The 68,814-nt window shown below is 48.4% G+C and overlaps 6 protein-coding genes across 9 annotated transcripts in view; 5 read left to right on the top strand and 1 right to left on the bottom strand.

The window, feature by feature from the left end:
• The first annotated feature begins 774 nt into the window (after positions 1-774).
• LOC135246134 (ras-related protein Rap-1b) lies at positions 775-32,401 on the top strand. Its single transcript, XM_064319686.1, has 8 exons — positions 775-932; positions 18,394-18,473; positions 24,136-24,208; positions 26,106-26,158; positions 27,593-27,733; positions 28,538-28,681; positions 30,046-30,161; positions 30,883-32,401. The coding sequence occupies exons 2-7, from the start codon at positions 18,417-18,419 to the stop codon at positions 30,130-30,132; spliced, it is 555 nt and encodes a 184-aa protein (XP_064175756.1). The 5' UTR covers positions 775-932; positions 18,394-18,416; the 3' UTR covers positions 30,133-30,161; positions 30,883-32,401.
• Positions 32,402-35,153: 2,752 nt separating this feature from the next.
• On the top strand, positions 35,154-46,205 carry nup107 (nucleoporin 107). The gene is made up of 28 exons (XM_064318556.1): positions 35,154-35,310; positions 35,850-35,935; positions 36,148-36,240; positions 36,482-36,591; positions 36,752-36,875; positions 37,175-37,278; positions 37,499-37,626; positions 37,789-37,837; positions 38,029-38,100; positions 38,338-38,426; positions 38,649-38,727; positions 39,225-39,338; positions 39,568-39,658; positions 40,072-40,148; positions 40,283-40,333; positions 40,684-40,838; positions 41,220-41,268; positions 41,424-41,493; positions 41,595-41,707; positions 42,765-42,803; positions 42,892-43,042; positions 43,385-43,491; positions 43,706-43,808; positions 44,254-44,414; positions 44,726-44,854; positions 44,971-45,084; positions 45,401-45,568; positions 45,968-46,205. The coding sequence occupies exons 1-28, from the start codon at positions 35,303-35,305 to the stop codon at positions 46,073-46,075; spliced, it is 2,742 nt and encodes a 913-aa protein (XP_064174626.1). The 5' UTR covers positions 35,154-35,302; the 3' UTR covers positions 46,076-46,205.
• Positions 46,206-47,190: 985 nt separating this feature from the next.
• Positions 47,191-50,336, top strand: slc35e3 (solute carrier family 35 member E3). Its single transcript, XM_064318561.1, has 5 exons — positions 47,191-47,862; positions 48,188-48,298; positions 48,475-48,633; positions 49,155-49,237; positions 49,559-50,336. The coding sequence occupies exons 1-5, from the start codon at positions 47,461-47,463 to the stop codon at positions 49,743-49,745; spliced, it is 942 nt and encodes a 313-aa protein (XP_064174631.1). The 5' UTR covers positions 47,191-47,460; the 3' UTR covers positions 49,746-50,336.
• Positions 50,337-52,871: 2,535 nt separating this feature from the next.
• Positions 52,872-63,326, top strand: mdm2 (MDM2 proto-oncogene). 3 transcript variants are annotated; one of them, XM_064318558.1, is made up of 11 exons: positions 52,872-53,183; positions 54,208-54,275; positions 54,355-54,429; positions 55,320-55,453; positions 55,801-55,850; positions 56,109-56,167; positions 56,419-56,482; positions 57,348-57,505; positions 57,865-58,017; positions 58,105-58,176; positions 58,427-63,326. In XM_064318558.1, the coding sequence occupies exons 2-11, from the start codon at positions 54,216-54,218 to the stop codon at positions 58,949-58,951; spliced, it is 1,350 nt and encodes a 449-aa protein (XP_064174628.1). In that variant the 5' UTR covers positions 52,872-53,183; positions 54,208-54,215; the 3' UTR covers positions 58,952-63,326. The 3 variants fall into 3 exon arrangements, with proteins under 3 accessions (XP_064174628.1, XP_064174627.1, XP_064174629.1); XM_064318557.1 differs by lacking the exon at positions 52,872-53,183 and adding an exon at positions 53,220-53,877; XM_064318559.1 differs by lacking the exon at positions 52,872-53,183 and adding an exon at positions 53,914-54,113.
• Positions 63,327-63,459: 133 nt separating this feature from the next.
• The window catches only part of dnah6 (dynein, axonemal, heavy chain 6), a 60,716-nt gene continuing 55,361 nt past the window's right edge, over positions 63,460-68,814 (top strand). Inside the window, exons 1-2 of one of the 2 annotated variants that reach the window (XM_064318552.1) lie at positions 63,460-63,975; positions 64,889-64,972. The gene's annotated coding sequence lies outside the window, so the exon portion shown is untranslated. Of the gene's footprint in view, positions 63,976-64,294; positions 64,973-68,814 lie in introns of those variants that run through there. The other variant, XM_064318553.1, reaches the window with a different exon arrangement.
• cpm (carboxypeptidase M) overlaps positions 65,454-68,814 on the bottom strand; it is a 19,451-nt gene continuing 16,090 nt past the window's right edge. Inside the window, exon 9 of the mRNA XM_064318560.1 lies at positions 65,454-66,946. Within this exon, the coding sequence (XP_064174630.1) occupies positions 66,698-66,946 (249 nt within the window). The 3' untranslated portion in view covers positions 65,454-66,697. The remainder of the gene's footprint in view (positions 66,947-68,814) is intronic.

Consider the following 68,814-nt stretch of genomic DNA (forward strand, 5'->3'; position numbering starts at 1 on the left):
GAGGTGGGGAGTATCGGAAATGGCTTCATTTGCATTGTTTGGTTTCATTTCAGTCCATTTCCCTTCAAACACAAGGCGTTGTATTGAATGTTCTGTCGTTGGGTTGATTAATGAGAACCTGCAGTTGTTCCCTGCAGTAATGAGTAAAGGTGGCACGTCCTGCCCACGTCCTGTTCCCTGTGCGTTCTGCGTGATGATGGCTGTCGGTTTGCGCTGATGACAGTGCTTCACAACCAGAAACCTTTCCTGAAACTTCCTGCACTTTTGGACATAATTTACCTTTTTATCATGGCCCATAAAATAAAAAGTATTCATACGGTGTAAATAATATTACAGCAATGCACCTGTGACAATCATGTAGTAGTAGCGAATGGCATTAAAATGTAGAACAAGGGAAATAAAATAACTATGCTGAAGTGGTGGCTTGGCAGGCATGTAGGCCTTCATTCATCGCTGACTCCAGGACAGAATTTTGACGCATATTTTCTCACTGTGATTAATTGCTAAGTGACATAAAGATGACGTTTATTCCTGTGGATCTACTCGCTGCTGTTTCCTGCAATGTGTTTAGTTGTTGTAAGATGTATCGGATGTTTGTGGCATACACTACGAACAAATAAACAAGCGACCGAATGTAAATGTCTAAGAATTTACTGAAAATATTATTATAAGCCAGGAAGGATGTTAAGAAAACACACGGTACCGCTGATGGGACATTTAAATTCATGCTGTGTGCGCGGCTGCACGGATGAGCCCATCGCTTTCGCGGCGCGCGTCCTACACAGTGGGCAGCGCGATTGCAAAATCAGTGAGAGGCTCTGAAACCGAGGCTGCAACGTCATGCACAAACTCGAAACCTCACCCAGGCAAGCGAGAGCGAGCGAAAAGAGGGACAAACGCAAACACGGCGGAGCAACGGAGAGGGGAAAACTGTAAGTACAGTGGGTAGATCCGTGCGTTTTTTACTGCAACTTTGTATTAATATGCGTGGCGTGGAGGCTCCCGATTCCTTCCTCGTTGCAGTTTAATATAGATATGTGACGCGTGCTTTGACTGCGCGATGTAACTGTTTTGCGAATGAACATGGGGACCGGTTTTAAAACGCGTAACACACGGTTTACGGAAGAGCAGGTCAAATGTCTAGAATATGGCGGAGAGTGAGTGGAACAACCCAACTCCTCGTGTTTTACTTGAGAATACTGTCTTTTCCGATTGCTTCCGTAACCAACGCGGAACTTCCTAGCATTGACGATTTAAATATTAAGCCTCATTCAGGCGGTTGGGGGTTTAAGAAATGGCGTTTGGTAAAAATTCCACCCGTGACAGTGTAGAAGTTAGAGCGGAAATGGAAAAGTTGTACGATTTTGTAGTTTAAAATGCTCATTCTTTGCCATAAACAGTTCACACATGCCTGTCATTAAAATAGAGGCCTTCGTATGTGCGCCCTTTTCGATTCCTTGGTTTATGTCAGAGTACGGTTCTTCAGTAGCCAAACAGGGTTCGTTTTTGAACGTTTTACTGCAAGCAAAGCAGTCAGTTGGTGTTGATGTTTCTGATAACGTGCCCCGCCTAGTTCACTACTGAGGGGAAAGGAGATAACTGGTTTCCTCTGGAAGGGGGCAACATATTTAAAATAATTTTAATGAAAATGCTACTCCAAGTTTGTCGGCCAAAATATGCAATAGCCATTTTTTCGACGTTCGGCTGTATTTTGTGTCTTGCCTGTCAAATTCATATACTCAAGTCGTCCCACCATCAGTATCTTTTCTAATGAATTTTATTTTTGAAAGGAAATATTTTTATAGTTATTGCGATAAAGATACGGGGTCTGCATTTGATTTTCATAACGTTCATGCCTGCTTTAGGTTGTACATTTTAAGGGTTTTTGTAACGTCGCTTGTTCTAGGATGCAGGTGCCACTTGTTTGATAGTTGGAGAAAATGCAACAATACATTCTGATTAGGCCACAGTTTCTTTCGCTGGACTTCTCTAGTGAATTGCTCAAGGGCTTTTCCACCATTTTTCTTCCCCTTATTTACCCCTGTTAGGTTTTATGACTGAACTGATATTTTCAGTTCACAGATAAGTTATCACTGTTCATGAAAAAGTTAGTGGATTCAGGTTGTAGACAAACTCTGCTTTACATTCATAAAATAGTATTGATGAATAAAGGTGATAGTGTAGATCTGGAATTTCATAGGCTTTTCATAGGCATTCCAAAATTGTGGTTGGGCAGTACTGATCTGTCATCATTATGAAGGAGTAACATTAATTTTATGTACAGTTGCCCACTGTATTGTGACCATTTAACATTTAAATTTAGATTTAACTGAAACCTGATCGTTTAAATAGTTTCTTCTTTTTTTATTTTTGGACAACTCTGGTTTATTGTGTAGCTGAGCGAACGTAGGCCCAGCTCACTGTTTTAGCCTGAGTGTTTTCATTGAACAACTTTCTGTGCCTTCAAGACCTGTGAGAGCGAGCCCCGTGCCCTGAGTCCGGCACGTTCCCCACCCTGCCCTCCCTGTTTCCACTTCAGCGGGTACCGCGTCACGTGACGGGTAGCGCTGACCTCGCTGCTCCGAAGTGTGACCTCACACGGTCCCCGATGGGGCGAGAGGAAGGAACTCCTCCCGACTGCACCCCCTCTCGAGCTGCCAAGAATGTGGGTTCAGAGATTGTTTTTTTTTTTTGGAGGGGGAACCACAGCCTCCAAAATTGAGGATTCAGAGATGAGCCTTTGGAAGCGTTGGAAGAGTTGCATGTCTGATTTTGGAAGCAGAGAGATGTGTGTGAGGTTGCTCCAGGCTCGTTTAGCGCCGTCGGCTGTTGCTGTGTGGCTCCGAAGCAGAGGCCAGCAGCACTCTTTCTCCCAGGTCTCCCGTCCAGGATGTGTCGCGTCAGGAGAAATGAGTGTCACGTGACGCGCAAGATATATCATTAACGCCGGGCTCCGAGCGCTCAGTCTGTTTTATGACTCTAATGATCAGGCAGAACAAACCGATGTTGTGGGCGGAACGACCGTTTCCCCCCCCCACGCCGAACAAGTGGAGATAAATGGCACCTCCAATGCAGACGCCTGGCCAGGTCCCTGCGGGGGCCTTTATTACGAGCCCGTGTGAGAGACAGAAATCACCGGAGTGGGCGCCTATCGACACGCAAGCCACCCGGAGAGATACCGTAATTCACTCGGGTTGGGTTGGGTTGGGTTGGGTTGGGTGGGGAGGGGGGGGTGTTGACTTCTAAAAGCTCTTTATTTCACACCTGTCAAAAAATAGCCTGGACTAAAGCAAAAAATGTCAACACAGCAAAAATATATTGTTCTAAAAAAGCCAACACTTCTAGAAAACCTAAAAAGAAACCCTAAGTCACCTTAATAATAAAATCCTTCTGAGGCCTCTCTACAGAAAGAGAGAGAGAGGAAGCGAGAGAGAGAGAAAGAGAGAGCAACAGATCCACACACCATGTTTTTCACACCACACCTCTCTGACACTGTCTACGTTAAGCCACGAAAAAATCACTTTCCACCCATCGACTACTGTGCAGACATCTTCATTTACACGCCATATCTTCTGAAACCGGAGAGAGAGGAAGATGACCATGAAAAGGGGCTGTGTCTGTACAGTCTCCGTTCCACTTCCTCTTTGGGGACTGGAAGGCCTTGCAGAGCTTCTGCTGATGATGATCTCCATTGCCTCCACCCTTGTGTGGCCACCTGGTGGGCGGGTGCTCTGGGTCATGGGGTGATCTGATTGGTCGCCGTCTTGCGGCGATCTCAGCCCGAGATCCCACACTCTCCAACATTATCGCTCTGATGAGTGAAGGCTAGCATCTGAACCTGCTAACAGTTGGGCAGGTTTGGCACTTTTTAAGTTTTTTCCCTTTAGTCCAGGCTAGTTTTGCTGGGAAGTGAGAAGGTATAACGCTCTAGAGCCCAGAAAGCAATGAGACAAACTTTTAGGAACTGCATGTGTGACCAGGAGGTTGCAGGTTCAAATCCTCCCTCTCAAATATGTGGAAGCTCTTATTTACTGGTACAGGGTTCCACGTGCGATGCTCCAGTAAACATCCAGGTGCATTTAAGCAAATAATACACAGACGGCAAAATAAGCACATCAGTATTGCACAATGTGGGTGTTCGTTTATATCTTCACAGATCTGAATTACAAAACTGCAGTTCTCCGGAGAGAAAAAGAAGCACCCTTGAAACCCATGGTCTCTGCCACCTACTCGATAACTGAAGAGGTGCACACGTAAAAAAGGCCCGGTTTAATTCATGCAGAGTGTGTATCTGTGTGCCGCTGCATCTGAAGAGCGAGCCAGTGGCCACGATTCCTGCAAAGACCACATTTGTCACGTCTCCCCTCGCAGCTGAATGGAAACGGACAGAAATGGCGCTTTTTCTCCTTTGAAGCCTTGATTCATTGCTGTTGTTTGCCTGACTGGCTTGTGAATGGGCGCTGCCCTCTTAGATTATCATATATCAGCTCCACTTCAGACTGAAGACGTCCGTGATGAATCTTTCACATTTGACCAACGGCATTTGCTCGAGAGGAGAAATCTTAATTAGATTTTTGTTTTGCCCGTTACGCCTTTTTAAATGACGTTCTTCCTGTCTGTCGATCTGTCGTCTTTCATTGAAATCCCGACACTTTGAAAAAGATTTTAGGCAAATCAGTGTTTGTTTTAAGCGTCGTGATGTAGAAAAAAATGGGTTGGAGTGCAGAGATTGCAGTTCCGTGCTGAATCTCTCTCTATGGCTCTCAGACCTTGTCCCCTTTCATTTCTCCATTTTGTCTTTCTCAGTCCTGTTGCCAAAACATCAGAAGCTACTGAAACAATCAGAGCATTTGCATTTTAAAGAACTGCATGAGTTCAAAGGGTAATTTTACCCAAGGTAATGATTTTAAATCATTTTATTTAAAAAATTGTTTTTTATTGTCAACCCACAATATATGTGTGACATGGATTTGATACACCATACAGCGTTCTATGTGTTGTATCAAGAAATTCCCAACTTAAAGGTGCATGTTTGCTAGGTGCATTATGGTGCCGGGGTGGATTATGGGAGGGTTTATGCACTGACCAGTAGAAGGACATCATACGATGATGTCATGAGATGAACTCCCACTCCTGCCATGGCCTGTATGTGGATTTAACTGCATTTTGGGCCTTGTTGTGCGCAGTAAATGATACGGAAATAAAATCCCATTTATTTGGTGATTAGCACTTCTCGCTATTCTCCGAGACTTGTGCCCACAGACCCAGAATTGAGCGCATTGGTTTCATGACAAAGGGACAGCGTTAGAGTAATTCATTCTGAATTACTGGCAGACATTAGGCAACGTATTTACCAGCAGCTCGTGGTGCAGATTAATTGGTGTGACTGCAGGATTGTTGGAAAATGATCCCTGACACAAAGACAGGTCGCACCAGCTCAAAGACCGGAGGTGACATCAGCTCAAGGCTCACTGGGTCACATGATTGATGGAACCGTAGTTCTCTTAGACCCCCATTGGAGAAGGTCTGGTCTGTTTACATGTTTCTTGGCTCTCTGATTGGAGTGTACAGTAACACTCTGAGGCGCTGTGCTGTTCTTGTCCACAGCTTCATTAGTAACCGCTGGTTCTGTAGATATGTTCTCTCTCTCTCTCTCTCTCTCACTGCTGCCCTTGTGCGTGCTTTGAGCAAATGCTCAGAATGGAAACCGGGTGAAACATGCACTAAATGAAAGTATGGCAGAGAGAGCACTAGTGATAAATCCCCACTAGAAAACACCCCCCATGCAAGCCTGCGAGGTCCTCGTATTTATGCCTCTTCATTGGAGACCTGGTGCTTTGGGGATGGGATCACATACAGGAGCACAGCGGAGAGTGTATGGTAATGTGTCGGGTTTGCCTGATGCGCCCTTTCTGTAACCAGGCCCATAAGACCGTTCCTGAATGTGTTCACTCTGCCTGCTGAATGTCAATATCAGAATACATCAGCGCGGTCGACTGGCCGGGCGCAGTCAGAATGGCTTTGCTTATTTCACATCTAGTTGTTTGTTACTGTTTGAGTCAGGATGTAGCTTACGTTGAGATGGCATGGAGAGCTTTCAGAGCGGCATCCTGAGTAGGGCGGACCCATCTTTACTCGAGCAGTTCCGCGCTTCAAGCTGAATTGGGAAATGGATGCACTGTAGAAATGGCCGGTGCGCTTCTGTAAAAGGCCTGGAGAGTGTTTTGAATGACTGACCTTACGCTCAACAGAGAAATGTGGGAATCGAGTAGTGGTCAGTGTGTCCTTCTTGGCGGACCACAGGCCTGCTCTCCGGCAAAACTGGCAAACCCAGATCCATCGCATTTGCAACTCTTGGGACTCCTGATAGTGGCCTTCCTCCGCTGGCATGCGCCAACCTTCCCAGCATCCTCCTCCCCAGTGGGACGCGTGCGCTGCGTTGCGGTGGACGCGCGGCCCGCCCGATAGGTTGGCGGGAAGCGAGCTGCGCTCCAATCAGACGCGCGTTTCTGGTTAAGCGGGCCTGTGAGTCCCGGGCCCCGCGTGGCCTCTTTTAAAAACGCGCTCCTCGTCGGGGCTCCTCTCGCCCCGCCCCGCTCTGGGAGGGTGAGCTCCTGCTTTGGGGGGGCCTGTGCGCTTCCTCAGCGCCGCAGTGTGGAAACACCGTGTGGGCGTGGCTCGCTCACATCCTCCGCTGAGCGGCTTCCACATTCCTTCCTTCCTTCCTGTCTTGGGCGGGGACGAGAACTCTTCCCGGAGTTGTGGGGTGCCGTTTTAAATGGCGGAACTGAGCAAGGGCTTAGCGTTTAACCGATCTGTGGGAATGTCAAGAGCCAACACAACGCATGATGGAGTAAAGATCTCACTTTCTCAATCACTGTTTGCCTTGCCTGTGTCGAAGCAGTAAGCACTTACTGTAGTTTCGAGGCATTTATTTGGTAGCAGCCTACATGTTGCAGGGAAACCACATACTGTAGCTTTTGAATTGTTTCAGAGACCGCCTGACGCAAGAAATAACTATGGGTGTGTGTGTTTGTGTGCTAGCCTGAAATGGTCTTTTGTCAGAACCGCAACGCCATGGTGTCCGTTGCGTATGTAGACGACGCTGCGCTCCCAAAGTTAATTGTGTTACAGAAGCTGCGCTGCGGTGCTTGTCTATTTCGGTAGCTGTATGTGTAGCCAGTGGACATTTCACTTGTGTCTTCCCTCTCTGTTAGGAGGGCCCTCAGCCTATTATAGTGATACTATCTGTGATAGAGAATGTTCCTTCCTTCTCTCTCCTAGGGGGTGTGGACCTGTGTGTATTGTGCGTGCGTGCGTGCGTGCGTGCGTGCGTGGGTGTGGGTGCACGTGCATGCGTGTGTGTGTGTGTGCGTGCGTGCGTGGGTGCGCGTGCGTGCGTGCGTGGGTGTGGGTGCACGTGCGTGCGCGTGCGTGCGTGCGTGGGTGTGGGTGCACGTGCGTGCGTGCGTGGGTGTGCGTGCGTGCGTGCATGCGTGGGTGTGCGTGCGTGCGTGCGTGCGTGTGGGTGCACGTGCATGCGTGTGTGTGTGTGTGCGTGCGTGCGTGTGTGTGTGTGCCTCGGCCGTGGGGGTACTGGGGCGTAAATGCTTTTATTTGTTGCGTTATTTTGTTGGGTTGCCGGTGTTTTGTGAACCTGGCGCACGAGAGAGAAATCCGCGTTTCGCCCCTTCTGTCACCCTGCGTGTTCCAGTAACACGGTCTCTGATCTGTGAATTTCCACATAGAAAACAGGAACAATTTTTTTTTTTGAAAACGTTTGTGGTGCTGCTTTATTCAGAAAGAAAACAGTCGTGGTTTAATTACCCACCTTCTGCAAACAGTGAAAGCAATTTATGCTTTTCTGTCTGAATGCCATTTGTTTGATGGTCTCTTTATTACATATCTGCCGAAGTGAACAGGCTTCGACGTGCGGCGCTCTTATTAAATTGCTCTCCGGGGGAGCGATTGATAATCTAATTCAGTTCTGTTCCTATAGTAATATCCATTTGCGCGTGTTTTTCTTTTAAAGGCTTTATGTATAACTCTGGGGCTGGAGCTACTGGCAGTGGGCTTGATTTGTCTGCCACGCTTGAATTTGAATCCTACCTCTGCCGCCGCGTCAATAGACATGAATAAACTTACACTTTCTGCGTTTCCTGAAGCCAGCAAAAAAAAAATGTAGTCGCCCCGTCGCCATGGCAACACTGTGGAATATTGATAAGCCCTCTGCAGAGGCCATGTTTGCTGTGTGTTTGTAGTCAGGGGCGTGTTCCTCTTCGCCCTCGCTGAACGCGCCTCCTGTGCCAGGGAAGTAAGCACAAGGCCATGGTGCACTGCAAGCAGGTAATGGTGTGTAAAAAAATATTTTTTTAAATTATGGATTTACGGCACAGTCAATACATTTCTAGCAGTACGCTACACAGCAGACCCCTGAGCTAATGCCCCCATAAAACCAAGCCCTGGGCAACAGTGGCGAGGAAAAACTCCATTGAAGGACCAATTGGGGACCTGGAGAAGACCGACAGAGATGGCAGGATGAGGACTGAGGAGGTGCAGCATGCTAGGCGCCCGCCCACGGGCTCCCATGATCCTTTGTTTTTGAGTCTCCTTCGGATTGCGAGTGTTTTTAAGTCTCTCCTCTTTTTGCGGAGCAGGCCCGAGGAGCAGAATCGGGCGGTGGGGTGCGTCTCTGTGCCCCCCCCCTTCCAGCCAGAGCCCCTAAAGCTTCTGCTACAAGCCTGGGGTCTTGGGGGGGACCTCGGTCCCGTCTGGGTTAAGCTGCCTGTGGCGGTGTGTGAGTGCTTTGTGGAGACTGGGAGACGGGTCCACAGGGACTGGCTGCAGCGCCGCCACCTCGTCGACAGTGAATATCAAAATATGCTTTTGCGTCAGTGAGGAAGGCCCCTCCTGCGCCAGGTTCAGGAGGGACTGTTGGGGGGATTGTGAGAGCAGTGGGTGCCACGCAGCGGGGGGGGGGAAGAGCGCGGTGACGGTACAGGAAACTCATGCTGCCTGCGGGGAGAGGAAGAGCTGACAGGAAGTGATGTTTCCACAGGACTCGTGGCGCCACACCACAGTTAAGGCTGATAGCGGAGGCCAGGCGTGGCCTATCAGAATCCATGTTAGCTTGAGGAGCATGTCCCCCTGATAGCGATGTTCCTTACTAGAATCATTGCTTGTTTGTGCGTGCGCTTATGAACAGGCCGACGGTATCGTTTCTTCTTTTATTTTTTTGTGAGGGATTGGCCAGTATTTCACATGTAATTTGTCCATCTTTATGTCTGTGAGAAGGCTTTTCAGATCTGCTTTGGGTAATACTCCCTTCGGTCCATAAGGAGACAGTTTGGTTTTACTCTTTGTCTGAGGGGGAAAATAAGTTCAGCTACAGTGGCGCCTTCACCATATCTGTTTGTGTTTGTGTATTGAGGGAGTTTGAGTCACTACGGCGCACTCCCTAATGGGAACTCATCTGGGTACTCATCACCCTCCTTTGTTTAATTAGGAATTTAAAATGGTGTCATTTACAGACTGACATTAAAATCCCGGTGATGTTCCCTTTTCACATCCTTGCGTTTGCGTTTGAGTTGCGGTGGTTTGGTTTCCTGCTGCTAGGCTAGGCCTTACCGAGGTCACTTAACGGAAGGGGTCTTTCTTACGTCACCAGTCAATAAATTCTGTTTGATCCTTTGTTGCTCTGTTGTCTGTGTGCTAGACACACAACTGTGTCCAGAGAGAAGTCCACAGTCCTCCAGAGGTGAGGACCAACAGCTGTTCCCTCCCCAGTGGGAGTTGTACCGGCAGCATAACTGTTCCAGTCCCAATTCCAAGTAATACGTGCGATTTCCTCCAGATAGCTCGGAACTGTGAGTCAGTTGCTGTGGTAGGAGCAGAATGACTGGCTGTGGTGCAGCTCACTGAGGAGGTTTGGGGGCTGGGGGGGGAAGATCGGTCGTGCACGGTCATGTACGGTCAGGCCGTCTCCAGCTGCTGTAGTCTTGCACACGCACGCACAGCTATGAGTGGCATTTCACCTCCATGCCTTTTTTTTTTCTTTTTTTTTGCTGCTCTGTGTTCAGCTCCCGAACGGGAGTGTGGAAAGCAGGATGAGGGCAGTCACACACAGCAGTGCCCTGTCATGTGCTGCCTGTCTCATCTCACATCCCTGCCCTTGTGATCACAGACTGGCCCAAGGCCTCCCGCACACCCGGGTGGGAAAAGCTAATATTTACCGAGCGGAGCTCGTATGTGTGCGTATTGGTCTCTGTCACACACCGATGGAAAAAGACCTCCTGACTGAGCGTTACTGCGACAGCTGGGCTGGAGAGGAGCTGCTGCCCTGCGCTACACACTCACACGCATGCACACACACGCACGCATGCACACACAGACACACACGTATACACACACGCACACGCACGCACGCACACACACTACTATTTGCCCCTTCCTGATTTCCTCTATTATTGCATATTTATCACACTGAATGGTTTTAGATCTTCAGACAAAAATTTAAATTGGACAAAGGGGACCTGAGTAAATGCAAAACACATTAAAAAAAATTTTCATTTGTTTAATGAAAAAAGTTATCAAACCCCATGAACCCCCTTAGCTGAGGCTAGAGAGGTCTGCAGTTTTTTGGTTGCTGCTCTGGGTTCTTTTGTGACTTCCTGGATGAGTTGTCACTGCACCCTTTTGGGCAGGCTGGCAACTCCTGGGAAGGTTCACCACTGTTCCAAGTGTTTCCCATTGGAGGATAATGGCTCTCGCTGTGGTTCACACACACTCACAAGCACAAGCTGAGTGATGAAATAACATGGGCGTAACAGCCTGCCTGTGCTCATTACAGGCTGGGTGATAATCACATACGAGGGGCTGTGTCATCTCAGCTATGCTCAGTGGGCTTCTGCAAAAGGAACAGAACTCTCACGCACACGTGCACACACACGTGCACACATTCACACACACGTGCACACACACATGCACGCACACATTCACACACACGTGCACACACGGGACTGCTGTTAAGCACGGGCAGTTCATGCTCCCGCTGCAATCACAACCAGCAGACCTCTCCTGCGCCCTCTCTGCATCCCCCCCATGGGCCTTTGTCACCACTAGTGCTCTCGGGGCACCTGTCCTGGGACACTGGTCCTGGCGCATCGGTCCTCTGGGCCACTGGGCATGCTTGGCTCTGTGTGCCTTGATGTGCTTTTCATTGTTTTTTTACCCTTTCTGTGTGGAGTTCTGTCTCTTTGTTCTACATCGGGCCAGATGGAGCCATGCGTGCGTATTGGGAGAGAAGGGGGTAGGGGGGAACTCAGTAGGCCCTCCTCACATTGAGTGGCCCCCACCTTAGGGGGAGGGAGGTTGAGTAGAGAGTCTGCTGTGAGTCGATACTGTCTCTCTGTTTGTTATTTCCTGCTGGCTGTTTGCACTCCGTGTCAGCTCAGGGTTTATTGACTGTCAGTCAGAAGTCACATCATCCTAATTTAGACTATCTTTATTAGCACCTAATGTAAATGGCCCTGAAAACCTCCACCATGACCTGGCATCCTGTTGGCCGCCTGTGCTCCCTGCAGTAACTGAGTGCCCTAACACCAGAGTCAGCATGCTAACGCGCAGCAGGGGCTGAGAGCAGCAGGCCAAAGAGAGAGAGGCTCTGGTGAGAGGCGGGGCTATTGTGTTGGGACAGAGGAGGCTATGTTGGAGCGGCTAGCGATGTAGAAGGAGGAGGCTGTGAGAGGCGGGGCTATGTTAAACCAATGAGAACGGGGAGACGGGAGCAGTTGGAGAAGCTCAGTCCTGCTGCCCCTGGTGCTGATCCCAGTGTGCCCCTGCGCTCCTGGCCCACCTGCGCCCCTGACGGGGGCGGGCAGAGGTGCGCGGCGCTCGTGGAGTTCAGTGCCTGCCGTTAGTCTGAGCAAAGCCACCCTGCCGCTGGAGGGGGGGCGGGGCCTTCCCGCCGGTGTGCAGCGCGGCCGCCGTGCTCAGTGGCATTTCCCCTTCCCCCGCGCCGCGGCGGCTAATCGATAGCCTCTCAGCCCGGGAATTAATGTCAGATTATCGTCCCGCCGTTCCACACATCCGCCGCTGATTAGCGCCTGACGCCTCTCCCCAGCTGCAGGCGCCACGTCTGTTCGCTTTTCAGAAGAAAAGCTTTTTTACATTTTTTTCTGGGGGAGGGGGGTCTAACAGCTCAGCCCCTAAAGTGGTCAGTGTCATCCAGCGTCGTGCGCCAGTCGACCCTGGAGAAATGTGTTGTGTGCTGTCCCATACTGCTCCGGCTTTGGGTTTCCCAGCAACAGCCCCCCCCCCCCCCAAAAAAAAGAGAAAAGGGTGTATTTTTGTGGAACTGCTGTCTTCTCTGTCTTGGAGGGCTTTGGAAAGAAAGAATCTTTGCGTGTGTCTTGTCAGCAGGCTGGAGGTCGTACAGCAGGGCTGGGGGGATTTGAGATTATCTGCTGCTCCGGCTGGGACATGGATCCAGGTGTTTATTTTTCACAGTGCTCCTCACTCTCAGATCTTATCCGTGTGCTGCGCGTGAATAATGCACCTTAAAGGAGATCCTTACTCCAGCTCACCAGCGGGAGGCGCTGGGACAGGGAGAACGGCAGCGACCACATCTGAACTGGGGGATTCTCAATAGCTGCTGCTCTAAATAGCTTAATGGCATTGATTTGGGTTATTGGATTTGGACATTTTCTCTCTTTTTCTGTCTGTGTAGCCTGGGAATGGAGACTAAATATTCACACAGCCTTGTTAACTAGGAATGGCAGGGACCCCTAAATTATGAGTATTCTGAGGGCACTTGTGGTGACACTTTACTAGGAAAAGGCTAGTTTGATGTGATTTGTTGGGGTCTCTAGGAGGGTTCTTTAAGTGGTCAAAATGAGAATTGCAAAACCTGTCTGTTTCTTAGGCTATTTAGAAACCTGGGCAATTTGTACAGTATCTCACAATAATTGTCATCTGTAGCTGCAAATACTGATGAGATAATGTTAATATCATAATACCCTATAATATCATAATCACACTCGCAGCAGCCACGGAATAAGGTCTCTAGAAGTTCCAGAGTGGACTTCTGGAGTTGGAGTAAGAACTGCAGAACTGAGTTCCAGAGCAGAATTGCAGCCGTGCTGCTCCCCTCTCTGCCCCCCCCCCTGCCCCCCCGTGCCTGGGGCAGCTCTGACACGAGGCAGCCCGGCGGCGGAGCGGGGTCTGTGTAAACACAGCGGCGCATTCCACAGCCAGCGCCCCGGCGTGCTCCAGGAGCCGCACGTGCCCCGCCCGCCCCCCCCCCCCGCCCGCCCGCCCGCACGCGCTCGCTCCGTTACGCGGCCTCTCTGTCGCGAGAGAGAGAGACCCCGCTCACACAGAAAGAGAGATGCTGGAGCGCATCGCTCGTGTGTGGTGTGTAGAGGCAGGTGCTTGTGTGTACAGACCCCGCTCATAACCCTCAGGCTATAGTTGACGCAGAGCTGGACAGACTCCAGACTGTAGGTGAGCAGCGAGCTTTGCTTCAGCCGAATGGCCTTTTCCTGTCATCGTGTATCACTGTGGGTCTTACGTTTCATTAATGCTGGATTGGAGGAGGGGGTGGGTGGGGGGGGTTCGAGGGGGGTCTCCTTCCCCTCTGTCAGGTCCTCCTTCCTCCACTGCTATTGGAGCCCTTCCTGTCCTTTCTGACAGGGTCTAGACCCCCCCTGCGGGGGGCACATATATGAATCACAGGCCCCCCAGGTGGGCTCTCATAACCTGTGTGCCTGTGATTTATTGGATAATAGCCCTGCTGTCGCGGCATTACCATCCTTTTATATTGCTGTTAAACTGCTGGACTACCGGAGTGAATAATTCAGGTTCGCCGGTGCGGAGTCCTGGTGGTGCACTTTATTAACTCGTGTCCCGACGCGTAAGAGTGGATCAGGCGTAATGAGATGAAGTATTCAGAGCGCCCAGCTTTGAGGCCCTGTCATGGCCCGGGCTTTACTGGCTGACGGATGCCGGCTGTAAAGCTCAGGAGTGCTGGGGAGCTCGTTGGGAGACGGGGGGCGGCTCGCTCCCCTCTCTGACTCTGCTGAGGAGGCGCGGGGTTGTGATTCGGGGGCGGTTGCGACCGGGCCTCCCGCACGCGACTCTGGTTCCGCCGCCGGTGCGTTTCTGTGGTAACGGCAAATGAACATGCGTACGCCACGGGGGTGGTGGGGGGGGGTTTGGGGCGGGGGGGGTAGATCCACAGTAAGTGCGTGGTAACGCGTGAGGGGGTGTGCTGTAAAGTATAAATGAGATGTTAATTAGGTAAGCAGCAGGGGGGCGGACCGGCTTACCTGCAGTGAGATTCGGCCCGAGTCTGATGCTGATGCCTTTCGGAGCTGAGCCCGGCGTTGGGCGCGGTGCCAGACGGAGGCAGTTTGAGATGTGCTGGCACGTAACCGTGGCTCGCTTTCAACCCCCCTCCTCCTCTCCTCTGGCCCCGATGAGCGGGCCTCGCCCGAGGCTGGCGCTTCGCTCCGTCTGTGGGCGACAAGCGTCACCTGTTGCCATAGCGATGTTTATCGCGCAGTTGACGATTTGTGCGCAGGTGGGCGGGGTGCAACCCTGCGCCAGAGCGACTGTGGGCCCGCCTGCCCCCGGTCCTGTCATTAAGGAGGCGGAGCTTAACCCTGGCGTAGCGGAGGAGGGGGTTAATCGCTCTGGATGGGGGGCGGGGAGGAGAGGGTTAATCGCTCTGGATGGGGGGCGGGGAGGAGGGCCTGCGGCTCGGCGTGCCTCTGCTTCTGTTGACTTCCTGTCAGCGTGGCGGTTGTGATCTTAGCAACCAGCGAGTCCCCAACCGCCCGCCCCCCCCTCCTCTCCCCCCCACAGGCGGCAGCGTAATTAGCACTTCCAATCTGGAGAGGGAGGGAGGGAGGGAGGGAGGGATGGAAGGGCTGAATGGAGGGAGAGAAAGATAAGGGCAGAGCTGGGTGAGGGGAAAAACTGTGCTTAGAGGAGAAGAAAGAAGCTGTGCTCTGTGCGTGTGTGTGTGTGCTGCATGTGTGTGTGTGTGTGCATGCATGTGTGTGCATGTGTCCATGCGTGTGCACGTGTGTGTGTGTGTGTGCGTGCGTATATGTGTATGTGTGTGTGTGTGCATGTGTGTGTATGAGTGTGTGTGTGTGCATGTGTCACCGTACGTATATTGTCCTGCCTGGGCAGTTTATTTCACATTGCCTCTTACTCAGCTGAATAACAGAGTGTGTCGGTGTGCATCCACTGCCAAGTGCTCATCACTCTGCGAGGCCACTGTGTGTCAGCGAGTCATGGGTTTTCGTTCATGTGAGGTTACTGGTGTTCAGCCTGAACACGGCACCTGTCATTCACACACACAGCATGCATTGCGTGGGTGTGTCAGGCATCCTGTGACCTGGCCGGGCCTGACTGTTCTTCCTCCTTGTCCTCCGCCTCCTCTGTGCAGACAGTCTGAAGACGGTTGCTATTCCAAAAGGGATTTGATTTTACCAAATCATTTGATGAAGAATCTCTACGGTTAAGCATTTAACATTCACAGCTGAGCTGCCTGTCATGTGCTACAGGTAAAAGCATGTCAGCTGAGCAGTGTCTTTTACAGTGAGATAACAGTTACATTACAGTTACATTGCAGTTACGTTACAGTTGATTTTGTTACGTATGTGACAGTGGGCACTGTGCTAAGGCTTTACTTGAAGTAACAGGACAGTTGAAGAGAGAAGTTCAGGCCTTTCCAGGAAGCCAGAGCCACCCAGACAGGCGCGTCTGGTCCTGTTTTTTCACCCCCGCGTCCCTCCCTAACCCTCGTCGCCCCTTCACCTCCTCGTGTACTGAGTGCCGGGTTGAAGTGGGCTTACGAGTAGCCGAATTGCACCCTCGGGAATCCAAACGAGATTACGCTTTCAAATGGTGCTGGAGCCAAGAGCCCCTGCCCCCTGTCCGTGAGCTGGCCTACATTTCCCACAAAGCCCGGCTCCTCGGGGGCATTTGCGTACACATGTGCACTTACGGCCTCTGTTCTGTCGCCCGTCCTTTGCGTGCAGAAGAGAGGGGGTCTCGCCTTCACACAGCCTGGAGCTGCCTCACCCCCCCCCCCTCCGTCTCCCCCGAAAAGCTTTGTGCTGAAGAAAAGAAGGTGGCAATTCCGGGGGGCGTAGGGGCGGAGGGGCGGGGGGACGAGCGGGCGCTGAGTTTCCATAACATCTGTGCACAAAGGAATCTCTTTCCCCGCACGGCCCTGAAGGCCTGACCTTCTCTCTGAGTGACGCCCGGGGCGCTGTCCCGTCTGAGGGAGGCGGTATTTACACGCAGGCTGACGCTGACGCCACTCTGGCTGCCGAGAGAGGGAAATACTCACTGCGTACGAGCCATTTACACGCCCGGCGAAGCCTCTTCCAGGGTTCCCCTCGTACAGTGCCTCGGGGCGTTTTAGAGAAGTGTTTTAGTTCTCTGTTTTATGTGAGGGATCTTGCCGTTGCTCTGTCCGCTGATTTCCACTCTGTCTGGCTCAGCGCTGCCTGTGCGGGGAGCCTCAGCTGAACCTGCCGGACCGAAACCCAACGGGGTCTGAACTAGAAGTGCGGCGCGGTAAGCGTGTGTGTTAGCAGCCGCACACGACTTTGGGCCTCAGCACCCTTCTGATGTTCAGCTTTGACCTTGAGCGCTTCTGTTCCTCTCGCCCTCGCGTAACCATGGCGAGGACAGGGCGTGTGCGGCCCTGCAGAGACGAGTTTGACTCGCAGCTGCTGAGGGTGTGGATCTGGCTGGGCCTGTGCTGCTTTTATACACCGGGGCGACCTGATCGCAGTGCACACCTGCGGTGAAGCCACAGCCTTTCACATGCTACAGTACAGGGACAGCTGCATGGATTCAGCTCGTCAATGGCACGGGAGTTTTTAGATTGTGGATTAAACCGGACGCACAGAACTGTTTCAGTGTTTAAATCAAGACTGAGAAGTCACCTTTTCAGTGCCTTGTTGAACACCTGCCCCATGTACTCCATATCTGTAACTGATATGAACTGGGTCCTTCTTCAGCTGCGGCTTTATTTCCTGCTGTCGTCGGGCCAGTGAAGCGGACAGGCTTTATGGTGTCTGTTATCAGCTGCACTGAACTGAACCTGTGAGAGCTCAGCCACAGACAAGACCATAAACAAGCCCTTCTTTAAGTTCACATCTACATAGAGGAGGGGGGTTGTAGTCATATTGGGGTGACTGTGCCTCTTTCACCTGAATCTGTCATCTAATGTCCCCCGCATTTGGCGAGCTGACCCGTGAGAAGGGGACGAAGCTCTGTCTGTGCATTCAGTGTTGAAATGAAGCGCAAAGCTTTGCTCTAACTCTTAATGCGTACTTGGGTCCATCACGGGCTCTGCTCACATTCACTGATGGAGGTCGAAGGGTTCACGAACCCTTAAATGGTTCATGAAGCAGGCCGTGGCTGCGCGCTGGTCGGAATGGGTGTGTCCCCTTTCGCTGCTTCTGCATTCGGCTGCTCTCTCGGCCGAACCCCGCCCCAGCGCCCTGAGCACACCCACCAGGCTCTGCTGCACAGGAAGTGGCCCTTTGAGTGAGGCTAGCTTTCCGCCTCACACCCCTTTCTCACTCACATCTTCACTCACTCTCATTATCACCCACTCACTCAGTCTCTCACTCACTCATTGTCTCTCTCTCCCTCTGTCTCTCTCTCTCTCTCTCTCCCTCTCTTTGATCTCTCTTTGTGCTGTTGCTCATAGCCAGGTCACAATCAAAGGGGATGAGGAGCGGCCTGTTTAATTCAGGCCTTTCTCTTCTGAAACCTCCGCCGCCGCCGTTCTGTATGCGCTGAATTCATTACAGCAGCATCAAACGAGCCGAGACCGAGAGAGAAGCCAGAGACACCGGAGTGGGTGCAGCACAGCCTGTGTGTGTCCCACGTGTGCTGGAGTGTGTGTGTGCGCCTGAGTGTGTGTGTGTGTGTGTCCCGCGTGTGCGCCTGAGTGTGTGTGTGTGTGTATTCTTGTGTCTGCTGTACACAGAGCGGAGTGTCTGTGTGTGCGTGTGTGTGTGTGTCCTGCATGTGTCTGCTATACACAGAGCGAATTCACTGTCCCAGATGCAGCTGGTCGTTGGGCATGGTGTAGGACACTCTGCTTCCCCTCACAGAGAGACAGAGGAGCTGAGACTGGCAGCGCCTCCTTCAGGCGCAGGTCTGTCAGCGCACTTGTACGGGCTGCAGACTGTGGGCTGATGATGCGCTAACTGAACCGGGCTGTGGCTGGAGCGGAGCGGAGGGGCCGCGAGCAGCCAGCGCCGGCGGCCTGAATGGCGCAGCGAGAGGCGGCGGGCGTGCGAGGTGCTGCTGGGTCTAAAGGGCGTCTCTCTCTCCTCTCTGTTCCCCCCGCAGGTTGATCTCAGAAGCAGAGCAGGATGCGTGAGTACAAGCTGGTGGTCCTGGGCTCGGGAGGCGTGGGGAAGTCCGCTCTGGTAAGTGTTCCCCTCGGGGCCCGCTCTTCCGCCCCGTCACATGACCCCGGGAGTGCTGAGTTTCTTTAGCGTTAAGATTCGAGTGTAGTTTCCCGCTGGAAAAGCACAAACTGATCCCTGTATTGTGATTGAATCTCCCCGTGGAAATTTCCGGCGCAGGTGGTTGTTGGCAGGAAGTGCTCTCGGTCCATTATCAGCATGACGCTGAACACAGAGAGCATCAAGCATACCGCCGATCCGTGCTGTAAGCTGATTGGCTCTCTGCCAGCCTGGCCCGGCCCCCTTTCTCTGTGGCCCTGTTTATGTCCAGTGTGAGGATGTGTTTTCCATCACGTGTGACTGCAATCCTGCAGATCTGCCAGCACTGAACAGTTAATCACGCATGAAGGAACTGGCCCTGGTTACATTGCAAAGCATGTTTGATGAAACACAGGCCTGTGGTGTCTGTGTGTGTGTATGTAGTATATGTCTGTATGTGTGTGTATGTGTAGTGTGTCTGTCTGTGTGAGCCTGAGTGTGCACAGTGTGTCTGGAGTCCCATCCTCTGCTCTCCTCTCTCTGGCCCTCGAGGTGGTACATCCCTCCCGGTCGCTAGGCAACAGTGCCTAACAGTCGGGACCGCGTGAGGAGGCGTGCTTGTGTGAGCAGGAGCAGCGCCACGCCCCCCCCCCCCCTCCCCCCGGCTCACCTCCACCCCCCAGGGGCCGTTTCGAATGAACATGCTGTGTCCAGGATCCCTAATCTAGGCTGTAACCCGCCACACTGAAACCAAGGCTCACTGCGAGCCTGTGAAAGGCAGGTAGTGCTGGTTCTGTTTGTATGTGCCACAGGCCTGTCAGGTGCCCTGCCATGCCAAAGCCACATTTCCCCTTTCCTCTCTGTCATGCGTTTCCTGGACAAGCTTGGCGGCACTGAAACGGCACTGACTCATTCCCGTGCTACAGGCCCAGGAACCAATGGGGCGGTAACCCCTAACCCTAACCTGCTGCCCCTTCCCCCTCGAGCGTTTCACAGTCACCACCTGGTTCTGCCGAGCTCTCAGCTCCAGGGCTAAAATAGCCAGTTATACTCATTTCAGTGCAAACCATCACCCCTGTTCCCCAGCTCACCCTCCTCCCATTCAGGCGCCCGGGGCACTGGAACGGCTGCAGGAGCTGAGGTGATAAATTAGAGCTGTGCTGCCCCAGGGCTGAGGAGGCTGCCCCTGACTCAGTAATTAAACTGATTGCTCTTAATTGCCAAATGTTAAGATTAAAATGCTGATTTTGCTTTTGGGGGGTGGGGCGAGGGGGGGCGGGCTCTCAGCCGGTTCTAAGTTAGAGATGTGGGAATGTGGGCGACCCGTCACTACGGAAACGGGTCGGTGTTGAATGCGTAACCGCTTGCAGGACATGGCGTGAAGACCGGAGCACCTTCAGAGAATGACCCTTCTGCCAAAGCGGTTTCCTTGGAACAAGGAGGGGGGGAGTGATTTGTTCTCTGCTCGACAGAATAAGCACTGTAACTGCTTAAACGTTACTCCGTACAGTCACTTTGAGCCTCGCCAGTGCAGTCCAGATCTGTACAGATCCAAATAACAAAGAGTCCTGAGGCGACATAGTCACGATGCGAGAGGGAGAAAAAAAAATCTGCATTTTTGCCTTGTCATTTGTGCCTTTCTGAATTCTCGAGTTGGTCATCTGAGAAACTGTTTCGGTCCCACATTTACTGCCTGTCCCTTCAGTGGAGAGACTTGACTCAGCCTGTCTGAACTCATTGACCTGCAGTCCAGAGCCACCACCAGGTCCTGGGGTGCATTCTGCGTTCTGCCTTCCTGTCATGTCCACCGTCACCCATCTGACTGGATACGTGAGTGATGAAACCCATCGGAGTCCAGCAGGCAGTGCGGCCCTTCAGGCCTGAAGTTTGATATCTCTGGTCTGGAGGGTCCAGGGCTGCATCAGGGCCCCAGCGGTGTGTGTGTGCTTCTGCTATCTGACCTGCCTCCATGGCCTCCGTGCTCTGACAGATACGTCTCGATGTGAGTGAGGAACGTACCTCATTTCCACCTGTGCCCACTTGTTCTGCTGAAGAGTTCTGAAAACCCTCATGCGGTTCACTTTGTTAATCCTCTCTGGGAGTTTAAAGACCTCTGTAAAACCCCCCTTATTCTCTGAGCCTTTTCTGAGCCTGAATTGATTAAGTGTCTTAAATCTTTCCTTGTATCTTTTACATTTCACACCAGGTACCAGCTTAGTTGCGTTTCCTTTTTTACCAGGGGCTTTTATATCTTTCTCATAGCATGGTGCACAGGACTTCACTGCATTTTATTAGCGTCTTATTATTATGTTTTAATAACTGTTTTCATTTCTTTTTATGACCTTGATTGTTACTGTCTGTGTCCTGCTTTGTGTTTTCTTAGTGCTTTAAACACCCTTATTACTCCCTTGGTCTTACTACTGTGGTTTACCTGGAAAGTGCTTATTAATTCTAATTTGTTATTTTGCACCTCTCTCTCTCGCTCGCTCACTGTCTCTCTGACACGCACACTCATACTGTACACACACACATAGGCTGTACTATATATACCCTAACCCTAACCCTATATTCACATTTTCTCACATGCAAACACAACTCAAGTGGTGTGTGTCTGTCTGTCTGTCTGTGCATGTCTGTTTGTGTGTGCGTGCGCGTGTGTTCATGTTTGTGTGTGTGTGTGATATGTGCTCAAGTGAATGAATGAATGAAGTGGCTCTTAATGGGCTTCTCGTGGCTGTGTGGATGCAGCAGGCTCATCTGCATGCAGGTCCTGCTGGCTTTGATCCCTGTCTCTATGTGTCATTGGATACGCCGCCTGACTTCGCTCTCACGCTCCGCTTTTGTTCTCCTGGCAATGTTGTTTGATGATTTAAATCCAATTGTGGATTTGCAAAGTGGCTCATGTTACAACGGGATGTTTGTCTACATGTCCTGTACAAGTGCAGGAACATGGTGAACCATGTTAGCATGCAGACTGGTCGCACGCTAATGTTGCTGTCGTTTATTTTTAGTGTCTGCTGCATTGACATGTGCAGATTAAAATTAGGGTGATGATTAGGATGTTTATGCTTTTAGTCAGAGAATGTTCTGGTCCACCTCCCTTAAGCTGTCCCTGTTTGCTTTCTTTAAACCCCATTCAAAAGCAGCCGCAGGTAAAATGTGGACTCTGGACTCCAGTGACATCATGGATCGGTTCCCATGGCAGCGCGGCAGAGTCTCTGTGCGCTCGGCGGTGCTGGTGGTCAGGTGACTGAGGCTGTGGTCAGGTGACTGAGACCGCTCAGCTCCGGCTGGGTGGGCGCGGCGGAGCTTCCAGCTGACCGCGCCCTCGCCTCCAGCGACACTGGCGCAGTCACCTGACCGGCCGGCAGGCTTTCAAAGCAGCTTTATTCCACATGATCCAATTACTGTGTACCCAGCCTGAATCCTGACCCAGGATCTTTAAACACTGACCCCAGGTCAGCTCTTGGGCTGACATGACCTGGTCTGTTCAGCTTCACATGTGATTCCTTTCCTTTTACACTACTGCCGCTGGTAAACAGTGTTTTTCTGTCGTTTTGAGTATTCAGTAGTTAAGCTCATTCATGATTCATTCACACCATACTGCCCCCCCCTCCAGCTTTCTCAAACACCCACATTCTCCCGTTTATAATTAAAGGGTAAGCACCACGTAACTGCATCACCCAAAGATATTAGACCAATTCATTTTAGTCCAGAGGTTTTTCATTAAATTAAACTGAAATTGATGTTAGTGCGGCTTCAAATGTTGACAAACTGATCGCTCCTGACGGAAACAGCTGAAATCACACCGGAAACTGACTTATGTGATGCAACATGTGGAAGACAAACAGCTCTGCTATTGTGAAAAAATGACAGAAATGGACAGCATTGAAATATCTTGATTCTGAATCAAAGGACATTATTAGTGACTCGGATGATTTGATCTTTATGGGTTTATTTATCACCTTTATTTCAATAAAATTATTATTTTTTTAATCTTGTGAATCATAAAATAGGACTGCTTCTTCCATTCGGCTGGTGTACTTCATTTTTTAATAATATCTTGTGCTTACCTTTTAATGATTGAGGATTAGACCGGTTCTGTTCAAGATGTTCACTCAGTCTAGTCACTGAAGGTTTACTTTAGGAAGCAAGGTTATTCTGGACACTCAGTCTGCCAGTGTGTTTCAGCCAGTAGACCCTGTGAGGCTCTTTCCTCTATACTGGAAAGTGTTCCAGAAGGTTCCTCTTGCACGTGCTCAGAAGCCACATCCTCTTCTGAGAGCTTAGAAATCCATTGGTAAGTCAGCAGAGTGTAGTTTTATGATGTAAAGCTTTTAGAGCACTGCTGTATCCTGTGACATCACATTGTTCTGTTTTGTGTGTCTGCTAGTTTTGACATGTTTTTAAAAAGTGCTTTCGGATGTCTAACCGTCTGTATTTGAAAAGACACGACAAAGAGTGTCCCTGTGTTCAGTAAGTCGCTGTGCACAATGGTGTCAGCCAGAGCCCAATAAATCTGGGCTCTCCGTCTCTGCCAGCATGACGTCAGCTCCCATTAATCCTGCCCAGGCTCGCTAGGCGCAAACCCGCGTCCCTCACCAACGCCCCCTGTAGGTACCTCCCGCACGTTCGTTTTCCTGCGGGAGTTGCCACACTCTTCTGCCGCATCATAGGTTCAGCACTGAAGGCTGGGGAGGTCATCTGAGGCAGTGAAAACAAGACCAGGCCGAAACCTAGTGTATGGCTGGACCGAACACACTTCATCCGGCCGACCAATGGTGGAACTTCATCACTCACTCAGTCACTCAGTCGCAGACATTCGCGTTTGTAGGGCTGGCCCCGCTGTTGCCGTCCAGCCAAAAAAAAAAAACCCCAAAAAAAAAAAACTGAGGGACTCTCCCATCTCACCTTCCAATCCTGAAGGTTTCCATGGCAGCAATGGTATCCATGGCCACAGGTTTCTTTTTTTAACCTTCGGCAAGCCTTCCTTTTAATTGACTGACGATTGGTTGGATTGCGCCTTCGGGAGTTGAAAGGGAGCAGTTTAATTGGTGAAGCAGAGTTCATTTGTGTGCGTTTAGCACCGTGATTGGTTCTGGGGTTATGAATTATTCCCCGTGGTAATGAGACGGTGCCTCCGGACGGAGGAGGGCGGGAGGTGCAGTTTACCCCGCTGTGGAGCTGAGCGGGTTTGAGACGGTCGGGTTAGCGTGGCCTGTGCGGTGGCTGGTATGTCCTCTCTGTGGAGGACGACTGACGGACGCCACTGCGGTTTTTTTCCGTTTGATCTCGGTGTGATGTAACGTCCTTTCTCTGCCACGTCATCCCGAGACAGCCTTTTGACACACCGCTGAACTCGCTCTGCCCTTTCTGACTGGCTCTGGAAAGAACAGCCTTTTCAGATCGGGATGAAAGAGCGGCTTTGTGTGGTTCGGTAATGAACGCTGGCCGTTTCGCTCACGTACACTTGTGGTTCCGAAAGTGTCAAATTGATATTTCTCTCTAACTGCTGGAGTTGGTAACTGAATCCATTTTGTTTTCACTCTGGGTGTCCCTGTTGCAACCTCGTTTCAAACCTGGTTCTGACGTTGTATTTTGACTGACATGCTTTTTTCTTCTTCTTCTTTTTTCTCCTTTACAGACCGTACAGTTCGTTCAAGGAATATTTGTGGAAAAGTACGACCCCACGATAGAAGACTCGTACAGGAAGGCAAGTGTGAATTCCCCGTCTCCTCGCGTATCCCCTGAGGCCGTCGCCGAAAGCCCCGCCTTCACGGAGCGCGGCTCAGTTTCGGCTGCGCCCGCTGTCTCTATTGTCTCTATGGTTACCGAGCGCCGGAGGGCAGCCGGCTCACAGGGAGACATTATCTCAGGCTGTCTGCGCTTAGCTCACCTGCTAATGAGGGTCCTCAGAAGGGAAACGTGGCGCCTCCCGTCGAGTGGACTCCTGTCCAGATCGGCTCTGTGACGCTCATTAGCGTAAGTGCGCTAACCAACGGGCGCCGAGTTGACTGAGAGGCTGTGGGACCCGGTGAAGGCTGCTGGGGTGATTTTGGCCAGTGGTGCCCTGCCCGAGAGGAACAGGAAGTCCCACCCACTGAGGCCCGGGCCTCCTCCTCACTGCGCCCTCAGGCACTTCCTGTTTTGGGGGCTTAGAAACCCTCCTATTCAGGGTGCTGCACGACTGGCTATGCATCGCCCAGGGAGGGAGGGTGTCTGTCTGCAGGACTTACGCCCCGTCCACCCACCCACCCCTCCTCTTGATTGGGTGCCTGGAGTTGGTCTGCGCCAGCTGCATGTGCAACGGTCTCCTCAGATGCAGTGACTGCGCAGATCAGCCAGTGGCCTGTACAGCACATGTTTGCAGTCCAAGCTTAAAGGAGTACCATGGTGATTTTCACACTTTCTCGGTTTTATGTGCTATTTGCACAAGAGGCATTGAAGAAACACAGTAAGCAAAGTATTAAATATGTCCGTTCTGTATTTTTGGAGAAATATGCGTTTTAAATTCATCGTCCTATTTTCAACCGGTTGAGAAAGTTGTCATTTTTCTACGTCACGAATACAGTAACCACTCCCATTTCCACGCCCCGTAAAGAAATCTGACAGGACACACCGTCCTGCTGTTCAGACAATGCAAATATTTGACTAACGTTAGGTTCACTTAAATTAGAGTGCCTTTAGATTATTTCTGGTTATATTCATTTAGCTAGCTAGCTAACGTTAGCTAGCTAGGAGGTTTGCTTTCATAAGGCAATGTTATCGATAACGTTAGCTTGCTAGTTTGCTTTTATGAGGACGTTATAGTTGTGCTTTTATCTTAACTTGGCTAGCTAGATAGCAAAAATTATAATTGGATATAAGTCAACGTCCTTACCTTAGCTATCTATCGATACTTGATATACTACTAAGCTAGCTAGCTTGTGAAAATTCAGTCTCCCAAAGAGAGCGTATCATGGGGGAAGCTTTAGTAACGGGGCACGGTCTGTCAATCATAGCTAACTGACAGTTCTCATTACCACGCCCAGACGGTTCGGGTGAATTTTTATAGTGGGAAATTTAGGCTTAGAAAAATACGTTTTAAAGTACATTGAAATGACTGAAGAATAAAAAAATTATGCACATTTGTTTTGTTGTTGCCTGAAGACAACTGGGAAGTGTCACGTTCAACCACCATGGTACTCCTTTAATAGTCAGCTCTGCAATTTGTGTGTCCAAGTCGACGGATGATGTCACAGTGGTGGGAGGGGCCAAACTCGATTGGACAAAGGGAGGAGAAAGTGAAAACTGGGGACTAAAAACAGAATACATTTGGAGGAGGGTTGTTGAGCTGGGAGTTCGGGCCCGCCTCTCTGGAGATGATTGGCAGACGCAGCAGCCGCCGTGCCGTCCCTGTTGCTCCCTGTGAGGGGGAGAATGGGGGCTGAGGGGGGGAGCGGATGTGATAATGTCACCGCAGTGGGCCTCCCCATTGAAGTAAATACCAGGCTGCTGTCCTAATTAGGAGGCAGGCGAGGGAGGGTCACGCAGGGGAGAGAGAGGCTCATTAAGGCGGCTGCATTGAAAACGCACCCTGACTGACTGCCTGTGTTTGTGCCCCTCTGCAGCAAGTGGAAGTGGACGGGCAGCAGTGCATGCTGGAGATCCTGGACACGGCGGGAACGGTAAGGGGCTGTGGGGGGGCGGGGGGGGGGGTTGTGGGGTTTGGGGGGCCTTGCAGTGGTGGGGGTGGGGGTGTGAGGGTGTGAGGGTGAGGAATCCTCTAGCAGTCCTGTCGGGGAGACGGGCGTGTCTCTTGTGTGCGGTCTGTCCCGGGAAGCCGGGTGTGAAGTTACTGAAGCGCCCCCCCCCGTTCTCCCCCTGCCTGTACTGAGCAGCGGTGTGGCAGGCAGACAGAGAGCAGCACGGGCCCTAACGCTGCCACGTCCTCCACATTAACACTCCGCTGCTCCTGCTGCGTCCGGTCCTTCACCTCTAATCGCCCAGCATGGGAGAGAAGCACAGAGGCTAATTGGTTGCCGCAGAATGGCAGCCGCTGCTAGCGCCTGTACTGTCAACATTACTCCCCCCCCCCCCCCCCCCCCCCCATCTCATACTTATTTCATTGTGATAAAAACTTAGGACAAATAATGATTTAATCCCAGCCTTTCTGGCAAAACTGCTTTACAGAGGGTGGTATATGACCCCTGGACAGCTTACTGTGATTAAAAAGCTTTGTGTTTTTCTTTGGTTATGTAATTAAGCAAGAGAAACTCTCCACTTCAGAGGCGGTGGTAAATGCCTAATTAGTCTCAGCTCAGTCATTTCCATTTCACAATGAAACATTTATGCAGTGGGGGGGGGGGTTCTTGGGAAACGCGGTTCTGTAGTAGTCACCATCTTTGCAGCAGCCACAGAAGCACTGAGTCATTTGGGAAAGTGCGAGTGAGGCTTCTGATAAGGGCGACTTGCCTGACTTTCGTGCTGCTGAGAAGCGCCCGCATGCGCCACTTCCTGTGTTTGGCGGGGGGGGCGCTCCGCGGAACGGTTCCGAGCCCCAAAGGGTGGAGCACGCTCAGTTTGTAGGAAGTAATTTGGTTTACACCACGCGGCACTTACTCATATAAAGTGAGTAAAGTGTGTGTGCGTGCGTGTGTGCGTGCATGCATGCGTGTGTGTGAGAGTGTGTGTGCGTGTGTGCGTGTGTGAGAGAGAGAGAGAGAGAGATAGATAGAGACAGAGATAGAGAGAGAGAGAGTGTGTGTGTGTGTGTGTGTGTGTCAGTGAGCGAGTGTATGGAAGTGTGGGTGAAATCAAGAAACCGAATGTCCTTCAGAAAGCAGTGGCACATGCTGAACTGCTACATATTGCTGTGTGAACAGCAATATGATCCCCACTTTTATCATTTGTTGTGCCCAATGTATAAATGTAATATTTTCTTTTGAGGACCTGTGCTTTTAACTGTGGTGTGTTTGTTCAGCAGACGAACACAGTGAGCTGCGATGGCTCTGTGTGCTTGCATATATAAAACTCTTGGTTGCCGGTGGAACGGTGCTGTCTCGACTGCATTTTGAACCCGGGCCTTGCTGAGGCCCTCTTTTCAACTCGTTTCTCCTCAGGAACAATTCACAGCCATGCGGGACCTGTACATGAAGAACGGGCAGGGCTTCGCCCTGGTGTACTCCATAACGGCACAGTCCACCTTCAACGACCTGCAGGACCTGAGGGAGCAGATCCTCCGGGTCAAGGACACCGACGACGTGAGTCCTGGTGTTCCTGCGGCCTCCGAACCAGAGAAAGGGCTCCGTTACATTCACTGCGTGCCTGCGTGCGTGGGGGGGTGTGTGTGCTGCGTGGGGGGTGTGTGTGCGCGTGGGGGGGGTGTGTGTGCGTGCGTGGGGGGTGTGTGTGCATGCGTGGGGGGTGCATGTGTGGTGGGGGTGTGTATGTGGGTGTGTGCGCACGCTCCGTTGATCCCCGCCCACACAAGGTGTGAGTGTGACATCTCCCACTGTGCTGTTTAAACAGACTCAAGGATGGTTTTTAACATGCGTGTTTGTCTGCGTGCAAGCAGAGCTGCTGTTTAATACTGACATGTCTAGGTCCGCGCAGCACGATCATTTCTAATACAGTTGTTGGGCACGTCGTACAGATGCAGCGTTGGGATTGTTTCCTTCACCATTTGCAAAGGAACTCTTAAAATAAACTGAAATTGGAGCATTGCATGACAGGCTTTAACCCCATGCTGTGACACTAGTCATGCAGACAGTTGGTGCTCTGAGCAGTGGGCAGTGCTGCTGGCACTGACAGGTACAGTAATGACTGTGTGGCGTCATGTGGAGGGGACCAGGCCTCAGCCGCACAGTGTGTGACTGCAGGTCGCCCTCGCCTGGGACAGGTGCTGTGCATAAACCAAATGACCTGGTAACCAGGCACGTTTCCGCCCATTCTCTAGCCCAGCGGAAAGTGTCCGAGTGGCAGGGCGTCTGTAGTGTTTCTGAAAGTCTTCAGCCAATCGTCTGCCCGCGGTGTCTGACGGCCCCGCCCTCCCCTTGCTCCCGCAGGTTCCCATGATCCTCGTGGGGAACAAGTGCGACCTGGAGGACGAGCGGGTGGTGGGGAAGGAGCAGGGCCAGAACCTGGCCCGCCAGTGGAACAGCTGCGCCTTCTTAGAGTCTTCCGCCAAGTCCAAGATTAACGTTAACGAGGTGAGCACCCCCGTCCCTCTCTTTCTCTCGACTGAATCCCCGGAACATTTCACGCGTTAGCTACGCAAGTGTACCTGTCCCAGCGAGGCAGAGCAGTAGTGTGGGAGTGAAGTCCCTGGCAGGTTCTGAGGGAGCGGGCATGCTGTCGGTTTGTATGTGACCTGCTGGCCGGGGAGCTCTCCTTTAAGCCCGTGCCTGTGCAGCGCTCTCCGTCTGGGGCTGGCCCCGGGTGACCTCACGCCCCCGTGACACTGTGGGCCGCCATTGTCCGCCCGCCGGGGAGCCGCCGGTGTCTGCCGCCGCCAGCCAGCGCGCCCCGGCGGCCGGCCTCCCCCACCTGCACAGGCGTTTGTCGAGGTCCGGGCTGCTGGCGGCCGAGCCTGGCCACTGCCGGCCTGCTGAGCTGCCGCTTGCTGAGTGGCCGGGCTGGGCTGGGCTGGGCCGGGCCTGGCTGGGCTGGGCTGGGCCGGGCCTGGCTGGGCTGGGCCGGGCTTGGCTGGGCTGGGCCGGGCTTGGCTGGGCTGGGCCGGGCCTGGCTGAGCTGGGCCGGGCTAATGTTAGGGCTAATTAAGTAATGAAGGCCAGAAGATTAGGGACGAAACCAGAAGCAGATATGGCCCTCGTTGCCCACCTCTGCTGCAGAAAATGTCTGATTGGTGTAGACTGTAGAGAATGTGTCTGATTGGTGTAGATTGTAGAGAACGCATCTGATTGGTTCAGAGAATGTGTGGTGTCAGCAGACTGCAGGATAGAGGAGTCGGTGCTGGTGCTGCCTGCTTCCTCTCATATGGTGACTGATCCTTTAGAGTCTAACCTTCCTGATTACCCGGAGGCAGGGGACCTGCTGAAGGGTTTCACATCCTGCAGTAAGTGCAGTGAAAAGCGCGGTAGCACGTTAGCGTTATGATTAGCTCTGAAGACCTGTGTCAGAGCCTTTAGAGGAAGTGAACACATCATAGTAGGAAGAAGTGGGCAAAACCAGTAATCGTTCAAATTTTTTAAAAAATGCATTTTTTTTTTCTTTTTCTTTTTTTTTGCAAATGCTTATGTCTGATGTTGGAGTCTGAAACGAAGTGGTGGCAAAGGAAACGTCTGCCACTATGACCAAGGGCGTGATCATCTACATTTAGACACGGACAGTGGCTGTCTCCGGACCACTGTTGCCTAGATACTGTGCGTCGATAACGACAGTATGACGTTTTAGCAAGGCTTTTAGAACAAGCCGTAAGTGGCTTCTGGGTGACTTCCTGTCTCTCACAGGGGCACGTCCAGGAAACGCTTCGTCTCGTGTCATTTTCAGCACGTTCGGCTCTGCCTTTCTTCATTTGGGTCACTTTACAACGTCTGTGTGCTTCTCTCCTAAGATCTTCTATGACCTGGTTCGGCAAATCAACAGGAAAACCCCAGCACCCGGGAAGGCCCGCAAAAAGTCCACCTGCCAGCTGCTCTAATGCACAGCCACACTGTCTCTCTGAGCCAGGTGAGTGGAGGGGCGGGGCCAGGGAGGAGGGTCACCCTTTGGGGGCGTGTCCAGTTACGACAGCTGTCATGTGGCTGCACCGTCTCTGTACAAACGTGCTTTATTTATTTATTTACATACAATTTTTTTTTTCTTTTTATCACATAGGGCAGTTTTTTACTCTATATGACACAGGGCTGTAGTGCAGTACAGATCATCCCCTGCTTCAGTGGAGGCTGCTCTCCTTCTCCGCCTGTATAGAGAATGAATGAATGAATTGATTTGACCATTTAAAAACAAGATGTCATAAGACTGCTTAGTGGACCGTAATCCTTTTAAAAAACATGTTGAGGACAGAAACACAGAAAAGCCAGCAGCCTTATTTACACTGTGGTCTTCTGACATTAAAAATAGGCATGGCAAAAAACAATCCAATACAATACAGTTAATGCAACACAGATGGATATGACAGGACAGAACATTCCCCACAGGACAGACAGCATACTGGCAGTCTGTATTATAAAAACAACGACGGTTACACAGTATTTAACAGCCGTCTTTTGAAATATAATTTAAAATTGTTCTCTGACGCGCATGATTTAAATTCAGGCGGAAGTCTGTTCCCCTCGTACAGAAAGGCACAGAACGTCCCGGAAACGCCTCCGCTGCCCTGCAGCCACCATTAGTGCGGCGGCGAGACTCTTCCTCTCAGCGCTCTCCTCTTCCTCTCTCCCTTCCTCAGGTCTGATAAAAAAACTGCTGTCTCTCCCGGCAGTGCCAGCATCCCGACTTTACTAAACCTAACATTCGGCGGACTTTCCTGCGTGGTGTGTTGACGACCTTCAACGACCGAGATCCAGCGTGCGAACCACCCACCTGCGGACTCAAACGCCTCCCACATCGGCTTTGCACATCCCTAACTGAGATCACCCCGCGGCGTGGTCAGATCTTTACACATATATGTGTGTGCATATATGTGTGTGTGTGTATATACATATATGTACATATATATGTGTGTATGTATATATAAATAAATAAAAATAGCGGTATGCAACTGAAATGAGACCAAGAACCTACACACAGTATTATTGCTATCAGCAAGCATCCTTCTCCAGTTGCCAAGGTGACCGTCAGAGATTGATGTGTGTCCAGGCTATAGAAATCGCCCGGTGTTTGAGTTGGTGAGTACAACAGTGTAATATATAAAATCACCACTATCCTAGCAAGAGAAACCAGAAAGTCCAAAGAACACCTATATAGCCTATTTCATATAGCTAACTTTACTCCTCTGGTGTTTTCTACTTTTACTTTATTTTTTTTCCAGACCTTTGTTTTTGTTCTTCTTTTTTTTTTTTTTTTTTTTAAGTTACTAGATTTTTGTTCAAGATGCTATATTGCGACTGCTATTAATATGATTTTATCTTAGGACAACCTGTGGAAACAGTAACATCTGTGTATAATAAAAAAATATAATGGATCCCTGTCACTATTGTCTCTAGCCTAAGGTGTTGCCTTTGAGGTAAATCCAACTGAATTCCAATCAATCGTTGATTGTGTGTAATATTTTTGCTTTGTTTACATAGATGTTTGTACAGTGGGGGTTTACAAGAGGGATTCTAGAGAGAAGGACAGGGCAGGTGGCCTTGCTTTTGAGCATGAGAGTCGATGACTACCCTTTTTTTTTTTTTTTTAATATAAACGTCTTCAGAAAACGTCTCAACGTTTTTCTTCCTTCGGTTTGGGTCCAGGAAAAGAAATTCATACCGGGGCAACCGTTCGATCCTTCTCCGTAGAATCCTCCGTCTACAACAGGAAGATTATATTTTAAAATGAGGGTTTATAAGAAAAAAAATCAATAAAAAAAGTCATTGGTGAAGTCGTTCTCCATGCTTGTGTGGCTGTAGATTCTCACTGTATCTCCTTCACCCTAGCCCCGCCCCGCCTGTTCCTGCGTCCATTGTGAATGGAGGATATGAATACCAAATACTGGGTCCAGTTTAGTTTTTAAGAAACTCATGTTAGTGATTGTTTCACCTGTGTAATATATGGGTTGAGGTGTTTCTTCACGGACGAGTAACTGTGGGGTTTGTCAGTAGTGAATGTCAAAGACTTCTTTAAAAAAGAAAAAGAAAAATCAAGGTTAACCGGAGGGTGGAGTGAAAGTTGCAAGTTTTTTTTCCAGTAGTTTCTGCTGAATTATTTAAAAAAGAATGCCTTGTTGCTTTGTATGCATCAAAAAAAACAAAAAAAAAAAAAAACAACTTGTGGATGTAAAGACCGTGTGTGTGTATGTCCCAGTGCAGGGCCACAGTGTTTGAAGTGCGACATCTGCTTTTTACTGATGGGGGAGTGGCCAAATGTAAACTACAAAGCCTTAATTAAAAGTGGTGCAATTTTGTATGACCTCACATCTGTAGTTTGAATGAATTTGGGTTGCCGTGCAGGGCCTCTGCAGTCGAGCCAGCCGGCCTGCCGGCGGAATGTTGTGTGCATTGTTTTAGTGCTCGCCTTGGTGATGAGCGTTGGGTTTACGTTACGCTAGCGTTACGCGTGCGCCTGGGGCGGGACGGCGGACGGGTTGCGCACGTGCTCAGTGACGAGGGCCGAGCTGTCGCTCTGGCGGGCGTCCTCTCTCTCTCCACCGGCGCGTTTGCGAAACTTGTCACGCGCGAAAAAAACTAAAATCAGAAAGACTGCCGTGATAGACCAAAAAACGAAAACAGGTGAACTCATGTTGCAGAAACCTGGGGAACGTTCCGTCGTCTCGGCGCTTGCTCCACCCACTTGCTGGCGGCTTTGGACTGGCGCAGGTAATTAAGGCGAAAGGGATTTCTTTTTGTGTACAGTTCCAAAGCAGCAAACGTTCCCTTGACATGGAAGACATGCAACGTATTGTTTGAATTTGTGTGTAGCATTAAGTAAGTCTGTGTAACACACACACACACACACACACAGTGTACCTGGCAGGGTGACCCTGTTCATGGCTGTCACTCATCAGACTGAAACACACACACACGTGGGCACACACACACACAGGGGGAGGGATTTGGACAGAGGAACTGGACAGGGTGGGTCTTCCTTCCCCCCCTCCCTCTGGGTGGCGTGACCTGCGCGGCAGGTCTGGACTCTTCTCCCAGACAGCGCTTCCTGCGGCGGCCTGTGGTACCGCTGGCTCGGGCTATTCTGGGCTGCCAGGAAGTACCCAGCACTTGATGGAGCACTTCCTGTTCTTCCTTGTTCAGGAAAGACCCTCCAGTAAATCACCGACTTTTACATGAACAAAACCCTTCAGCCACGAAACCTCGGCCACGTTTGTATTTTACTGCCTCTGTTGCCCATTCATAATAAAAATTTGCTAAACTGTGTAGTATTGTGGCCCCACATAGCCTATGCAGTCTTAGAAAATATGACTGTCAAAGAAAAGCTTGTTAATGAAGTTATTTCTTCATTGTCCTTGTTAAAAATAGCAGTCAAAATGAGCCATCGAAATCCCTGCAGAATTAATTCATTCCCTAATAGTGTGCCATATAATTAGACTGTTAAACGGCCTGTGTCCTTGAGACTGAATGTTGTTGGAGAGGGTGTCTTCAGCAGATGGGAAGTCTGCCCCTCACACTGCGGAGCACAAGCTGCATTACTGTCAATGACACACCTGAGAGCTGGATGCTGTCTGACTGACGGGTTGTATTCCCCTATCTGAAGTGTGCACCGTTCCTCAAGCTTCAAGGAATATTGCTTTTGTCTCTTCCTCCTCTCTATTCCAGGACCGAACTTCAATTACTTATTATTTTAAGTCTGGTGAGAAAACAAGTTTTAAGACACCAACACTGCAATGCTGATTTTTCATGAAGGAGGGGACCAGTTCTGTTTTGGGTACTTTGTACTATTTCTCAAAGAGCCACTAGGATGTCCTACTTTGGAGGCTAATTAAGCCAGACATTACATAACCATCTACTCTGGGTTTAGGTTTCCTTAAATAAACTTTTGTGTGTTTGGTACTAATAAGGATTACTCAAAATAGCACGCTGGTAATAAAGGATTTTTTATAATGAGAATGAAATTTTATTACTTAACGAGAATGAAAATGAATTAAACTTTATTACTTTAAGATTAATAACAGCAGGTACATACACGTTAGTTGATAACTGTTAGGTGCCTTGCTGTATCGTTTTTAAAACAGTACAAGCTGTGCTACCGTTCTTAGCCACTTGGTGGTACACAACATAATTTTTACCTATAGCACAATATTATTTCCTCTGGTTTCATACGTAATTTCCTTGGTATGGGCAGGTTGAGAAGCTGCAGCTCGATAAAGTCGATTGTAACTTATAAAAAGATTGGAGTAAACTATTCGAATTGTTTTCTTAAATATATATATTATTTTTGAATATTTTAAGCCTGTGTGAGACGTTTACTTTCTGTACAAACACAATTTTATATAAAATAAATTAACCGTAAGGTGTCTTGCTGTATCTTTACCACAGTTCGATTTTTTCTATCAGTAAAGACAGTCCTACCGTTTTTTGCCACCAGGTGGCGCATAGTATACATTTTCTATTGATTGCACAATTTTCCCTCTTGTTTTTTTCATTCATTGAAATCGATAAAAGTCGATTGTAGCGTTATAATTTTTTGCTAAAATGTATTATTTCATTTTGGTTATTCTAAGCCTGTGCGAAACGTAAAGAACTTTACATTAAATTAACGAACCTTGTATCGTTTTTGTATAACTTAGAAACTGTGCTGCCGTTCGCAGCCACCAGATGGCGCAAGTATAATATTGTATACGTATAATTTTCATAGTAAGATTACTTATAAGAATTCGAAAAGTTAATATTTTTTCTAAAATATAGATTATTATTTCAACAAGTATATACACCCTTTCTAGGTCTAGATACTATTCAATCCCAACAGGCTACCTAGCTTTAATACGGCGCAAAGAAGGCATTGCTGAGATTGTGCATTCTACGGACTTTATAATCACCTCTAGGTGGCAGCAATGCCTGCTTTGTCAAGAAAAATACAGACTGTAGGGAAAAAGACCCAGTTTTAAATCGACTACATCTACGCTCGATTACAGTGCACTGGTCGAGCGGGAAGGAGGAAAGAAAGCAAAACTGGTTAGCAAGCCAGCTGATAAAATAACCCTAAATGCTGGAATCATGGACTGGTAATGTTGAAGATTTCAATACCGTAATGGTTCTGAGTATCAATGCGTGTTATGTTGTTTTCTATCAAGCTGTGGTGTGACAATTACACATTCAAATCGATGCCTGTTAGCAAGCTAGCTGGGACCCATGTGGATAAATGCTAGCTAGCAAACATTAGTGCAAAGGCCTTAATAGACAACTTTGCTCTCTTGTTGTATATTGTTGTCACATAGATAATTACCTAATGTTGTTTAAAATGTATTGCAATTGGTTTGTTTGCTAACTGCTCTTTAGTCTGAAGCGCTGTAATTTTTGGTATTAGTTACTAACGTTAGCCGGTTAGCCTTGTATCATAAACAATGTGGCACGCCTGACTCCAGTTAACGTCAGCAAACTGATTTTACCACTGAACATACCAACTTGGTGACAGTTAATTATCCGGAAAGATCACACAGGTTCATTATGATGCCATGTCATTTCAACAAGTGAAACACTAGCTAGAATTAACTTGCCGGCGAGTTTCTGATTCTCAGAAGAGAAATGATACTCCATCTAATAGGGGCCAGAATGAGTTGCTGTCACCTGTCGTTGTGGACACGGAGGTGACGCGTACTGCACGGAGGTTGCGCCAGAAGAAAGTGGCTTGTATCCTTTAAAACACCAGGTGTACGTGGGTGTCATTTTATAAGTTATCAGGTGTCTGGAGATTTTATTCACCCAAATACTTGGCAATATCCCCCATGTTCAGTTGACTCCCGTGTTCATACCTTTATGTCTAATTAATTGTAACAGTGGGGTTGTTGGGAGTATTGTGCATTATATGGAAGGTGTGAACGTGATCCTTGACCAGCCTCCAGTCCCCCTCCTTCACGATGACACCCCCGGGGCCAACGCCACCCCCGCCCGGCCTCTGCTGCAGCACACTCCAGGATCGCTCTTCAGACAGACGTGTAGGTCCCTCTCTCTCTCTCTCTCCATCCAACTCCCTCTGTCTTCCTCTCTTTCTCTCTCTCCATCCAACTCCCTCTGTCTTCCTCTCTTCCTCTCTCTCCCTTTCTGTACATCACTGCCAGAACTTGTTCATTCACACACGCAGTGTTTTCAGTTCAGTAGGTGATTGGCACAGTGTTGGTCAGCCCCATTGGGCCTTGTGCTCCGTACGGCTTAACTGGGGGGCTCTTCTTCCCTCAGTCACCCCCCGGAGTGGCCTGAGGAACACCGACATGTCGGCCATCTTGGGGACCGGCGGCAGGTCGCCGCGCTACGTCCACACGCCCCGTCCCCTCGGACACTTCAGTCTGGTGAGCTGTCTTTCTGTCTGAGGTCAAAGGTCACAGGAGGGCTGCAGTCTGGGGTCAGTGTGGCTTGGGTCCCTGGCAGCTCTTCAGCAGAGGCTGATGAAATGTACTGTGAGGGCGTGTGTGTGCCTGATGGTGTCATCCTCAACTCTCCCCCTCTCAGGACGAAAGTGACTGGACCAACAGTCTGTACCCCTCCCCGCTGTCTGGCCTGGCGGACAGCAGCTCCATGGACGACCTGAACATGAGCTCTGTTATGCTGAAGGAGGACGACCCAGGAGAGGCCGGTCAGTGCAGTCTGCATGTGTTAGAAGGCACACAGATGCACGATGTAAAGATCGTACAGTCGTACATTCACACACACACACACACACACACACAGTCACTGTGCTCAGTCACTCACTCACACACATAATGTATACCAATGTGGTTAAATACATGCTCTCTACACATTTACATAGACAAATTCAGAGTCAGCTAGTGTTAATAAAAATAGGGTTAGTGTTTAACATGCAGTCTGAACCAAAATGTGTGTGCGTGCGTGTGTGTCTGTCTGTCTGCGTGTGTCTGTCTGTCTTTGCTGCAGCTGCGGTCAGCCTGTTCCCAGAGTTCCTGCAGTCTTACCTCAGACACTCCTCCAGTGCAGTGTTTGACTTGCTTGAGGAATACGAGGCCGTCTGCCAGGATAAGGTACTGTGCCACACCCTCTGCACATGCTCGTTGTATACCAGTGCCTTGGCTTGGGTTTCTTCCTGCCATGGTTTCTCTTCAGGTGTGTGGTGTTAAATGTAAGAGTCACACCTGTGTTTAAAATGGCACATGAAACAAAGTTGTGTGTTGCTGGTAAGCGGCACATAGTTGTAAGCAGTATCTGTTTGGGGACATGCTGTTGATTTGCTGGTCCGTGCAGGTGGGGACACTACAGAGGCTGGTCCAGAGGTCCACCACTGGACAGCAGAAGTTTTCTAAGACCAGCAGTGTGAGGTGGCTTCTGCAGCAGGAGATGGTGACCTGGCGACTCGTGACCTCCCTCTACCGGCAAGTCTCTGTCTGTCTGTCTATTTGTCTGGGCCTGCTTACACACACAAGCAGCCCAGTCTAATTCTCCCTCATCTTCTCTAGTAGTCTTGATACATGATGTGATTCAGGATAAATTAAATATTTGAGTTCCAAAAGCATGAAATCTTGGTCTTTTTGCAGAGACAGGATCCAGACTGCAATGGAGGATGACGTCATGATGGAAAAAGCAGTAAGTAGAACCTCCATCAGGTTCTTGCTATGTGTTGCACATTGCCATGGTGACTGATGTGGAAAATGTGCTGTTAGGGTCCTGACTGGCTGTCCAGCAAGTTGACTCCTGCTTGTGTGTGTGTGTATGTGCACGTGTGTGTGCGCTTGTGTGTGTGTGTAAGTGTCTAAGGTGACTCTGTTCTCTCTCAGTCTCTCAGTGACAGTGAGAAGGTGGTGGTGGAGCAGCTCTTTCAGAGGGACTCAGTGGTGCGGCAGAGTCAGGTAGGAGCACTTCCTGTCTACACTCCCACTTCCTGTGGGAGTATACTGTGTTAATGGTGGACTGAACCCCACACATACAGATAGAGGGTGTCTCAATTGTTGTGTTAATTATCTTTAGGACTGACAGTAACTTCTTTACTGATGGAGGGTTCTGGGTGAAATGTATTGGTTATTGTTAGTGTCAGTGTCTGTATTGTGTGTATTGCTATGCTCTTATTGTCTCTTTTCTTCCCTCAGCTTGTGGTCGACTGGCTGGAGAGCATTGCCAAAGATGAAATAGGGGATTTTTCAGACAACATTGAGTTCCACTCCAAGTCAGTATGTTGGTAAGTAGTGTTTTTTGCTTATAGTTCCATATGGTAATGGTGAAACTGAAGTTACCTGAGATTTGAGGTCTTACAGGGCCACCTAAACCGCCTTCTTTGTAGGACAGATTTGGTCTGCAGTTTTGGACCAGAGGCCGTAGACATATTTCAGTACAGCCAGATGTCACAGCAGTGATGTGTGTGTGTGTGTGTGTGTGTGTGTGTGTGTGTGTGTGTGTGCAGGGAGAACACGCTGCACGCCCTGAAGCAGAGACGGGTAACCTCCAGTACTGGATTCAGCCGGCCCCTGGTCACTGAGCTGGTGAGAGACGCAGACAGACTGATGAATGTGTGGGCGGAGGGGACAGCCCGAGCTCAGTCTCCTGTACTGATTCAGAGTGGCCTGTGTCTGTGTGTGTGTGTGTGTGTGTCTGTGTGTGTGTCTGTGTGTGTGTGTGTGTGTGTCTGTGTGTGTGTGTTGTGTGTGTGTGTGTGTGTCTGTGTGTCTGTGTTGTGTGTGTGTGTGTGTCTGTGTGTGTGTGTGTGTGTGTGTTGTGTGTGTGTGTGTTGTGTGTGTCTTTTGTCTGTGTGTGTGTGTGTGTGTGTGTGTTGTGTGTGTCTGTGTGTGTGTGTTTGTTGTGTGTTGTGTGTGTGTGTGTGTCTGTCTGTTTCTGTGTGTCTGTGTATGTGTGTGTATGTGTGTGTCTGTGTGTGTCTGTCTGTTTCTGTGTGTCTGTGTGTGTGTGTGTGTGTGTGTGTGTGTGTATGTGTGTGTATGTCTGTCTGTTTCTGTGTGTATGTGTGCGTGTGCGTGTGCAGGACCCTGATGCCCCAGTCAGGCAGAAGCGGCCGCTGGCAGATCTGGATCGGGAGGACGATGCTCGGCTGCTGAAGTACCTGTTCACCCTGGTGCGGGCGGGGATGATGGACGAGGTGCGGCCCGCGCTTACTCCCTGCTCCCCCATAACCTCAGTTTACAACGGGCCTGGCCCGGGTGCTTAGCTGTTCAAGTCAACTCCACCATCCACCAATAGCTGAATTTTGGATAAAATTAGATAAAAAACCATTTTAGTTGCAGTGCACAAATCTCACACTGTAATTCCCCTTGTATGTGTGTGCGCGTGCATGTTTGTGTATGTGTGTGTGTGTGTGTGTGTTACAGGCACAGCATCTGTGTAAGCGCAGTGGACAGGCCTGGAGGGCTGCCACTCTGGAGGGCTGGAAGCTCTACCATGACCCCAACAACAACGGAGGTGAGGTCACAGCTCAGCAGCCAATCAGATTCTCCGTGTCTGGAGATTTGCTTTCCTCCCTCGCTGAAAAGACGGCATGCCATCCCAAACACTTTCTTTTCTGTTAGTCAAAACGCAGCACGTCCTCTGCACCTCATTAAATTCTCCGAAAAGTGGCTCCAAGTCTAATTTGTAGTTTTTAGATAAGTCGCGCCTAATTGAGGCTGTAAATTGGAACGTTTTCAGGGAAAGACAGCATGAGTCGATGACAGTTTAATATTCAGCCCAGGCAGAGTGTTTAGTGGGCTGCTGGTCCTCCTAATCGCTGCCTTCCCTGGGGTGTGTTCACCTTATAGAGCCGTCCTAAGTGCCTTTAATGTTTATGCGGATGGATGAACTGCTGCCACTGTGTGTGTGTGTGTGTGTGTGTGTAGGTGTGGAGCTGCAGCCCGTGGAGGGGAACCCACAGCGTGGGCTGTGGAAGGTGTGCTGCTGGAGACTGGCAGAGGAGGTGAGTCAGAGCGCCGCCCTGCTGGTCACATTGATCACCACCCCCAGGGACCCCCTGCCCTCCCCTCTGAGTACCAGACTGAAGGTGGGGAGGAGTGAATTCTGTGTGACTGCTGTGCTGGTCTTGTGTTCCAGGAGCAGTTCAACAGATACGAGCGGGCCATCTACGCTGCGCTGAGCGGGAACCTGAAGCAGGTACTGAGCGCCTCGCCATCAGCACTGCTGTGGGGCTGTCGCTATAGCCTGGGAATGAGGAGCTGGAAATGCAGCTGCTTACCCCCCACCACCCCCCCACACCGTTTCAAATTATAATCTGAAATGAGTTACTCTGGATGAGAGTTTATGGATCCAGAAATGGTGAAATAAGCCATGGTGTGTGTGTCTGTGTGGCGTGGCGTGTCTGTTGTGTGTGTGTGGGGTGTCTGTGTGTCGTGGTGTGTGTGTGCTGTGGTGTGTGTGTGTGGCCGTGTGTGTGCAGTGCGTGCGGCTGTGCGTGGGTGCGGCGTGCGTGCTGGGGGGGTGCGGGTGTGTGGCACCTTCCGTGCGAGGCTCCTGTGTGTGAGACGTGGGAGGACTCTGTGTGGGCGTACTTCCGGGTGATGGTGGACACGCTGGTGGAGCAGGAGCTGCGGTCCTCCGGCCTGGGGAGCGAGGAGCTGGAGGAGCTGCCGCGGGAGTACCTGGAGGCCAGGTGAGCTCCGCCGCCGTCGCTACGGTTACCCACAAATACCTGTCCTCACCGGTGACCTTACGACCTCATCCCTCACAATCATGGGGCTGACTTTACTGCTATTGCAGTCCTAAGTGCACTTGATTGTAATTCATTTGTGTGTTTAAAGCAGTTTGGCCAGATGTCCGGTCTTAGGAAACTACATTACCTTCAATCCTATTAGAAATGAATTTTTTATTCATTGTAATTGAGTCTCTCAACGCTTGATGCTTTATCCCTACATGTGTCCCAGACCCTCTGCCATTGCTGTAACTGGCTCATATGACTGGCCTTTCCCCTCCAGACTGGCCCCAGGCCCCAGGCGCTCACGGCCAGCTTTTTAACGTCTCATTTCCCTTTCAGCTGGACTTTGGAGAAGGTGTTTGATGAGCTGCTGGCTACAGAGTCGAAGGTGGGTGGGTCTCATATTAAAAAGTGGAAAATGAATACCAGCTCTGTCTGGTGCGGGTCTATCACTGACACCGGGCAGCACTGAGACTGTTACCTGAGGCAGCCTTGTAGAATGTGATTGTAAATGCTGATTGGTTTATTTTCGTCTCTCTGCAGAGGGTCCTGGAGGAGACGAAAGAGTATTACCACATCATTCAGAAGTTTGTCATTCAGGCGGATCTGGATGGTAAGACAGACCCCCGACGTCTCTGCCAGGACAGCTGGTCTGTACTGTGTGTGTAATGAGACTGTAGTGATTGATGTGAATGTCACTCTTTGTGTCTGCAGGTCTCATCGGGGAGTTCAGTGATTGGCTGGGGGGAGCGGCTCTGCCTGCTCACCTGCTGCGCTTCATGACGCACCTGCTGCTCTTCTACCGCAGCCTGGGCATGCAGCTCAAGGTATTCACCAGCAACGGCCTCTACCTGCTCATAATCCCACATCTCTACCTGCACATAATCCAGTAGCTCTACCTGCTCATAATCCCACACCTACTGCTCATAATCCAGCACCTGTACCTGCTCATAATCCAGCACCTCTACCTGCTCAAAATCGGCCACGCTCTACCCCTGCTTGCAATCCCTACTGTCATAATCCCACACCTACTGCTCATATCCCACCCTACTGCTCATAATCTCACAATTCAATAAGTAAAATCAACAATGTAATAATCCCACACTATGCTCTAACACACCTATCCCAGCAGATCTGGATGTCTAGGCTACATACCAGCACCTACTGCTCATACTCCCACACCTACTGCTCATAATCCCACACCTACTGCTCATAATCCAGCAGCTCTACCTGCTCATAATCCCACACCTACTGCTCATAATCCAGCAGCTCTACCTGCTCAAAATCCCACACCTACTGCTCATAATACAGCAGCTCTACCTGCTCATAATCCCACTCCTACTGCTCATAATCCAGCAGCTCTACCTGCTCATAATCCCACACCTACTGCTCATAATCCAGCAGCTCTACCTGCTCATAATCCCACACCTACTGCTCATAATCCAGCACCTACTGCTCATAATCCAGCACCTACAGCTCATAATCCCACACCTACAGCTCATAATCCAGCAGCTCTACCTGCTCATAATCCAGCACCTCTACCTGCTCATAATCCCACACCTACTGCTCATAATACAGCAGCTCTACCTGCTCATAATCCCACACCTACTGCTCATAATCCAGCACCTCTACCTGCTCCTAATCCCACACCTACTGCTCATAATCCCACACCTACTGCTCATAATCCAGCAGCTCTACCTGCTCAAAATCGCACGCCTCTCCCTGCTTGGAATCCTACACTTTGTTCATAATCCCACTCCTACTGCTCATAATTCCACACCTCTATCTACACATATTCTCACAATTAAATAAAATAAAAATTAAAAATGTAATTAAATCCATATATGCCTCTTAACAGATGAATACTTTGTTACTTTATTCCAGGAGGAGGTGTCTGTGGATGTCCTGAAGGCTTACATACAGGTATGATGTGTTGTGGACCCTCCTTATCTGTGCATCCCGGTATAAATTCTGCATTGTAATGGATTTAACCTCCCCACTCCACTCCCAGCTGTTGATCAGTAAAGGGCACACCGACCTCATCGCCTTCTACGTCAGTCACCTGCCGCCGGACATGGCGGTGGCCGAGTACGCCCACTTCCTGGAGTCCGTGACGGAGACGGAGCAGCGCAAACGCTGCCTGGACCTGGCCAGGGAGGCAGGTGAGCGGGGGGAGGGGCCAGGGAGGGAGGGGAGCGGGGGGAGGGGCCAGGGAGGCAGGTGAGCGGGGGGAGGGGCCAGGGAGGCAGGTGAGCGGGGGGAGGGGCCAGGAGGGAGGGGAGGGGCTAAAGGGTTGGGGGCAGTCAGCAGCTGGCAGACTGTGGGAAGAGTGATTTGGAGAAGGAGGTGCGTGTGCATTTTGATTGATTACATGTAATCACTGTATGTTGACTGCTGTCATCACAGCAGAGAGAGCAGAGGGGAATGAAAGTTGCTACACCCATAACAGAGGGGCTTCTGGGTGTTGGTGTCTTTGTGTTGATGTGCTTGCCATTGCCTCCTAGGGCTGGACGTGGCTGCTGTCACCAAGACAGTGGTGGAGAACATCCGTGAGAAGGACACCGAGGATTTTGCTCACCATGATACCTTGTTGGACATCACAACCACTGAGGTACCAATGAGCCACAGTGTGCTTAAGCATGTAACAGCCTAACACATTCATACTCAAACACAAACACACACTAATACACACCCCCATACATAAACACACTCATGCACACTCTCGCAGGCACACACACTTGACACTTGGCATTTAAGTGTGAGCTGCAGAAGTCAGGTGATTTCTCTAAGCGAGCTTGTGCCCCTCCCCTGTCCCCCGTTACCAGGGAGACCAGAGGAAGATTGACGTGATCGAGTGGCTGGTGTTTGACCCCTCGCAGCGAGCAGAGGCGCTGAAGCAGAGCAACGCCATCATGAGGAAGTTCCTGGGTGAGCGACGGCTCCTCGCGGTGTGCAATCACGGGCAGCAGGAAATGGGCCCCACTTCCTGTTTCCTGCCCAGTTTCCACTGTTGTGATGTCTGACCCTTAAAGGCGTACGATTGCAAATATGTGACTAGAATGTTCTAAACTGAACATTCTAATGCTGATGTAATAATCGTTACTGGCAACTGAAAGCAATGGAGTTCTAGAACAATGACTTAGACCTTTGAAAGAAAATTCCAAAAAATTCCTGTTCTTCAAAGGATTAATGTTTCACTTCCATTAGCATAGATGAGAGTTCTGCTTTCAATGAGTGGACCAACCTGTATAATTGATATATGACCTGGGTTGGCCAAATGTACTTCATACCATTGTTAGCTTCCCTGGTTTCGAGTGTGACGTCCAGCTGTGACAGGCCAGGGCCCTTTAAACTGCTCCAATGTTTCCCTCAGTGTCCAAAAAGCACGACGCTGCCAAGGCGGCCTTCGGCAAGGTTCCCGAGGACTCCATGCGAGAGATCTGCAGGCAGTGGGAGGAGCACAGCATGGACACGCCCCTGCCCGCTGAAGACGCCAACGCCATTCGCGAGCACCTCTGTATCCGTGCCTACCTGGTGAGAAGCCCCTCCATGGCCACCATTGTGCTGCAGTCAAAAAGGAGTGAAATCAGCATTCAGTTTATCATGGTCTGTTCTGCTGCTGTTGAAATTCTGTGGAATGTGATTGGGCAGGCCTTTTTTTTTTGCATATTTTTGCCCAGGAGAAGTAGTGGAGATGGCATTGAATTTGCTGTATAAATGTAACGTTTTATTCATTTGTTGATTTATTGTTAACCCAAGGGAGAATGTGCACATTCCCATTAGTCCCCACCGGAAGGTTCTGTCCCTCGCTCTCCCTGACTCTCCCCTTGTCCCTTCGGCCTCAGGAGGCCCACGAGGCCTTCAGTGATTGGTTCGGCCACATGAACTCCTCCCCGCAGAAGCCCAGCATCCCCGCCCAGGCGGCCAAATTCACAGAGAAGGTGGCCCACAGGATGAAGGAGGAGGAGTACCAGGTTAGTGCTCGTGCCCTCCCGTAGGGCGGCGCCCGTTCACCCTGCTGCCTCTCTGTCCTGCTGCGCTGCGCTGAGGGTCATGTGGGTGGACCTCAGCTGTGCTCCTGTCCCCGCAGCTGGACTACGGCAGCTGGAAGGGCCGTCTGGAGGCCCTGACGGAGGACGTGAAGGAGCGCATCTACAACGTGCTGCTGTTCGTGGACGGAGGCTGGATGGTGGACGTGCGGGAGGTGAGGCGGACACGCGCCCCCCTTGCCCCCACGTGGGGACTAGTGTCCGGGGGGGCCTCGTGTGCTTGTGACGTGACGTGAACGTGCGTTTCGTGTGTCCGTTTGCACACACATCGTGCGCCGTGTGCACTAGATATTAATGTGAACCTATGTACAGGTCTCTGTGCTCTTGGGAGCGAGTGTGTATTTGCGCACGTGCGTTACATGACTGTGTGTGTCCGTGCATGTGCGTGTGGGCTCGTTGGTTGGTGTCGCACGCGTCGTGAGAGCGTGCACGTGTGTATTTGCGTGCGGTCTTAACGAGCGCTCTCCGAAGGACGCGGAGGAGGACCCCGAGCGCTCCCACCAGATGGCGCTGTTGCGGCAGCTGTGCCTGCCCATGATGGCCTTCCTGCTGCAGTCTGTCCTGCACAGCACGAAGCAGCACCGTGAGAGCCTGCGTCTCGCTGACATCATCGCCTCCGAGCAGCACCGTCTCTACCAGGTACGCGGCCACGCCCCTCGCTGCTCTGTCCCCTCCCCCTCGCTGCTTGCTCCCCTCCCCCTAGCTGCTCAGTCCCCTCCCCCATGCTGGTCTGTCCCCTCCCCCCAGCATGGGCACAGCCTACCAGTGCACCACCCCCTATACAGGTACAGCCAAAGATGGTGGAGAAATACCAAGATGGAAGTCCATTTGGAACGGTGTCCGCACGTTGTAGTCAGATTCTAGTTCTATTGGGAAATGGCTGCACGTGCATTGTTACTGGTCTTAATGTATGAATTTTGAAATTGTTATCATTTGGAGCTGTCAAAAACCTGCTTCATGAATATGCTTGAGAAATCACTGTGTAAAATGGCGGCAGTGTAGTATAAAACAACACTCACCTTTGTCTCTCCTACGCAGGTTTTCTCCAAGGAGGAGCTCAGCAAGTTCCTTCAGAAGCTGCGGGAGTCCTCTCTCCTCCTGCTGGACCAAGGCCTGGACCCGTTGGGCTATGAGATGCACCCGTAGACTACCCCCTTCCCCCCGACACAGACTCCCCTCCTGGCACCAGGGATCTCTGTCATGGTGTTTAATATTTTTCTAACTGGCTTTGAAAATCTGTTTTTGTATTTAATAAAGGTTTCACTTTTGAATTGAATTTTTGGTTGGCTTTGGCCATTAGTGAAGTTTCTACCAACTTATTGTTTCAGTGTTGGGGTGAAGTAATCCAGTCAACCTGGTGGGTCCTCAATTTGTATTTTTTGTGCAATACGATCTTTCCTGAGGACATTTGAAAACATTTTAGCCTTAATTTTATGATTAGCTATGAGGGGTCCGTTATTGCGCTATTGAGGGTGAAGTGGCAGATTGAGTGGATTGTTGTGTAAGTGCACATCCTGATAGTGCTGAGTGTGGAGTTGAATCGCTTTAAACTTATCAAATGAGGTGAGACTTATTCTGTGATAAATGTTAGGGGGGGAGAAACTGGTGGTGTACCTTGCCAAAGGGATCTCAAACTCCAGTCCTGGATCGCTTCATTGTCCAGATTTTGGAGATTCAAACAGCATATAATTCAATCATTATATGACCAGTTTATACCCGCTTATCCTGAGCAGGGTCACGGGGTGGGGGGGGGGGTGCTGGAGCCTATCCCAGCATGCATTGAGCAAGAGGCAGGAATACTCCCTGGACAGGTCGCCAATCTATCGCAGGGCACACACACACACACCATTCACTCACACACTCACACCTATGGGCAATTTGGAGTGTCCAGTCAGCCTACCTGCAAGTCTTTGGACTGTGGGAGGAAACCCACACAGACACAGGGAGAACATTAAAACTCCACATAGAAAGGCCCCAAGCTGAGATTCATACCCACAACCTCCTTGCTGTGAGGCAACAGTGCTACCCACTGCACCACCGTGCCGTTCCTTTGAAATAATGACTCCAAAAGAAAAGGTGTAGCCATATCTAATAATTCTACTTCCGTAAATACAGAAGATTTATCTAATTAAGCAAGGGTTGCAGTCCTGTGCCCAAGATTTCGAACAGCGATTTTCATCAGATTGTGTAGTACTCCATTTAACCGCCGGTGGCCGCTGGAGAGCCGTGACGTGGCGACGCTCCGGACTGCTGTAGTTCGATCGCGGCGCATTTTATGTCGTCACCCAGTTCAGAAGGCGAGTTTTATACACTGAGCCAGTTGTAAATGAATTGCGGTTTAGTGCATTTTACGCGGCACCGTGTACACAGAATGTGGCGCATGTTTGGATACAGGTGTGGTCAAAAGATCACTGAGGACTAGTACATTATCAGATGCGAGGGGTTGTGGGGACATTTTTCTTTCAAACTGGGAAAACTGTTCACTACGAACTACCTACAAAAGACTGTGGCTACTCGGGGTTTGGCTAACCATGGCGAGTAGACTCTCCGGCCTTTTTGGGAACAGTCGCATCGCGGCAGGTCTGTTAGTGAACTTACTTTCGTCCATATGCATCGTCTTCATCAACAAATGGATTTACGTTCATTATGGCTTCCCGAACATGACACTGACGTTGATTCATTTCGTGGTGACATGGCTGGGACTTTATGTATGCCAGAAAGTGGATATATTTTCTCCAAAGAGCCTGCAACCTACAAAAATAGTCTTGCTGGCTCTAAGCTTCTGTGGATTCGTCGTATTCACAAACCTTTCCCTTCAAAGTAACACCATCGGTACCTACCAACTTGCTAAAGCAATGACAACCCCTGTTATCATTGTCGTTCAAACGCTGTACTATAAGAAAACGTTTTCTACCAAGATAAAATTAACGGTGGTAAGTAAAACCCGACAGACTGGCGTTTTGACAGTTTGCACACTAACTTCCACAGGAAAATGTCTGTGTCCAGTTTGTGTGTTTAACATACGTATTAAAATGCACTGTACAACATTAAATTCAGTTTAATTGTAACTTGCTTTCCATCTCGACTTATGTACTTAAAAAGATCAATTTAAGTTCAGTTTAGTTTTTACAGGTCCAAGCGTTCTCCCAAACAAGGTGGCCTTTGATAAGCTGTGTCTGAGCAGTGTTTTTATTTTTGTTTTACCATTTTCCTCTCTCTGATTGGTCAGTGAGTAATTTTGTCATCTTGGCTCTGCAGATCCCCATCACGTTGGGTGTGATACTCAACTCCTACTATGATGTGAGATTTAACCTGCTGGGAATGATCTTTGCAACTTTAGGGGTTCTTGTTACCTCCCTGTATCAGGTGGTAAGTAGAGCACACTGTCACAGGATGTGAAAATGTAACAGCCAATCAGAGGTGAACAACCTATTTCCTTTACAGCCGAAATCCTGCACTCGCACAGTGCGGTTAATGACCAGCTTGGTGTCGTTTGTCTTTCCCTCACACCTTCCCCCTTTTTCTCATCCCTTTCTCTCTCGCAGTGGGTGGGCGCCAAGCAACATGAGCTGCAGGTGAACTCCATGCAGCTGCTGTACTACCAGGCCCCCATGTCATCCGCCTTCCTGCTCACCCTGGTGCCGTTTTTCGAGCCCCTGTCAGGGGTCGGGGGCATTTTTGGGCCCTGGTCTTTGCCTGCACTGGTAAGAGCCCCGTGGCCTTGTCTTAGTCACAGGGTTGGCTCCCCCCCCCCCCGTGAGGTACAGCTCTCAGTAGCTCCCTAAGGCCTGTGCAATGGCTGTTCTGAGTGTTGTGAAGGGAGCACTGAGGCACAGTGGAGTACATTGCTTTGCCTGCAACAAGCCTTTCTGCTGTGGAACGAATGTTTTTGCACCCTTTTATTATTCTCTTCTCTGTACTGTGATTCACCTGAAAGTGGAACTGCTGGTGTGGTACTTTGATGCGACAGCAGGGTCTCATTAAGATGGGCCCAATCACAGAGGATGCCAATACTTGCGCAACCCTGCTTCTCTGCTCCTTGTACCAAACATATTGCTGTGTTATCAGACTTGGTTATCTGTTGAAGACTTGATTCCTTATTCTTACCCTCCACTTGTCTGACTACTTTTTTGAAACGTTGATAGTAATCTGTCTTTTGCAAAGGGAGATTGCTGAGAATGGGGGGAGAAAAAAAAACTTGTGCTAACTGAGCTGTTGCTTCCAGGCCATGGTGATGACATCTGGAGTCATTGCTTTCCTGGTGAACCTGTCCATCTACTGGATCATTGGAAACACTTCTGCAGTCACGTATCCTTCTGTTTTCACTGGTGCCAGTGAATGACCCCAGGGGTGTGTGGAAAATGCAGTTTTTTAATATACAGTACATACTCTTTGACAGAACATAAAAACAGACATACACAGATATCAGGATGTAGCATTGTGTTAAGAGTCACTGAGGAAGAGGATGGACCCTGGGGCCATACTGAATACCACATGCATCTGTTAATGAAACCCAGTTTTCACCCCCAAAAAAATCTTTAATTTAAAGAATCAGATTGTACCTTCTTAATTACGGGCCATTGCCTTGGAACGTCCCTGTGAATAATTCTTTAACATATTGCGTCACAGCTACAACATGTTTGGACATTTTAAGTTCTGCATCACCCTGCTGGGGGGCTACATCCTGTTCCAGGACCCCCTGTCCCTGCACCAGGGTGTGGGGATCCTCTGCACGCTGGCGGGAATCCTGGCCTACACCCACTTCAAGCTGGCCGAACAGGAGGAGGGCAAAAGCCGGCTCATCCAGAGACCCTGAGCCCTGAGTACCAAATGCAGGGAGACTGGTGATGCACACAGGCAAGCACAGGGTATCCAGGAAGCAAGAAACACATCGAGCTCAACACACACACATACATACACACACACACACACACACACGCACACACAAACACATACACACAAACACTTGCATACGCACACATACATACGTACACATGCAAACACATATACACACACACACACACGCACACACATACATATACATATACACACACACACACACACAGAAGACTGTACGCATGAAGGAAACTGAACAGGATTTTTCTTAAGCGAAACATAGGGCATTTAGGTTTTAGAGAGTAGTTTCCTGTAAACCTAGTAGCATTGCCCCATAAAATACGTGATTATCAAGGAATGTTTGCTGAGTTATTTGAGGTGGTGCAGTCACAACAAGAAGCAGCTGAGCAGGACTGTATTTGCGTTCAGTGCATTCCAGATGTTAAGTAAATTTTATTCCTTATTTAATGATGCTGTAACCCCCCCCCTCCCCCACCCACCCATACTCTGCGCTAAATACATATGTGTATATTTTATAAAATATATTTGTGAAATATATTTTTGGAATGTAGATTTTGCGTTGTATTTGAGTATTAATTATCCGGTGCCTGCGGAGTGGTAGAAAGTATTTTCATAGTGGTGGCAACGAGCAATGATTATACAGAGGGTCAAATATGGTGGCTTCCCAAATGAATGAGAACAAAAGGGAAGATTCGGGTTGGGCAGCTTGGCACGAAGGTGAGGCTTTCGCAGAATGCCTGTGAACCAAACCACTCCTGTCCTTCCGGACCTGAATATCTGCATGTGTAGCTTCCTATTGTGCAACTTGGCCTCACTGCCAAGGTTCAGCAACAAGTGGAATTCTTAATATTCCACCTGAAATGCCACACAAGGCTACGGTATGAGAATCCAGGCCGTTGGTTAACTTTTTTCCGGTGGCTGCATACTTGTGGTCCCCCCCACCCCCCACCCCAAACTCCCCGTGCTTGGTATTGTGCATTCCTGGGTTCTGTGGTATTAAAACTTCACTTCAGTGTATACATTTCTCTACCCAGCATTTCTATTTTTCCTTCCTTTGAAGGAGGAATATGCCCTGGCAAGTGCCATTTAAAAGCAGTGGGAATGAAAGTGTGTGGGGTGGGGGTTGGGGATCAGGAGGAACGGCGCTCAGGCCTCAGGTGATTGGCTGTTTAAAATTGGCAGTGACGCCCCGTGGCCCACTCTCAGGAGCCCCTGTGCTGAGGAACGCTGTGGTTTGGGGATACAGGTGGCCCTGTGTGTGCTCGTAGGTCCACAGGGAGCCAGCGTTTCCATTACTGCACTCGCACTTAGACAAACGGCCCTCTTATGTACACAGCCTCATGGCCATATACACTGCTTAAGTAAGCAAGGTTCAGCTGTGTTTTTATTTTATTTAGGTTTTATGCATACGTTATAATGTTGACCTTACTAGATTAAACTGACTGGCTGATTTTTGTTTTTAAAAGGAAAGGGTCCACAGCTGAGAAAGTGCCGTGTTGGGTTGATCAGCCAGCCCCCCCGTGCGAGTGACAAGGGGAATTGCACGATTGGTCAAAAGCTATCTGCCCTCCAGACTGTGCCAAACATCTCACCAGCTTGGCTGAATTTTAACCAAAAAGGAAATTAGAAGTTGAAAATATAAATATCCCTCAATTGTTTAAATTTGTTTGCCTTTGTACTCTGCTCTAGGTGTGCACTGGCTGTCACTAACCGTACCAGAAAGTCACGTGGCTGGTGTCTATACTGTCTGTGCCTTACCATTCCCACCCCCCCCCCCCCCCCAGAAAATCTCATCACCATATCCTTCAAGTGTCTGTGATGGCTTATCATTCCCAAAGAGCAATTACTGTCTTTAGAACAATTGCGTCTCCTGCAGATTTAATCTCTGCCAAACAATGGTAGTTCATACACCACAGACTTAATGAAATTACGTTATGAAACAAAATCAATTACATTTTCTGTTTGCGACCGTTTGTGAGAAGACTTATTTTGTATATATCTTTATTCTCATAGTTAGAGCTTAATATTTTGTGTGTTTTGGTAACATTCATTTATTCAAAAGCAGCTCATAATCACCATGGCAACTGAACCAATTTCACATGTCCAAACATGTTGAAGCTTAAAAAATACAAAAAAGAACATGGTGTTCCTCTAAAAAAAAAAAAAAAACACCCTGACTCATCCCCCAATGCTGAGTCATTTTTACTCCGCATAGAGCATGCTAAAAAGCCAAATATGAATATTGGTGAGAAGTGATGGTACTTTTCATTGGGTGAATTTAAAATAGTAATTGTTGTTTATTTGGAACAGTCATATTTGGAACACATAACCTTTTAAAAAAATAAAGTGGCAAGTATTGCTAGCAGTGCAGGAAAAGTCCTAGCTTCTAAGGGGTGGATTAAGTTGAAAACAATTGTGTGACTTGTTTTCACCTTTATGTGAAAGGGTAAAGTGTACGTATGTGAATTCTCTCTTGCTTCCTGAACTTTTGTAAAGGGTGAGAAGCAGTATATATATAAAAAAATAATTTAAAAGTTTGGCGCCAGTCTGCAAAGCCAGTCTGATCTCTGGAGCACAAACAGGCTGTTATCTCAGACGAACTGGGACAATCATTTCACAGTAACCATGTGAAACTCATAATGCTACAGTGAATGTGGATCAAACATTATGATCTACTTCATATAATTGCAAACCAGTACGATGATGACCTTTACCAGGGGAAAAACAAAAATCCAACCAATGTCAATGAGTGACATGAGTAAACTGCATAATGCTGAAGACCAAAGTAATGTTGCCCACCTGTTACTAACACAGATCATTTGCTGGCTATTGCTTTGGTTAGGATATTATGGAGTACCTATTATTGATGTAACCTGTATTATTATTTCACGTACCTAGTACGTGAAAACACTGATTAAGACATTTGAATTTAAAGATTCCTGTTGATCGTTCTGGCAACATTTGTGAATACTCGGATCATTTAGACGTACTTTCTAATAACAGAATCCATTGTTCATTGCCACTTGAGTAAATTACAATAAAGTTACGCGACTTTCACGTCACGTACCGCAATGTACTCGACCGTTGGAATTTAAATTATCTCGAGAACAACCACCAGGGGCGACAAAGTCTCAGCACTGCAAGTAAATTAAGATGTGTTCTGATGCGTTCGGAGTAGAAATGGATAATTTACAAATATAGTTTTGCTTTAAAATGAAATGTTCCTTTTCAGTTACCAAGTATAACTTTGCCTGCATATCGGAGTAATTGGTTAATCTCTGTTGGGTTTTCATAAAGGCTAACTGGCCAAGCATTTTTCTGAAAGGCCTATTAGCTAACGTGAAGCCTCGGATTTTCCCTACACCTGGCTCTGGAATAAATTCGGAGACGCAAGAAGGTAATTTAAAAGCACAGAACAAGTTACCAACGTAAACACCGGGGGACTTGTGCATGGTTTTAGGTCATTTTATTACACAGTCCCAGCAGTGACCGTTAATTTATGAATTTTATGTTAGCTAAGTAGCTGTGAACACTCGCGGCGTTAAGCATAGCGGGCTAACATAGCTAACCATCTTCGAATATAGCCAACCAACCTACTTTTAGCCAACTGTTAGCAGGTGCTAGGTGCCGTAGTACCCTACGAACTGTGTTTTGTTTATTAACGTTAGCTAGCTAGTATGTGCGTTACGTTACAAATATAGTCTATCTGCGCGGAATCGTTTACTAGCTAGCTTTCTAGTCAGCCAAAACTAAAAATGTGTTTGTCGTCACAAAAAGTTCGTTAGTCCATCTAGGTCAAAGGTGATAGCTAACTACAGCAAACATACTGATTTTTAAAAGATAGCTGGCAAGTACCTGATTAGAAAAGATAGAAATGTTGCGCGAACCAACTGGTCAGATACTTCACATGTCAAATTGCACACAGTTCTTTGTTTTTTGAAGCCGTGCCGTGACGCGCCTCGCTTGACAGTCAGACCTGTTATTATGAAAAGCTACGCGGCGCTGCACTGTGTGTAGCGTGGAGAAGTTGGACATGCCCGGGCATATCCGCCACATGAACAGTGAGTGTGTCGCCGCGTCTCCGCCGCTAGGTGAGTCAGCTCCCAGTACGAGAGTCATGCTTCGACATGTCAATCGTCTAGTCCCGTGCCCTCCACGCCCAATCGCAGTAACAGCCAGAGCGAATCTAGCCCTGACATGTCTCTCCATGCCTATTTAAATCCGGTGGCGTCAGAGTGGTTTCCTATTGCGCGCAGACGAGCTCCAGCACTTTATGTACAGCTAAAGACTTTATAGATGTGTATATAATATATCACTATTTATTAAGGTAAGTTTTGCTTTGCCAGAATTTCTTACGGACGCCTTCTAATTCTGATGCTGTATATGAAGTCCTAAATTTTGTTTTCTCTCCATGGATACAGGTAACAGAATGGCGATGGATAACAGTTTGAGCAGTTCCCAAATGAACGCTGTGGACAGTGAGAAACTAGTAAGTGCTTCTCGTTTGTGTTATTGAATACGAGCAGCTGCATTGAAAGATATTAATGGTTGTGAATGTGTGTCTGCAGGTAAGACCCAAAGTGGAACTGCAGACTCTGTTGCAGCATGCTGGTGCCAGCAAGGACATTTTCACCCTGAAGGAGGTAAGACATCACCTGACAGCAGGGTAGTATCTGCTGTTACTATAGAGACAGATTAACTTTAAGTTAAAAAAATCATTGGCTTTGGTAAGTGGCATTCAGGACGTGTGTACCAGTACTGAGGACAGACTCTTCAGTTTCATTCTTATGTATGAGTCGTTGTCTTGTTTAACTTGAATACTTGAATTTTTAAAATATCCTCAGCTATCTCATTGGCATGTGTGGGATCAGAATAGTCTTCATGTGATTTGTGTATGTTGTAGATTGTAAGACAGTGCTGTAATCCTTGTCATTTACCCTTGGATGGATTGTGGGAGGTTAAAAATAATGCAACCTCTCAGGTTTCAGCTACACAGCCTTGGGCAGCTTGTTTATCTAATGGGATTAAGATTTTTTCTTAGACGCATCCTAAAATAAGGTTAAAATGAGAGGCTTTGTTCCATATTAAATTGCTCTGAGATTGGGATCTATAGACGTCATGCTGGGTAGTACTGGAGTTGTAATCAGATATTCAGGGGCAGTGATGGGTTTTGTAGAATAAGTAGGATCCCTGTTGCACTTAGGCATGTTTTAGAGTACCACAAGGAAGAGTCTTTTGACAGAGAGGAAATGTGAGTCATCCACACCACATAGCTGTTAGTAATGTGTGTGCAGTCTCCATGACTCGCACTTTCAATTGCTGTTGTTCCACTGTTTGAACAGCGGGTTCTATGCATTTGCACTTGTACCCATTCTTTAGTTGTTTTTAAACCCATTGCTTAGAGACCTATGTCTGGACTCGGTAAGCACTTGGGCAGAACTGGTTGGTCTGATGGACACCCACAGCTGCCTCTGATCAGCTGACTTCATTGATTTTCCCTTTTAAAGAGCTTTTTGTGTGCTCTGCATTTTAGGTCATGTTTTACCTGGGGCAGTACATCATGAGCAAGCAGCTCTACGACAAGAAGCAGCAGCACATCGTCCACTGTGCCAACGACGCCCTGGGAGCTGTGCTGGGGGTGGACAGCTTCTCCGTCAAAGAGCCTCGGTGCGTTTTCTGCGCCGCGCTGTGTGAAGTAGCCCTTGACTGGGAGGCAGCTGTTCCCACACACCCCTGGGAGGGCAGACAGGTGGCTGAGAGCAGAACAGCTGGGCCTGTCAGCAGCTGCCTGGCCCTCTGACAAACAAAAAAAATAAAATCTGCATGGATTGCCTAGATGATGATGACCATGATGATGATGATGATGATATCAGGTCAATAATATTAATAATAATAATAATAATAATAATGAGTAATATTACTTGCACTCCTGGGTGCTTCAAAGTGGAATCAGAATCATGTGGCAGAAACTGAAACTATCTTGGTGTCTAACATTAGCAAAATGTTTCTTTCAGAATCCTGTATGCTATGATCTCCAAAAACTTGACTGCTGTCAAAAACCAAGGTATTTAATGTGGTTCAGATCTTTATCTCCAGCCTCAATATATGTTTCTTCAGAGGTGATATTAGATAAGATTGTTCCAGATGAATGATACAGTTATTTTACAACTTTTTTTCCTTTGTTTCCATTCTATATTGTGTTGTGTGTATTGGCTAATTAGCTGAATAAGAAGCGATTGCATTGAAAGTTGGTTGTTTTGAACAAGATGCTAAAAGTATGATTTGTGATTTTGTTTTAATTTACTTATTGGCTTTCTTACAGATTCCCAGTCCGCTTTTACAGAACCCAGGAGTCAGAGTGAGCCTGATCGAGGGCCTGAGGTAAAGAGCCACATTATAAATGTTATTATCTGGATATTTGTGCCAATATTACTTATAATGTGTGTATTATCTGTATCAGTGGTATCACCTACTGTCCAGTCTAAGATCACTTGACTGTAGGGCTGTCAACTATTCAGTTCACGGAAATTAAAATCTTATCTAAATCTAACTGCCTCAATTGAGTTTGTCTTGATTTATATAAGTGCTGGCGTTTCTTGTTTACCTTTCTGACTACTCTTCTCTGTTGCCAGGAAACGGACTTGGACTCACACTCTTCTACCTCAGGACGGAGAAGGAGGAGGTGCAGTGACCCTGGTGAGAGAGCCTGCTTCACTGCCTGATCTCCCACCCCTCCCCATGGCTGCGCTTACTCCACTGCTCCAGCTCAGATTATGCTCCTGTACTATGGCTGGGCCTTCCTGCCGAGCAGAGGTGTCATTTCTGTTCTGCTGTGGCAGCCGGTGAATGCATTGTGGGCCCTGACACATTAGAGAGAGAGTTTCATTGCTTGCGGGCGCAAGTGCAGCGGTGCAAGTACATTGGTGAAGTCTAGTACTGTTGTGCAGTCCGTCCCTGAATGTAGTAAAGTGACTGAACGCTGTGCTTATTTGGACACACTGACAGTGTTTACCGCTTCCTTATCAAGCGCGGTTGTCCTGCAAAATCCAAGTAGTGAAGGATAACGAGACGAAAACTTGCTAGACCTCAAAAGGGTAGTGTCTGAAAACTGAACCCGTTAGCCCGAGGAGCACTTTGGTCTGGTGGGAGCACAGAATGTGTTCAGATGACCGCTTTGCATAATGACTTCCTTCACTGAGCAAACATCCACACAAAGAGGACTTGTTTATTGAACAAACACCGAATACAGCAGCGCAACATCGCAGAGTATTGGCATCTGCTGCGTAAACACCAGGAATAGAATTTTGCTTGCGGCTGTAACAGTTCCGAACTTGCAGCGCAACTACGGTCCGAAACTGAGACCCCTTCAAGTTTGAATGTAATAAAACTGGGAAATACCTACAGTACACAGTTAAACACGAAGGAGGGTTACTTTTTTTGGCAGGTTTTTATCTAGTTTGGAGATGGGGAGAGTGTAAATATTAAGTTGGGGGTGGTGTTTTTAAAGTGGTGTACGTGCTGCTGTATCAGTGTGGTGAGAGCCGTGTCCCCTCTCCTCCAGCTGGCTGCTCCACAGAGGAGGACGCGAGCGAGCGCAGGAAGAGGCACAAGTCGGACAGCTTCTCCCTGACCTTCGACGACAGCCTGTCCTGGTGTGTGATCGGCGGGCTGAGGCGGGACCGGGGGAGCAGCGAGTCTTCGGACTCGAGGAGCGATGCTGTGAGTGTCTGCTTACATCACTCCCCACACGTTATGCATTACCATGCCCTACATTAAGCCTTAAGCCCTGTGTAAAGGCTTTTTGACACATTTTACATTTTATTTATTTATTTTAGACCGCTTTGTGCAATTCCCTCAGCCCTGAGGTGTTTTTTGCTTAGTAATATTAACGGTTAATGGCATCACCCTCGGAAAGTAGGTGTCAGCAAAAGTGACTTGTTTCGCGTGCTGATATACTGCGGTGGTATTGTGCCAGTCAGCGTTTTCCTGTGCTGGAGGCCTGGTCCTCCCTCCCTCAGCAGCGCTTTAACCGCTGTCTCTCTCTCTCTCTCTCTCTCTCTCTCTCCCCCCCTCCACAGGAAGTAGGTGTTTCTGGTTGCGAGGACTCAGACGAGAGCCTGAGTCAGGACTCTGACTGTGACAACTTCAGTGTGGAGTTTGAGGTGGAGTCCATCGACTCGGACGACTACAGCGAGCATGACGAGGCGTCGGTGGCGTCGGGCGAGGAACAGGTCTCCTTTTCAGCGTTCCGGCGTGGAAAGAGTGCTGCCCCTGCTGCAGGCTTCAGCCCGGTCTCACTGCCCCTCTCTCCCCCACAGTTGTACGAGGTCACCATCTTTGAGGCGGAGGATGAAGACTCCTTTGACGAAGACACAGAGATCTCAGAAGCAGTAAGCCAAAGCTTTTTTTTTTTTTGATGGATTGTTGTCCATTTCAGTTGTCAAAATGTGTGTTAGTACCCCTGTTCAGGACCCCAGATGTTGCTGTTTTAGCATTATATTTTCAGAGTATTGTGTGTGTAATGGGGACTCTAGACTGATGTGTTGTACTATGTAACGTAGACCAATGGTGTAGTATAGAGGTGTTGTGCAGGTGATGTGTGTTGTAGCAGTAATGCAGTGTGCGCATGTTGTGTATCAGGACTACTGGAAATGCTCCAAATGTGAGGAGCTGAACCCCCCTCTCCCGCGTCACTGCAACCGCTGCTGGACTCTGCGGCAGGACTGGCTCCCGGAGACCAGCCCCAAAGCCCTGCCCCCGAAACCCCCCACCGCTGGCGGCGACGCCGAGGAGGGGCTGGACGTCCCGGACGGTAAGCGGGCCCGCTCCCCGCCGGCCGCCGGAGAGCACAAGGAGGACTCGGCGTGCGAGTCCCAGGAGCCCAGCTCCCAGCCCTCCACCTCGGGGGTCAGCAGCGCCCCCTCCAGCCAGGACGAGGTCCCCGAGCTGGAGCGCTTCAACAGCCTGGAGGCCTGCCTCCCCGCCAGCTGCCTGGAGCCCTGCGTCATCTGCCAGAGCCGGCCCAAGAACGGCTGCATCGTGCACGGCCGCACCGGCCACCTCATGGCCTGCTACACCTGCGCCAAGAAGCTCAAGAACCGCAACAAACTCTGCCCCGTCTGCCGGGAGCCCATACAGTCCGTGGTGCTCACCTACCTGAGCTAAGCTTTCCCCTCCCGACATGAAGACACTCTCCGACATGGAGCGCATGTGCTCACAGTTCCTTCAGTTCAGTTCACCTGTTGTTTTTCTATGGACACAATAAAAAAAAGAGTTTAATTGTATTTAACAAACGAGGTATCTCTGTTCCCATATGCTAGAGAGTGCAAATGCTCCATCTTTTAGACAGGTCATATATTTTGTAGGGCACAATGTGGTTGTGGACCAATAGTTATGTTGGTTGCCAGCAATATTGCCTGTCTTGCGTGTATTTAGTTTGTATTTTAGAGTTGAATTCTTGTAATACCTAATACTTAACCTTTTGAGTGCAATACATACTTTAAATTCAAATGCTTAACCTCTATCCTTGAACATCCTACTAAAAATATTGAAGATAAATGTTTTTCATTAGAAGTTGAAGGGATTTTTGTTCAGGACAGTGCCACATTCCCCAAAGTAAAGGGCAATGGTGTTTTAGCATTAAGACAAAAAGGGCTAAGAACTGTACGTCTGTACATACCAGAGCACTCACCTTTTTGCGTAGTCACTGATTATAATTATTATTTATTTATTATTTGTGTAGTTTTCCTTGACTCACAGTACAGCTAGAATGATCAAAAGGTAGCCGTTCTCACAGGGTTAATAATGCCCTTCTCCGGCTGCTGCAGCTGATGGCGGCTTGACATCGGCCTTTGTTGTGTTGTTGGGCGCTCGCAGAATGGCGCGTTACCAGGGACCTCGTTATTAAAACTCAGGAAACATGCCCCAACCTGTCTGCCACCGAGACCACCTGACTTGGCTCCCTCACATCCCCAAACCCCCTTAAGCTGCTTGCACTGTTCCTCTTCCTGGAGCTCGGAGCTCTGTATGACCAAGAGGCCAAGGTTTATTTTTCTTTCTGTTAGGGAGATGAAGGATAGAGGCTTTACTTTCTCTTAAAAAGATAGAAACAGAAAGAAAAACATTGAACGTGATGTGGTTTCATTTTTGCTCTATTTGATTGTCTGGGGTACTGTGGCATTTTCTCTTTTTAAGAGTTGTTTGCAGTGGTGTGGTTAATTTTGGGATACTCTCTCGTGAGGGCGGAGTTGTATCTGTCTTTTGTGTAAGCACATGTTTTCAGTGTCCAAGGTAACTAGCTCATCTCTGCCTATACAACTCGTGTTGCAGCTTCAGAAGCTACAGGCGCACCTCAGTAACTTACGTACAGCCCTGTCTTTAGAGATAGCAAGGGTGTTTGAATAACTGGGTAACATGGAAAATGTATAATTCATTACCTATCGGGTACTACTTGGCCTGCATTCACATGCTAATGTTAAAGTCGTCGTGTTGGCGATACAGAATCCAGGAAGTGCTGCATGAGCACAATAGAAAAATGTTGCTACGTTGCTTTGAGCACCCTCACCTGGTCACATGGCATGAACAACAAAATGTCCTGCCAGTTTGCCTTCGTCCACTGTTTTCATTGTGAATTTGAGAAGCTCATAACGAGCATCTTCTTATGGGAGGCGGCATGTTAATTTTGTTCATGCTTGGCAAGAAGCAGCTGTGCTGTTTGTGTGAATGCAGTCTTAGACAGGATTAACTACAGCAGTGGTTCCCGACCTCAGTCCTGGTGTACCCCTGTGTGCTGGTTTTCATTCCCACCACAATTGCAATACCAGAATTTTAACAAATTGTTCATTTTTCTTAATTAGGTGCTTATGTTTAGATGGATTATTAAGCCACTTAAGCCACATCATGTCAAAAATAGCCATAAACAATAAAGTTACCATGTTCATATTGTGCTTATTGTGCTTTATTGCAAACAATTACATAGAAGAGGTAACAAACTTTTTGGACCAATTGAAAGAATGAGATTAATCAATAGACCCCTGAACATGTAGCGGAACGCTTAATTTCCTGAAATTTATTGACACGATGCAGGTTCGGCTCGTTATCATTTGCTTTGTCTTTGAACTCTTCATTATCTTCCAGATGGTTCGTTTTAGTGGCCAGGTGTCCACACTTTGACCATTTAGAAGCCTTTTGACACACCTCAGTCTTTAATTTGATCCATTAAAAATAATTGACCTTTTAATGTAATTGTTTGCAATAAGCACAATAAGCACAGTGTGAACGTGGGAATTAGGCAAGTCCACTCTTGATATCTTATTTATATAATATATTTATTATCTGCACTTTCCGGCCAATTTTTCTAGCTTAACTAGTCCTACAGTTTTTGCACTACATTCAAAATGTTTACACCAAAATGTAGCAAGTTTTTGTGAGCAATTTTTGGTCACTCCATAGAGCAGTGGTCTCCAACCCTGGTCCTGGAGAGCTACAGGGTCTGCTGGTTTTTGTTTTCACCTTAAAAGCAGCTCCCAATTGAGACCCAAGACACCATGTAAGTTGAGTTAACTGTGTAATCAACTGCTCTAATTGATTTATGAAGTGCAGAGTCACTATGAAAACCAGCAGACCCTGTTAGCTCTCCAGGACCAGGGTTGGAGACCACTGCCATAGAGGGTCACTCATGGACGTTTATTGGGACATTATTAGGATGCATGCACAGGTGGTCACTCACTCACTCATGGATGTTTAGTAGGACGCACTTCCAGTGGCATGAGATTTTTAAGCACATCTTTATCGCCTAACGTTACTTTAGCTAACCCTAACATGTTAGCGTATCGCCTACTTTAGTTAATCTAGTTAGCGCGTACGGATACTATCCTGCACGCATGAGTAGGAGCTACGGACACACAGCTACAACCCGCGTACGGATGCTGTCCTGCAAGCATGAGTAGGAGCTAATGACACACAGCTACAACCACCGATACAGATGTATGGACAAACGGATGCTACAACCACTGCCACAGATGTATGAACACACAGAGGACAACAAATAACATTACAGAGGTGAGGACATGCCATAGCTAGCTAGCTATATAGTTAGCCAAGTTTTACTCATGACACTTAGGATATGACTAATCCCTGGAACATAATCACTACTTACTGATCCCCGGCTGTATATGTAACGCTACGGTGCGCCGTAGGTCTGGATGTTTTCGTGCTGCTTCTGAGCTATGCGCCCTCATTGAAATGCATTGAGACATGAGGACAGTGCCAGTTAGAATTTGAAGCAAGCCCACACAACTCCTTCAGGAATTGTAACCTTTCTAGTTCTTCATGGAGTGCTTAGCTATTTCTGACATAATGTGGTTGAAGAGAGTAAATAATCCCTCTAAACACAAAAAGCACCTAATTAAGAAAAATTTACAACTTGTTATAATTGCATTTGTGGTTGGAAAGAAAACCAGCATACACAGGGGTACTCCAGGACTGAGATTGGGACCCACTGAACTACAGGATAGCTGTGACATGTAGGGAATGTTTACACAAATTGTAGGCTGCATGTTCATATTGGTAAATTCTGCAAAGTGAATTCTTCAGATGCCTTACTCTGATAACTTTTGTGAATGTGATGTAAAAAAAATTATATTTTGTATTTAAATTCAGACATTGCTGATTTTTTTGCATCTCAGCAGTTTTTCAGTTATGTCTTGTATTGATCTGTGTATGTACAGTCATTGTACGTTTGTAATTTAATTTGCCTTTGTGGTGGCCTGATTCGGTCAGTGAAAATATTTCACATCAAATAATAATCAAAGGCTTTTGTTCTGCATTGATTTAACCTTACAATGTTTGTAACATTAAGGCTCCTCTGTGTTCTTGTAGTGTGCCTATTTATGTTTAAGATATATATGTATATATTATTTGTTTACTTGTATCTATGTATTGTATATTTATGTTCTCAGTTATGTTTCTTCAACACACATTAACATGCAGTGTCTATAGTTCCTAAATACAGGTTGTAAAGCATTCACCTTAGAATAAAAAAGGCACCTATTTATAAAATGATTCATACACAGTATTTTCAAACCCTTTTGAAGTTACTCATTGCAGTAACAGATGTAAACCATTTTAGTTGCCTAATATTATGGCCGGTCAAGATTTTCTCTCTGCATTCAAGAATGTATGTTCCAGGTGGAATTCCAGAATGTTTCATTTGTCAAAAGTACCACATTTAGCAGCTGATGATATAGGGATATATGTTCTTTGTCTTAATGGAACTGGACAAGTCACTTCTGAAAGGTACAGGTTTTCACCTGCTGTAAATGGCATACAGTATGCTGCTGGTGAACATGTGAATTTCTAGTCTTACTTTGGAAGACATGTTTATATACTACTGTATGGAACACAACAAGACCCCCTATCTACAATTTGTTTGGAATGTTCCATTTATCTTAGTCGTAATTTCTCTTTTTGGTCATGTTTTCTGTTTCGTCATGTCTGGTTTTGGACTTGGAAATAAAGTGCCATTTTATTGTTGCTACAAGTAAGCTGTCTTGCAATGTTTGTGTATTGCCAGGTCTGTTGCATAATTGTAAGTAGCCTAGAAGCAAGAGTTCAGCTTCTTTATTGCTATGGCTAGATGGTCATCTCTCCCCTTTTTTATGCAAAGTCATGTGATTGTTGGTCCTCCTTTATCATTTTGCTGCTTTTATTTGTTTGATTTTGAGTTACCACTAGAGGGTGTATTGCACTTTGCTATGTTTGTTGATGCTGACAGAACTTATGTGAATTTGCTTTCTGGTCCTTCTGGGTTTTTTGTTTTTTGTTGTTGTTGTCATATTTAGTAGAGTTCTCTCTTCGTGATCAATATCTGTGTGAAAAGTCTTGGTAAGTCTCTGAGTTTAGAAACTTGCATTCCAGGGTAGATAAATATGAATGGATATCACACTATCCCGTCTTTTGAACACAGACTTCCTCATTAGGTAAGTTATATTCTGGAAGTTCTCATTTTCTATCCCTATTGAAGCAGGCGGTTCTGACATGGCTGTGGATTTTTTTTCCAGGACACAAGGGCCTGTACTTCCCTTTGCTGTTGGAAAGGCATTGAAACACATTTTATCTGCAAGTCCTGGGTGCCAGCAAGACTGCTGCTCTACTACAATGGCCACCAAGGGGCGCCAAAGGGCAGAAGCGTAAGTCTGTGTAACACAGTTGTGATAGAAGGCGTTTCTGTGGTGTTTTCTTACCCACCTACTCATTCTGTGACTGGCATATGAAGCACATCAGATACCTGCTGACCAGCCTACTCCAGTTGTTCTTTCACAGTCCTCACCTTGCAGATTATTTATAATAACCTTAATTATTTAATTGGCCTTCTAACATTTGTGTTTCCTTGAACTGAGGTGTACATCCTTCTACCCGGCCTTGTGTAGTAATGGTGGAGAAAGACACAAACATCTTGGGTGTGATTATTTTATTCTTATATTAAGAATAAACGAACAAACCGGAATCTTGTCAAGGCAAGGCTTGGCATGATGGTAGGAGAGTACACAGCCGAGACAAGATTTAGGCCATCCTGTGGCAAGATGCGTGTATTGGGGAGTTGCAGTTCAGATCTTGGCCTTCTACAATGCAAATCCACAACACCGGGGAGGAATGGTAAAAGTGTGAGAACCTCCATATCTGTCTTCTATGAATGCAGCAGACTGTTCTACAGTGCTACATTGTGATATGTACGGGATCATGTATTAATTAATTTGTCCTTTTAAATGAAAAGAAAACCAGGTCAAACGTACCTACTGAAAATTTAATGAGCCTCTTGCTTTAGGCCAGTAGTGCCCAATCGTGCCATGGAGGGTCGGGAGTAGCCTATGCAGGTTTTCGTTCCAACTAATCAGTACACGAGTTGGTTCCCTCCCCTCTAGTTGAAGGTGTCTTTATTAGTGAAATCAGCAGGGGTAGCTATTGGTTGGAGTGAAAGCCTGTACACTCTGGACCCTCCATGGCATATGATTGGGCCACCACTGCTTTAGGGCCCTTGATTCTGTTTGTGACAAGTGCACGGCCACTGTCCACCTGAACTGAGGAATCTCATCTGCCTTCCAGATTGTGGAGCTCAAACCACTTCTTCCTCTATTCCTCCAGTGCCCGAAAGAGCACTCATCAGAGATCAGTGGAGTTTGGGAGGGGGTGAGTACAGGCCTTGTGTGGGATAGGCATCTCCCACTATTGTTCACACACATGGCTACATAAAAAGCTTGACGTATCTCATGTCTTGAGGAAAATAAAGTTCATACAGTGCTGAATAAGCACAGCAAAGCCACATTTTAATCTTTAATGCCTCACAAGTCTAACTCCTTTGAGAATTTAATATCTGTTCGATGTTGGCCTAGAAGGATTTATAAGCCTATTAACTAATATGCTGATAAACCACTTGGAACAGCAGGGTGAAGACCTGTCTGACTGATAAACCTTTTACAGCAATGGAACAAAATGGCAGCTAGCCGTTGGTATTAAAGCATATTTTAGATTTGGTGGAAGCTTGTCTCTTGACAGCAGTATAAAAAAATAGCTTGGAAAGACAAGAACTCCCCACGTGTGTCTGCAAGTCATCAAACTCACTCACCATCACCAACACTTAAAGTGGCCAAAATATTACAGAAAATAAAAATTCTTGTTTGAGGTTTATTTTATTTTTTAGCTGATGGGTTCACATTCTTCCAGTATCAGGGTTCCATCTTCTCCTGCCTCCAACATTAATATGTATACAACTAGGAAAAAATGTGGTTTGAGCTTCTGGATGTGCAACACAAATCACGTTGTGTGTCAACAGAACCACGTGTATTTCATATTCATAAATCCAGTTTGTCAGCTCTGTCAGATTTGCATATAAACAATGCCTATGTTTATCGTATCGGTTGAAGGCCAGAGGACAGATTGTCATAAATACCAGGACATTAGGGTTTCACCCAAGTAAAGCTGAACTGATCTGAAACATTTCATAAATGTCACTAAAGTTTAATTGTGTCGATCCTTTGGGAGAGGAAAAATGATAAGAAAATGTTAAATGCTAATAAGCACAATATTTCCCATCACATGAGCATTTTTGTCTTCATATTCTATATACTTCAAACAAGAAAAAATACTTGTTTTTAGTTTGAGACTTAGACTCGCCTTATTTATTCAAGTGACAACTGACAATTGTTGTGGGCTCTCTAAATGATGAAGACTTTGAAACTGCAACCCTCAAAAACTGGCAGTTGAAAGTGAACTCTTTAGGAGAAGAGTTTAGCCAAAGGATGTCTGTGGCATATTAAACGGTGACCTCCTTTTGTCTTCTGTACCTTACGTGTCAGTAGTCTGCTGAGCCTAGTCCTACATGTTTAGTCAAAAACATGTCAAAAAGCTGTGGCAGCCAGGGCCTCCAGGCTTCACCTGTGGTGAGAGATCCAGCTGCGGGCCAGGCCCAGAGCAGCAGGTGCCGTGAGGCTTTTTACATGGAGACCAGTGGAACTCTGTCCTGGGGAACGCTGTCTGTGGATCTGCATGCCCAGTGATGGAAGCAGTGTGGCTGCAGATACAAGTTCTCGGTGTGAAATGTTCATGGTTGCTCACACAGATACTCAATGTCAGTGTTCAGACGGCCACAATATCAGGCATAATAAGTACACGGTGTTTAAACAGTGGCGAGTGTTCGCTCTATAATGGCCGTGGTTGTAGATATGAGCGCACAGCGAGGGAGCACAGTCTCCTCTGGAGGATCGCTTGTCCCTCTCCGTGTAGCACAGTGTTTCCACTCCGGCTGGCACTTTTTTTTTCAGGCGTAGCCTTAGCACAGTGCGTGAGAAAGGCATCAGAAAGGCTCTGTCAGAACGTAGGAGTTCGACACAACTGTCCGCAGCTCTGGTCGTTGGCTCAGAGCAGCAGTCTGCACAGCGTCAGGACCAGCAGGGGCACGAGCCGCGGGGCCAGCAGGGCGGCGCTGTGGCTGCCTGCCGGGTTCCACACCCGGGCGGTGCAGGACTCGGTGGGGTCGGTAGTGTCCGGGCCGCCGCCGATGCTGCTCCTCTGAAGGACGAAGTCGTGCGTCAGGGCGGAGAAACTGTCCGGCCCGTACGGAATCGACAGCGTCTTCGTCACTGACTCCTGCCCCGGAGCTGTCACCTGTTGAATCAACAGATTTGACGTTTGCAGTTAGGTTTGCTTGCTTAGTTCCATTAAGTGAGCCATGAAAGTTATTTGGTAGAGGTGACCACGCACAGCAGCAAGTGCAGTCCTGGTCTTGCCTCTGTCGTTCGCTAGCTTGTTTATGTGCATGCTTGTTGGTTGGTTAAGGTACCCTTTTTATTGGCTTACTGAAGGTATTCATATATACACTCTCTGGACACGTGGGATGAAGCAGGGTGAGCTGTGATATATTACTGTTCTGCACACACACAGGACTCCCTTTTCCAGTTTCAGAATAAACATCAACAGGTATGTGAGGCCCAAAATACAGAATATTTCCAAAATATCCCAAGATTACAGAGGGGGCGGTAAAAAAACGGAAGTGGGCATTTTAACACGGACGCAAGTCCTTTAAACACCGCGGCAAACGGGGGCATTCTCGGCGGGCTTGTGTGTCAGCTGCAGGGCTGTTTGGACGGGGGCCCGTCGCTGGGCCCGCCCCTTGCCTGCGCCCTGTCATTTACTGCAGCGAAGCAGTGCCCAAGCTGCGCTAATTACATGTGTTAGCCAGTCAGTACTGGGTCAGCGCAGTGCTTCAGTGCCACCACTGAAATAAGTCTTCGTTACCCATCCATTCGTTCTGCTGTACAGCATGCCCATCGGCATCCTGCAAAATCTTTGCATCTATTTTTTGTCATTTGTATTTTTTTGCATGCAGTCAAAATCGGACTGTAGTAGAGGACCGTCCCGAACGCTGCTCCTCTCTCTGTTACAGTTCTAGAAACAAATGAGGGGAGGGAATTGTAGGCCCCACGGTCTATTAATGAGACCTGGGAAGTTCATAGCAGACTGTGTTTTTGTTGATGACATAAAAAAGCAGGTTAGTTTGGTTTTCATTGGTACACAGACCGTAAATGCTGATGCAATGAGTGAATGATCCAATGATTTTCCACTGTGTGAAAGGGGGCGTTGCCTTTGCTCATTGCTGAGACTGACCCAGGAAGTTGACTGAATCGGACCACTGAATAATGCTGGACTTAAAAACCCTGTACCATGTTTCTTGTATAGTCAAGTTTCTGCTTCTCTTCTGTTCACCTTCTGGCAGTTACAAGTCAAGAAGGAGAAAAGGCGGAAAGGATATGTTCTCTTAAGAAAAGGGGGAGGTGGGGGAGCCTTACTGAACAGCGCAGTGCGAGTACACATCTGCATGAGTATTCCCAACATCTTTCCCATGATGCCCTGTGACAGCAGCTGGGCTCCCGCTTAACCCTTAGGTGATCTCCCCAGTGAAACCCTCCTGAGGGCATGTGGAGGGCTGCTGTCCCCACACCCCCGCAGACCTGTCCTGTTTACTCTGGGGCGTCACCAGTTCTCCCGTTTCCCAGGCCCCCTGGAGCGCCTTCCAAACGCGGCTTCGGGGACGGCCTCCGTCCACGCGCCCTGCGCATGTTTATCTGAACGGAAAAATAATCATTCCTTTCTGGCACCTCAGAATTATTATTTAGTCTGCGTGGGGAAGGGACGCTTTTGGAAAGCCTCGGACCGTTTCCTCTGAGAATTTTGCTGGCCGCCCACCCACTGGAGTCTAGCTGCTACGCTAACGGTCTGTCCTGGGGGACTGCTGCACGCATATAGTATCTGTGCTGGAAATGACCACAATGCATTTAGCCGCAGATTTTTTTTTTTTTTTTTGGGCATGTCAAATGTGCTGCCAAGTGTGACAGTGCCCAGATGAGCATGGAAAGCAGAACAAGGTCTCCTGCTTTTCAGAGCCAACAGAGGTGCTTATCCTGCCCCGCATAGGCTTGGGGCCGTCACTCTCGTCCTGCGCCATTCGTAGCATTTGCTGCTTTTTTCTTTATACA

The sequence above is a fragment of the Anguilla rostrata genome, chromosome 19, assembly GCF_018555375.3.
Source record: "Anguilla rostrata isolate EN2019 chromosome 19, ASM1855537v3, whole genome shotgun sequence".
Taxonomy (NCBI): Eukaryota; Metazoa; Chordata; class Actinopteri; order Anguilliformes; family Anguillidae; genus Anguilla; species Anguilla rostrata.

Excerpts from the sequence above, each read along its gene's own strand:
- mdm2 (XM_064318557.1), top strand. The coding sequence starts at position 53,820 with ATGCCCGGGCATATCCGCCACATGAACAGTGAGTGTGTCGCCGCGTCT. Across the intron at positions 54,430-55,319 it reads ACATTTTCACCCTGAAGGAG|GTCATGTTTTACCTGGGGCA; the intron begins GTAAGACATCAC and ends TCTGCATTTTAG. Across the intron at positions 58,018-58,104 it reads TGGCGTCGGGCGAGGAACAG|TTGTACGAGGTCACCATCTT; the intron begins GTCTCCTTTTCA and ends TCTCCCCCACAG.
- slc35e3 (XM_064318561.1), top strand. The coding sequence starts at position 47,461 with ATGGCGAGTAGACTCTCCGGCCTTTTTGGGAACAGTCGCATCGCGGCA. Across the intron at positions 47,863-48,187 it reads CCAAGATAAAATTAACGGTG|ATCCCCATCACGTTGGGTGT; the intron begins GTAAGTAAAACC and ends TTGGCTCTGCAG. Across the intron at positions 48,299-48,474 it reads TTACCTCCCTGTATCAGGTG|TGGGTGGGCGCCAAGCAACA; the intron begins GTAAGTAGAGCA and ends TCTCTCTCGCAG.
- LOC135246134 (XM_064319686.1), top strand. The coding sequence starts at position 18,417 with ATGCGTGAGTACAAGCTGGTGGTCCTGGGCTCGGGAGGCGTGGGGAAG. Across the intron at positions 18,474-24,135 it reads GCGTGGGGAAGTCCGCTCTG|ACCGTACAGTTCGTTCAAGG; the intron begins GTAAGTGTTCCC and ends TCTCCTTTACAG. Across the intron at positions 27,734-28,537 it reads GGGTCAAGGACACCGACGAC|GTTCCCATGATCCTCGTGGG; the intron begins GTGAGTCCTGGT and ends TTGCTCCCGCAG.
- nup107 (XM_064318556.1), top strand. Across the intron at positions 39,659-40,071 it reads TGACCCCAACAACAACGGAG|GTGTGGAGCTGCAGCCCGTG; the intron begins GTGAGGTCACAG and ends GTGTGTGTGTAG. Across the intron at positions 41,494-41,594 it reads CATTCAGGCGGATCTGGATG|GTCTCATCGGGGAGTTCAGT; the intron begins GTAAGACAGACC and ends TTGTGTCTGCAG.